This window comes from Larimichthys crocea, chromosome III (assembly GCF_000972845.2).
Source record: "Larimichthys crocea isolate SSNF chromosome III, L_crocea_2.0, whole genome shotgun sequence".
In the NCBI taxonomy this organism is placed as follows: Eukaryota; Metazoa; Chordata; class Actinopteri; family Sciaenidae; genus Larimichthys; species Larimichthys crocea.
Window position 1 is genome coordinate 46,076,789 of NC_040013.1, and position 72,089 is coordinate 46,148,877.

Genomic DNA, 72,089 nt, shown 5'->3' on the forward strand with positions numbered 1-72,089 from the left:
CGGCTATGGTCCTTATGTTAGTGGTAGCTTACTTAAAGCTTATGGTATGCTTTGTAAACTGTGTATGGGCTTTAAATGTCATAGCATGACTTTTAATTTTGCAGATATTAAGTTAATTACCTTGGCTTTTGTTTTTTCATCAGCAATGAAATTGCTTATTTCTCTCTCGGACTATCACATTTTTCACATATTACATTCAATTTGCCTGATATCAATCGTAAACACACAATAGTTAATTCCCTTGTAAGGCAACGGGCCAGTTATTGATTTTAATGGATAGAAGATATATATATATATAGCCCAAGATTTGCAATGTGAACTCTAAAGAACAAAAAGCATCCATCTTCAATGCCAAATGGAAAAACAATGAGTGACTTTTATGATGTCTCTAGTATGAAAAACAACAAATCCCCAAACTCTACCAAGGAAAAGTGTCTGTCAGATGAAGCATTACCATAAATCAGTGCTTCGCCTGGGCATCCATGGTTAGTAAGCAGACGGGTCAGGCCTTGAATAAAGAATCAGGGGTTTCATGGAAACTTCACAGGGCTACATCAGTCAACCTTGCTTGTCAGAATGGCTGTTTGTCACAGTCATGAAGCCCAACACTGCTTACTGCAACATCTAATGCCCACATACCTTACATGAACTGGGTGGCAATAAGAGGTGCATCTCTAGGACTTTGCAGTTAATTCAGAATGCTGCTGCACGTGTTCTGACAGGAACCAAGATCAGAGATCACATCTCTCCCATTTTGGCTTCCTTGCATTGGCTACCTTTGTGACTTGGGCTATACAAATAAAATTGATTTGATTTGATTTGAAATTGATCTCATTTCCCACCTTGCTCTCCTTCAGTAGATGGTGGGGCAAGAAGCTATTATCATGCGGGGTTAATTAAGGAGACAGCTAATGCATTTCTCTCATGTATTTTTAAAAAAACTTATTGACATATTGATTGAAGGCAATAGATTTTTTTAGTCACGTGAGTAATTTGGCTTGAGAGATTGCAATGTCGGACTGTCCAACCAATGTCCAACCAATGGATTACGATGCCATTTTAAGAAGACATTAATGGTTCCACCTACTCTCCATAAAACACTACCAGCAAATCATAATGTGAAATTTTGGTCATGACCAAACACCAGTAAAACCAATGACATTCCCACCAGCCACAGCCGTGCATTCTGTTTAGAGCCGCAACCCTGATTTAAAAGAAAGTCATGGCACTTAATGTAAATGTAGCCTGGAGGACATGATGTCCCTGATTTCCAAAACAGATCACAGCAAACTTTTCCATTTCCTGACCTCAGGCTCAAAGAATACCTGTCATTATTTTTGCCTGGTGGAGTCTTTATTTCCATTTGTAGATTTGGATTAGATTTAGTTAGTGTTCCTGAGCCTGTGTAGTGATATCCTTTAAAAATCATGTCAGCATTTAATACAGTGCTGCCTGAGGAATCAGAATCTTTTCATGATGTAATGGATTGTAGCTAAAATTCCTTGAAATTATGCTTTGAGGAATGTTCTTGCTTATCTTGTTTTTCACAAAGTGGTGAACCTCGCCCCATCTTTGTTCTCTTTCATAATAAAACAGTAAGGTTGATCAGTCTAACATTATTGTGCTTGAACTGTATTCAAATGAATATAGGATTTGCATTCCAGTTTAGTTTATTTATGCTTGTTTTATGCTAAAACGCTTATGAGATTTTTCAAATGAAAAAGAAGTATCAAAGTTCAGTTGAATTTATTCTTGTACAAGAAGGAGCGTTTAACAGTGCAACACACAAAAGGGGTGACAGAGAAAAAGGCTTCCTGTGGAGCTCTAACAGTTGGTTCTTATACACTCTCTAATGGGCTGTCTCGGACCCCCCATAGATACAGATAGCATCATAAGTCTTCTCAATTCTCTCTAATAGTTAGCATTTCCCCAATTTAAATGTACCCTCTTTGACCTGTCCCTGACCCTCATTCTGTTCTGGACTTCTTCTATTTATACATTAACCCGGACTTTACCTTACCCCGCCAGCTTTAGCTTATCATATGATGTGTACGTGAGTAGGAACTCACGTACACATCATATGATTTAAGACATCTGAAACACAGTATAAACCTAATTTTTATAACGCTAAACTCAGCTGAGCATGGTGAACATTAGGTCTGTAACTGCTTAGCATCAGCATGTTGGTATTTAGCTAAAAGCAAAGACTGGGAACAGATGGAAAGCCTGGCTCAGCAGCCTTAAAGCTCACTAATTAACTTGTTTCTTTTGACTTGTTTTTCATCTGTATAGAAACTTCAAAAATGGCAAGTTATGGTTTTATGGAGGCACATGCATTAAACTTCTGTAGGATTAAACAAGCAAGATATAATGATATGTTAATTAGTGAGTTTTAAAAGTGCTGTTAGGAGGATTCTGTTTCCGCTGAACAGTCAGGCTGTTTCCAGTTATTATGCTAAATGGCTGTGGTGATGCACTGCTGATGCATCGCACTGTATCCCCAGCAGTATTCAATCACTAATAGATTTCCAAAAAACAGATGTTTGACTGATAATCGACTTCCACATGGGGTGCATGGGGCTTCTGTATCCTCATTGAAATTTCCTCTGGGAGGCTTCCTTTCTTCCCTCTCATCTGTGCAGTGTTTAGAGAACTTAGTCAGGGATGGCAAACCTAACTGATTTACTGGTCATGCCCTGAGGATCGAGGAGATCACAGGTGTGCACTCACGTAATGTATGGTGTTATAAGTGCTAAGGTATTAAAATGGGAGGCAAGACGGTGGAACTATAGAGTGATGTTCAGCCGTGTTGAGATGAGGTTCTGTGATAACACATAAAATGAGAGGCAATATCTCTTTGGTCATCAAGTTTTCATATGGCTTCATGTGGCCCCAATTGTCCTGTATCAGATTGGCCAAAAAACAGAGGGGAATATCAGAATGAATGTGAACACTATAGGCTGATTGATTGACTCTGAACAAGGAAGAGCGTAATCCAGCCAGGGACAAGGACAGGGGCGACATCCACAGAAATCAGAATCAGAATCTTGACATGAAGAACCAGAAAGGAATTGTCTTTGAATCTTTAGCCTAAACTAAAAAAGAAAGGGCAACTCTTTTTAAAGACCATGGCATCACACAGAGTTCAATCTGGCTTCTAAATGCAATCACTCTTTCTTTTATACATTCAAGAGCCTTCACTCAAAACTGTCCCTCCTTCTTAAACATTATTACTATTGCTGCATCTAGTTCATTTGCCACCATCTCCTTATGTGCTTACCGATGATGGGGTTTATCCAAAAGATGAAAAAATGATGCTCCCCTGGGCCTCTGCTGCATCCAGTGTGTGATAAGTCTGCTGCAAAGAGCTCTCTCTGGCCTACTTACATAAATACAGTGCATGCAAAGGTTAAAACGGCAGAAGAACCTCTGGCTGTAGTTTTCCTTCCCGTTGGTCTAAACAGACACAATGATAACACAAGCCTTCTTTAGGACATAATTCTTCAGGCTGAGATCTTAACTTAAGTGCGTAAGTTGAACTTTGGGATAACGGCAACTAAGAGACATCTGTTGGTCGCCCAGAGGGCTGACAAACCAATTTGTTCCTGGGTGAAAAGACAAACAAGCTGCCGAGAGAGACAGTTAGCAGCAGTTATTTCGAAGTTAGAAGTCAGAAAAAGGGGAAACAAGAAAAGTCTCCAGAAGTTTGCTCTGAAAGCCATCAGGCAACATTAAGGCAGAGATGATGTTATTAAAAAATGTTAATCAATAATTAGTGAATAGTTTTAAAGGGTACAGGTCTCTGCATAGCTAGCTCAGTAATCTCATCATCATGTCTAATTTGTGGCAACATTATAGGTAACAAAACGGATATACCAGCGCCTCTAAAGCTCACTGATTAAATATTATGACACGTCATAACTTGTTTAATTCAAACAAAATCCAAGGCATAAAAACGAGAAGGTATCAATTCATCTTGAAAATTAACAAGTTATTTCCCAAAATATTGATGCTATTCTAAAATTAGACTGTGACTTCTATACCAAGCAGCAACCTCTGTGCTGCAGTTCCTCTTAATTATGATAAATAGGGCAGAATTCAAACCTCGGGCCACACAGTTCTTGCAGTAGGAACATTTATTTCTTAAGGGGTGTATTTACCATGTAGGGATTTACTAATTAACATAGTGAAAGCACCAACAAATATTATTAAATATTAAGGATTAAGCTTGAACTGCAGTGTCTGATAAAGGCATTCTCTGAATTTACATTTTCAAACAGAAATACATTTCATATGAGTTGAGTGCATCTGCTGTGTACAATGTGAACAATATTAAAAACATCAAGTATTTTATCAGTATTTTCATGAAGTCAGAACTTGAAGTTGGAAATACTGATATATGCAGTATTTTATGTGACAATTAAGTTAGGGAGTCCATAAAGAATGCAGTTGAAGGCTGATGGCGTGAGAGTGGTTTTGTGCTGAACATCATGTTCCTTTGAGTCAGCGAGGAGCGCTTGTTCTGCAAAGGAATGCCAAAGAAAGCAATAATTAGGCTTATTTTAAAATCCAGCTTAGTCGGATTGTTAATCTGAATGATTCAGATGGACGTTTATTTTCTTCTCTTTGCAAAGAGAGAAAGATTTGTGGGCGTCTAATAGACCCCATAAAAATCCATTTATTTACAGTAGATAGAAATGCAAGTGAGGTTAGATGAGGTAACGAGGAGAATATACAGTACCTGATCCTGTGACCTTTTGATTTGGTATCGCTAAACTGTCTTTTCTTCTCAGGGCATGGATGACCTGGCCAGAGGTGTGTCTGGCCCTCAGTAGATCTGCATCAAATGGTGACACACACAGATCGTATTATTGTAACCACTAATTATGCCCATGGGAATAAATTAAATGTCGAACGAGTTTTAATTAGTTTGAACTAGGTTGACAGTTAGTAATAAAATATTGTGGAAAGACATTATTCTTTCAAAAACCTACTGTCTAGAACACTGGCCATATTGTGTGTGTTCTGGTGAAAGCTACTGTGCCACTGATTGAGGACGACACAGCCGACACCACCCATACTCAACAGCATAGCAGTCTTCAGAGGTTTCTCCAAGTCCAGCTGTTCTGCACTAGAGACGGGAGTAGTGAGATTATGAGAGACAGAAGGAGTGGACCAGAAACCGAAAAAAGCTACAATGCTGCCAAAGACCAAAACATCAGTAATCACTAATTTAATTGAATCCAGTTCAACACATTGAAGGTAAAAAGGAAGCCAGAAGGGAAGAAAGTGCACATTTATTTGGAGGACTGAGCTAGCGTTTCATTCAGCAAAGCTATTTTGTTTACCTCTTGTACACATCAGTGTTTGATTGGCGGTGAACACTTGCGTGGTTCTGAACCAGGTCAAAGAGCAGAGCCATGCGACACTCTGAGAAGAGCAAACATCATTATCATTATCTGGGAAGAGAATAAATAAGGCTCTGCTACAAAAGAAACTAAGTTTTCACAAACAACACACACACACATAGTGCCAGTGGCCTGTCATGTCACGTTCTTTCTGAACTGCTTGCACCTGTGCCTCTTTGACATTTTCATATCCTGTACATTTCCAAATGAAGAATAACCCACAGCATCAGTCATCACCACCACCACCATGCTCTTGTGTCCACCTGAACATGAAGTGATGCAGTGTGCGAGGTGTAAAAGAAAGTAGTGCAGAATGTTGTTGAAGTTGTGATAAAAAAACCATCAAACAATAATGATGATTCTATATTTTAGCAACAATATAGAACCAAAGTCTTGCTCAAAACCACCTCAAGGCATTGTTCAAACCTTTGTTCTATAATGTATGTTAATTTAGCTTCTTTCAAGATAATTTCCCAGGAGGTCCAGTTCTAAGAAAAGAGTTGTGGCTAGTGTAAGATAATAATATCTTATTTATAATGTCTGTTAAAATGACAAGGCACTAATTTAATTATTATTATTATGTTTAGCGAGTCAAGGAGAATAATGAAAAAAGCCCTCTATTTAAAGAGACATGATGGAGCAGAGCTATGGAAAAAGGTGAAATATGTAATCATCTAAAACCCTGATGTGAAAAGCGAGGTGGTAAAAAAAGACTGATGAGAATTCTACTAGTGTGACTATTATTTAACACACCATGGTGTGCCCTGTGATGCTGCACGTTATTATTAAAGGTCATAGTTTCAGTATATAATTTTCTCTGTGTTAGAAAGAACTGCATATCAGCTGCGTTGTGTTTGAGAATCTATGAGGATACAAACTTAAATGACTGTATTTATCGTGAATAACACTGGGAGTCTTTGGGCTATTCTGCTAATTCTGGTTTAATTAACTTTCAAACATTTCTTAAAATCCTTTTCAGGGAGCAGAATGCGGTGCTACACTTCTTACCCTGTACACTTTGTATCTACATGAACTGAAACATGATATTTTGGCCATTTTAGTCTTTTTGAGAACAGATGAAGGTCAGTGTACTTTACACAAGGAGAAGAAAGATTATCAATACATAGAACCGGATTTTACTGTACACACACTTGGACCTGCAGGTGAAACCTGCTACTTGTGTCTGACACCAGATGTGTGTGTCAGCGAGGTCATCTACCATCTTCTATACCGCAGCAAGGACAGGCAGTGCCTTGCAGCTATTCTAGCTGACTTCTTATACACTGACAACCATGTCTGTGTCTGAAGCAAGACGCCGCTATCCCACCACCCACACCCCGCCTTCCTCTTTGCTTGGCAGCAGCCTGGGGCCAGAACAGTGGTCCACTCTGATGTGAGCCTCAGTCATTCAGTCATTATCACGGAAGCATTTCAGTCATCAAGTTTTGTCCCTCAAAGAGCAATGTTAAGATGTAATATTATTACACTAACAAGATAAAGATGCAGTGATAAAGTAACACAATTACCAGATAAGAAATGAGTGCAGATGGTGCAGCATGTAGCGCATGACACCTTTTTTTTCTGAGAAACACACATCTGCCATCGCCTAATCATATCCTGATGGCCAATTAGGTAGAAACGATCTGGTGTTTTTGTGAAGTATCAGCTGGAATTTAGACCATGGTGTCAGTCACACTATAGTTAGCAGCACTAACGCTGGGCTAGCGGGTGGCACATATGTCTGGCCTGGGGCAATGCATAAGGCCAACCTGACACTCTGTCAGTCAAACTGGATGAAGTCCACCTAGACATCAAGATGAAGTCATACTTTCTTGTGAAATATTAATAAATATATATTTTCTTAATTTAAATTTACACTATACTGATGTTATATATTCATGTAGATAAAGATATGTGCTATTTAACTATGTAAAGGTGCAGGCTGGAGGTTACAAAACATTTTTAACAAATTCACATTTACCACGCTTAAAGTATATAAATATATAATTATAACAGCCCAACAAGAATCTTAAGTTCTGATGTATGTTGTAATACTGTTTAATATTAGTTTAATTTAATATATAAACTAAAGGCTTAATTTCACAGTTATGAATGCACAGATTTCTAAAAAATTGCATTTTCAAAATTTATCTTTTATTTTGCCACTAAAGAAAAAATCCTTACGTGAGTAAGACACAAGAGGATGTAGATCTGATGATCCTTTATTACTTAGACAACAAAAACTGACGGTGTTGACTCTCAAAAGGTGCAGTGTGTGTTCCTACAACCAGATGTGAAAACATCTACACACTGGCTTGTGCAGACAAAATCAATGTCCAGTGGAAGTAGCGTGAGATAAGGCACAGCCAATACAACATTCCTAAGAGTATAACACAAAATGTTCAGGATTTCTTCCTGAACTCTGCATGCGTCACAACTGATATAATTGTGATAACTGATAAGAAGTAGCAGAGAATGATACTGACAGACTCAGACAGTGATCAGCTTCCACACTGATTTCCTCTAGGAACCTCACTGCAAAGCTAAGCTTCTCTTCATTCTGTGCTCTGAAGCCCTTCTATTATGTCACAGCATCTAGCATCTGATTGGAAAATGTGTCTGTTTTGGGCAAATCTGCCACAGATAACACTGTACTGGAATGTATTACACTAATGACGGTGGAAAGGCAGGGTTTTGCACACTGTCCGAGTCAAAGAGACAGGATGCTGTGTCATTCTGGACACATAGCCTATGGCTCAAGACAAGAGAGTTGATAGTGAATCAATGTATCAATGACCCGAAACCAGGCAGAGCGGAGAGCTGTTGCTTGCCAACAGACTGCTGCTGAGGCTCGTTATGGAATAAACACCCAGAGTCACGTTGGAGTTCAGAGCTTATTTCTGAAACTTTTGGGATTAAAAAGTGGGTTTATCTTCACTCAACCTGGCTGCTGAAGTGGAGGGGCAGATATCTTCTGTCTGGCCATCCATGAGCACCCAGGGCTTGATACTAAGATACTATTTCATAATTACAGTATACAGAAACCAGACAAAGTTTTTACTTTCAAGTTTTACTTGATTTAGCTTTAAATTAGCTTAGCCCTCATTGATCCAAACTAAAGCTGTCTGCTTGTCATCTTGCAGACAGACCCGGCAGTGTGGATTTTGACTTTTTACAAATCGTCATCAACATGTAGTTACTTTGGCTTCCTTTCTATCCGTTTATTGCAATACAAACACTAGTTACTAGTTACTTACAAATAAACACATATGATTCAGAGGTCACAGTGCAGCCATTTAACATTGCTATTATTAGAGTGTGTGTGAGGAGGTGAAATGCTGACTGGAATTACATATTTCTCTTTTAAATACTGAGGGAGGGAAAATGTTTCTAATAATTGAGAGGCCTGTTCTAGCCAGGAATTTTTCTTTTAAGACTAAGTTTAAGTTTAAGTTTATGAGTTTTAGTTTGAATAAACTGAAAAATATCTGAAAATACTCAAGTCTCCAGATGTGTTTTCCTCTATGGCTTGATGCTATAATCAAAACAGCATGAAGAGCATGAAGGACTGAATGAGAGTGAAATGAATACAGTAGTCGACTGTAAGGCACGCTGTGAAGTTGTGGAAATGTTATAGCAAAGATTTGTGAAACTCACTGACCCTCTTACGGCAGAACAGGAATATATATATTGATGTGTTTGAAGAGATTAAGCCTACTGCTCCATTTATTGCTTACATAATCAGCAAACAGCTCTGCTCCATTTATCAATCATTCATTCATTACAGTATTTAGCCACCTATTTTTCCTTCAGAATGTATTTAAAATGACGTGTAGACACAAGACGCTTTGTGATTTCACTTTTCATTGTGGATATGTTCAGAATCATTTCAACGATGACTGTTGACATCTAACATTTTGAAAACAATATGCATTCCTTCGAAAATAAAAATGCTCGCTTCCACAGATGGAAAACAGAGTGTATACAGTACCAGACAGATTCATTGGCGCTAGTTTAGCAGGTGGAATGTTTGCTGTGAAGGGCTCCATCCCCAGGTAAATGAAGGCACTGCATCTGCACAGCAGCAGCTGCTGCATCTGGAACAGGCTGGATGCATATTTAGGGAGGGGTTAGCAGTGTAGAAATGATCAGGTGTTGCAATGTAAAAAATACAGCTGGTTCTCAGTATGATCAGTACAAAGACCAAACAAGACAGACCTAAAGCTTCTAACCTGGGTGTTTGCTTGCTGCCCATGAAGCCTTCCCACAGTTTGGTAGAATGCTGGCTGTGGGTTTCCAGAATTTCATTCATCCTTACGCTCAGACTGGTCCCATCTGTACCTGTACATAGACAACAATGCAGAAATGTTATGAAACCTTCCACTTGCTGAACTTGTGATGCTAACTTTGGAGGTGCAATGTGCGATTTTAGAAAATAGTAGAATGTAAAAGAGAGAAGGTTTTAAAGGAGGAATATAATCTAAAGAGGACTTCAAAAATACTCCCAACACTCCTATACACACCACCCATACTGAACCTAAATTAAAGCTGCTACTAGATATTACTAGATATCAGATTTACTTACCAAGCTTGCCTTCATTGTGAGGGTCAACAATATCTGGAGGTATGTTAAGAATATTGATCTATGTATTATCTTAGATCTTAGATCTAGACAGAAAGGGTTCAGTATTTATGAAAGAAAAAAGATACATTTGAAGTTGTGTGTGTCCACTGGGAAGGTGTTAGAGGGCAACACACGATTCACAGGCGCCTGGGTAAATAAATGAATGTTATTGCAGCTTAAAACAAACATAAAATGTACATACTCACTCATGCACATATTGTTTCAAGCAAATATACATAGAGAGAAAATGAGAGTGGATTTTAAGACAGAGGAGACAGAGCTAAAGAAGGAAGGGGCTGGTGGAAAACATAGAAGTGGTGCATGACAGAAGATAAATGCTCAGAAGCTAGAAATAGGATCTTTCTGAAAACACATTATGTAATTGATTGAAAAACCACACTTAAAAGGGAGGCGAGAGGAACTTAAATTATTGCCATTGCTGACAGCAGGTAAAAGTAATATTGCTGTCTGTATCTGGCAGGCCCAGATTGATTTACTGAACTCACTGCTTTGATGGCTTGGCTTTGATCTCCCTTCCCCTTGGTTCCTCTGCCACCTTTGGTCTCCTTTTTGTTGTCACTTTCAACTGCCACAAACAGCAAGCAGAATTAATACATACACTTGTCAGCAGGGTAGATTACACAGCATTTGGACTAAGGAAAAAAAATAAATAAAAATTTTAGTATCTGCAAAGTCAATGACATTTAATGGTGACTGACTGGAGAAGTGTTTCAAAAGTTTCCCATGGCTGTGACATCTATTATCCTTTGCAAATGTCGATTATCAAACATTGATGATCAGTTAAACTACCAGATACCAGGTGTTCATCACTCAACTGGGATCTATGGGACGCTTTGTTGGTGTTCATCACACTAAAAGTCTGTTCACACACATACGTAGAGCCAAACAACACCAGCATCCTCTGTGCCATCTTCTGGATTTTTGGAAATTTGGCTGTGCTTAATGAAGCATGAAACTCATCCAGTTTAAGAGAGTTGAACTTCTCCTTCAAGACAATGTCACATTGGAGATCAATCAGTTCCAACTGCAACTCATGTGGTTCCTTTTCAGGGTCTTGTGTGAAGGGACAAGACACCAGCTGAAGTGATATGTCAATTTTTCCAAAATCGGAGAACCGACGGCAGAGTTCTCCATGCAGGTTGTCTAGTGATTTCCTATATTTTACACATATCCAAACCAAGACTTCCTCTGCAGTGCAATTAGCACCTTGATGTGCGAGAAAGACACATTTCTCTATAAACATATTTCTTTTTATGTGCAGATCATTAACTAAACCAGTGCTTTCAGTCCATTTACCATTTACTTCATGAGGATGAATGCATCACTTGTCACATGGCAGCAATATTTTCTCACCACTACAGCTAAACAAGCATAGTACTTGGGGCACCGACTGTTCATGCAATATGCGGGCATGTATTTCGTCACTGTAAATGTGTACATTATATCACTCAACAACTCTCAGAGAGACAGGCGCAGACAAATTTAAGACATTCATACAAAGACAAACATTTCCCAAATGAAGGCAGTCTCTTTTTTATAGCTTGTGCTAATTTGTCCTGTGGTTACTTCATGCAAACCGCTGCACAGAATAACAAATAGCCCTTTCAAAAGTGGTTTCGGGCACTATATCTTCTTGACACAACGGTAAACTGTAGATGTCAAAATTATGATAATAAATAATTTAAAAAAGTCTCATCATCACCTATGCATTTGATCCAGGCACTGAAAGATGGAAATACATGTTTTTGTAGTTTCCTGTCTGTGGCATATGAAACTGTCAGGTGACACACACAGACATACACGCACACACATAGCCACGCACACACACTATAATAGTAACCTTTGAACATTCATTCAAGTTATGCAAATGATTCAACCTTTAAAAAGGTAAAAATGTCTGCAGTATCAGATTTCGATTCAGTGCTCTGTCTACCCCATTTTCTTTTCTTTACAAAATATTAATGTGCAGAAATCATCCAAAGATTGAAGCAACACTGCCAAAAGACAACTGGGTTTTTTTCTCTCCTTTTTTTATGCTCATAGTGGTACTTCAAAATAAAACCCGGAGAGACTGGAGAAGAACAAAATGTGGTGGATAATTAAAATGAGACTCGTCTGTTTCTGTTTTTATTGCCTGTTGACTGAAAAGTGCTCTTTACTTCTTACTCGCTCAACAAACAAAAGAGTGAAGTACAGCTTTGCAATTGTCGTGGCTAATTTATGTGTGACCAAAAACAGCAAAACAATCAAACCTACAGGCAGAGTCAAGTGGCCACAGTTAATGCACATCCAAAGCACCGTGGTGTTCATGGATGGCTGCATGAACTTCTGCATGCCAGCAGGATGTGAAATGACCTTTCTCTCCTGAACAAATTCCATTTCTATGATGAAGAATTAAGTGAGGCAAACATCCACAAGTAGAAGAAGAAAGAAAACAAGTCCCACAATGTTTTATAGATAACATCAGAAAGGCTGTTGTTTCCAACAGTATCTATGACTTTGGGGTGAAGTAAAAACTTTAGATTTCAGTTCTGGCCCATTTGTAGAACGTATAATTAAATCATATCTTGTTGTTTCTTTACTTTACCTATAACTGTCTGTCTCACCTTATCATACAAAAACCTACATGTGAATATCATATGATGATTCCAACAGAATTAAAGTGAGTGTGCCAGTAATAAAACCCTAATACAGCACATAAGGAGAATTATTCTCTGAGACATGAAAAAAGCATTAGTACTATAACACTTTGAAGAGGGTTTCTGTTTTATTAGGGCTGAGCAGGAAATCTCCTGATGGATTTAGGCCTTTGTGTGCGCCTGCCATGCAAGTCATTTGCACTTCCAGATATATATAAAAGGTTTCCAATAATACATGTGTTACATAAAGTGCTGCATTAGGCATGTCTTTTGTTAGCACTGATGATTAGATCTCACATGAGTTTTATTTTGATGTTCATATTCATGTATATGGGGAAGCATGTGTGTCTCTGTGTTGTTGCTATGTCACTGTCAATTTAATAATTTAACAAGACAGTTAAAAATTGTTAATTGTGTTTCCTCTAGCAGTCGTGGGTTAACAACCTTACACTCATTTTCTGCAGTTTCATTCAGTTTTGCTGAGCAAAAACATGTCACTGACTTCTCTTCTTTCTCTACAGGTGCATGTTCATTGGAATAGTCAACTCCCTAGGCAGAGATTTGCAAATTTGCGTCTCTGGTACCTTTCTCTGGTTCCTGTCTGTTCAGACGACTGTGGAGGAGCTGGAGGGAGAAGTCTCGTGACACAGAACAGACGCCTTCTTCATGCAGGATGGACAGGGCTTCTAGCGGCAACTCCAGCAACTTCTGGTCTGCCAGCAACACCACATACTCCCCTTGTTCTGCCGGTGCTTTCACTAATGCACAAATACACACATACACACAACGTTTTCTCACATATTGTATATTTTCTGTCAGAATAACTGTTTTTCTTTACCATAGCAATTTAGTAGAGATTTAAGCAATGCTACACTTCACAATCCACAAGTCCACAATTTCTAACCAGTACTAATTGTTCCAACAATTGTTGGACTGTTGAAACTTAAAACAGTTTACTGGCACTGCAAACCTCACTGCTCACAGAGTAGTTGTGTTGTGCGAGACATTAAATCACGCATACTGCAACAATGCTGGCCTGAGGCGGCTGAGCTGCAGCCTGCTTGAATAGAAAGCTGCTGATGGGGTGCCAATACACAGATAGAAATCACAGCAGATACTGGAACAGTGGTTTGTATGATGCACTGTAAAGATATACCACAAGGCCCCTAGGGTGTCACAGACACATGCAAGCTCACACCCAACATGCTCTACCTTTACCTGAGCTCCCTTTTTCATCTTTATCTTTGGTTTTGGTCATCTCAGGGACTGGCAGTGATGCATCCTGGGGCCTGAGGGAGGTAAGGTGAGGATTAGTACGACTAGGCTATCTTGTGTCTGGCAGGGAAGTAAGATTAAACCAGATATTTTAAGATGTGACAAATGTAAAAAATACATGCATAATTTGCTATGGGTAAACTCAGTGTGGGAGCGCAGACAGAGGAATAACTTAACAGGCAAACCACTTTGACTTTGTTTTGAACACACACTTGAAAAGACTTGTCACAGAGGACATTTGCACCGGTCACAGCAGTGAAATCTTCACTTCAAAGTAGTAAAGTTTCTGTCCTTAGGCTAAAAGAACCTAATGAAGTTTGTCAAGCCTTTGTAGTGGTCAATTTTGGAAATCTGATGACACCTACAGGACTTCACCTCAAGCAAGAGAAGTCAAACTGCGTGAGGAGTGGGTTCAGATAGTCCTCCATATCTTGTACTATTTCTCTGAAGCGAGCTGCTAACATTTCTTCCGCAGAGGTTTTCTGTAAAGGAGAACAGAAAAAGGGAGAAGGGAGTTTCAGTAGCTGTGATGTAGTATTTATTGTTTCAGACCCATGTTTACTTGCATCCACACATCTATTGCAGCAATGCAATGTTTGGATGTAAAACTCAGCTGTCCCAGTCCATATAATTGCAGTAGAATGAGCTTATTTGTGAAGCTTAATGTTAATATAGTGAAATAAGCGTTGAAGTCTCAACAAGACATACATGGTCAAAAATTTGATGCTCCTCAAAGACCTCCAGCCTGCCCTCAGCCTTGGGCCAACCAGCATCCTTGTAGAGGGCATAACTGGTCTCCTGGCCAAAGGTTTGGGTGAGCTCCCTCAGTGCCAGCAGAGCCTGTGGGCAGACTGAAACTTTGGCCACCTTAGAGCATGCCAAGGTACCTGCAACAACAGAACTGTCACACAATCAAACATGCATACTCACAGAGACATACAGGCTTTGTAATTGGTCCCTGTGAGAACCCCTCTTCTCTTTTGACAGATGCCCCTCTCTCTTCTTCTGTCTCATTTTGTTTTTCCCTCCTCACTGTCTTCTCTCTTTTATGAAATTGTCCTTATTCTCAGGCAAGCCCCCCCCACCCACCCCCCACACAATTCCTTTAACTTCTTATGCCAGACTGGTTCGGGGAAAAGGTCATGTGAGTAGGTAATACAGTATGCTAATACCCTGTGATGACTTATAAAAGCTGGTGTTCCATGTCAGGCCAGTAGCGCAGAGGTCAAAGGGAAATACAGATTACTGTTCTCCACTTTTCCTCTCTGCTTGTCTTCATTAAAGCTGAACTTTTCATCTGCCTTGCAGATAAATGTTACCTGTGAATACTAAATTCATTTGGCTTCATTTAAATGCTGACAACAACGCTACATTGTATTTGCAATGTGGAGCATATTTCCCAGGGCTTTGGAACATGTTAGTCTTAGATCATTTCAAGCTGGTTTGAATAGCCCCACATCTCTCATACAAACAGGAAGTCAGGCAGCTCTTTATGTTCTGAACACTGTTTTAAAATGTAAATGCACTCAACCTGTAACTTGTGTTGTCTTTCCCTTTTGATTTGTTTTGGTCATCTCATAGAAGGCTCCATAAAGTTCTGACCTAAAACCAAAACAAACAAACACACACACACACACAAGTTACCCATTTATTGTACACACTACTTCAGATGTTTATTTAAAACATCTTAAATTTTAAATAACATGGATATATTCCATCTCCACCCTTAAGTGCACATACAGTACAGCAGTTTGAACTGTCAGCCATCTAGTGGTAGGTGTTCAACACAGCAGGCCCCTTCTGCTCCAGATATGACTGCAGCCTAAATCTAATGTGACTTCTGTGACCTGCAGTCATTTACTCGTGTGTTACCATGCTAATTTCAGAGGCAGATAAGGACAGAATTTACAGCATGCAGAGAAAGGGAAAGAGTGAGAGAAAACAGAAGAGGACAACATAGAAATTACCCATCTTCAGAGTGCTGAAGTAACATGATCTTCAGGTTGGGTGGAAGCTCTGTGAGGATGTTTAGATGGCTGGGATTGATGGTCAGGCTGCTGAAAGCCTGCAAACAAGAAGGTAATTTCAAGATCACACATTTATCTTGAAATGACTTTAAAAAGTTTCTGAACATGGGGTGAAGATTTGTGATTAGGAAGAAGGTGCTGCTGAATCCCACTGATATTTTTTACAGGTCTCAAAAGATCTTGGGACTCCACACAGTATCACCCCTTAAACATTAGTGATGTGTAGGATTATATAAGCCCATCTCCAACACTCAGACAGAGTGCAGACTGCAGACTCTCACTGCAAACTACTGTACATGCTGTGGAATAAAAAGGAGAAGTGTGTTTGCAGCTCCAGTACTTTTGGAAATCTTTCTGTGCATTCAGAGCAAAGGCCATAACAGCACCAGTATCACGTCCCCAATCAAGGGAATTTACCAGGCTGAGTATGACAGGGTTCATAAATCATAAATGGGGGTATGGGGGGCAGTGTTGGTGACCCTGTACCTTGAAGAAGCTACTGAGGGAGTCCACAGCTCCCTTCAGCATGCTGCTGGGCCTCTCCTCCCGAGAGATGAGCAGTTTCCTGTGTAGGCTGAACAGAGAGGCCAGCTGGGACATGCTGGTGCCAGCACAGGCACAACTTAAAACCTCAGCCATCGTAGTAACGGCGCAAGAGCTCTGGGAATAAAACAGAAGATGGATGAAGGAGCTGTTGATCATGGCCAGAATTATAGTAAGTGATGATATCCTGGAGAATCCTATTAAGTAAGTGAAGATGATGTTTGGGTACAGAAGCTGGGACTGTGTTGCTGCTACTGACCTACTGCATGATACTCTGCATGCCGTAGTACAATGTACCAAACTGTAATAACAATGCACATTAGGATCTGATGCACAATACCTGAAACAGGGCGAGATATTGACCTGCCACTGCAGGGTCAGACTGGCCGTGACACTCCAGCATGTTGATGGAGGCATCAGCCAGAATAGAGGAGGACAGCTTGTGTTGGAGACACAGGCTGATGGCTTCAGCCAGAGTCTGACTGGCCTGTGCCAGCAGCTGCTGGGCTCTGCGCCTCCTCTGCTGCTAATCAGACATCACACACACAAAATACAGCAGATTAACATCCCTGCACACTAAAAATAATTAATCAACCCATAAATGGAAAGTACACTTGCATTTAATACATATGCAATTAATGTTTTGTATATAAATTCCAACACTATCAACACACTGTAGTATATCTCTATCATTCATTCAAGTTTTCATAAGTCACCTGTACAATGCAAACATATTTGATCCAGCTTCTTTCTACTCAAAGCTTATGTTTACTTATTAGGAAATTATTTTGTAAGATATTATTCACATGCACAAGAAGTTATTACAATATTACTGCTGCTTGAAACTTTCACCACACTGTCTGTTGGGAGATTCTTCCCTCACTTGTCTGCGATGTCAGTGATCCACAGTCCTGTCTTTCTGCAAAAATACTTTCCAAAGTTCAATTGAATCTAGCAAGAGGCTTACTACTGGCTTTTTAGTGCTTAAATGTACTGGGAGTGACGGATATGATCACAAAGAGGGGATTTTGAAAAAAAAAAAAGACTGTAATTTAATAACCGGAGGATATCTTCTTAATTTGGCATACTCAAGACTACTGAAGCCTTATATTAGCTTCAGTTGAACTTAAGAATGCATTTGTACACAGCGAGGATTGTGGGTTTTGCAGCCAATGTATTACTCTTAAAATATGCACATGGACATTTGAGCATTGTTTTAAGACAGGTTAAAACTATGTGAACCTATCTTGTAGGTCACTCCAGAAATATTTATAGTTACAGTTTCTGTAATCTTTAAATATCAATGTCTTTTCATTACATCTCATGTCAGTGTCATGAGATCAGGCTAGGCACGTTCGCTGTGTCTGGAAAAAATACGTTTAAGTCTCCAAATGGCAAAGTTGCAATAAATTAACTGATTAAAGCTGCCTGCGAAGGCATTTATCTCTTTAGGATACGATCCAAATGGCATCTAGATATTAGAAGTAATACATCATTATCAATGCTCAATATTCCAAAATGTTTCCACATTAATAATACATTGAGCACACTTTATTCTGCAGCAAGTTTGATGTGGACAGTAGATCTCTCTAAACTGACTTTTAATATGAGAACTATGCAGAGCGCCCAGAGGTTTATATCCAGGGCATTTGAGATACACCATGAACCTCAGAATAAAGACTTTCCATTAGAGATGAGTCAGAGATGATGGGGTCACTTGTCAGGAGGTATGTACCTGCAGCTCAGCACTTTCAGTGGAGGTCACGATAGGTTCTCTTCCACTGGATCCTCTGTCTTTCTCTAAATCCTCTTCATCCTCCATGGAAACAGCTTTAGGGTCAGACCAGGCCCCCTTCTGCACAGAGTTAGTTCAAGATCACAGAACAATGATCATGGTTAGTATAAAATCCCCTCATGATCACAAACCATGAAAATTAAGCTTTTCTGCCACATCCATCTCTCTAATCCCTATAAACTTTTCATCCTGTGTAACAACATTTTTCCAGGTTATTTTTATTAGAAAAGTATGCAGTTACCAGAGCTAATACTGTAGAACAATTTGTCATAAAAAAGAAACCTAATAAGTATGTATGATTGATTGATTGATCAACAATTTAAAGTGCTCAACTGGTACAAACGTATTGTACGTATTGGCCACTACTTTTGGTTTATTGTAGAGTCTATCACTTGTCATATGCTATATTGTTGTTATGCATTAAACAGAATGTGAGATATTCATAAAATATGTCACTTAGTTATGGAGGCTGAAAACCACTCATTGATGATGAATGTGACATATGCAACTTCAGTTCCTTTGAAGCTTTTAGACCACTGTTCAGGGAGGATATATATCGGACTATTCTTTAGATTTTTTTAAAGTTCCAGTCTTGAACACAGTGCTTGTGAGAACCCTCTATCTAACAGACATATACATGAGCATGGTGTGTACATTTATTTGTCTACCTGTTTGTGTCTGTCCCACAGAGCACACAGATAAATGGGGTCCTCCTGTGCAGCCAGCAGTCTAAAGTACTTTCCCATCAGACTGAGGCAGCGAGCTCTGGTTTCAATGTTGTCCAGGGAGTGCAAACTGACTGTAGCCAACTGGCCCAGAGCCACATCCCCCAAGGTACTGCCCACATTCACCCACTCCTAGACAACATGCAAGTAAGTTAAGGTCAAACAAGGAGATGGATCACAAGCAATATACTTATCAAATATTGCATTATATACAATATATCTTTTTTTAATTCTGAAAATCTGGTATAAGGAAAGAGGAGTTAGGAGATAAGATGAAGGCCTGTAGTTTTAAATGAATAACAAGTACTGAGTTATAAAGAGAGAGAGAAGGTAAGGCAGAATGAGAGAAGAAATGGGAATATATGTGGGAAAATACCAGATTTATATCAGCCCTAGTATCATTCATAAAAACCAGTGTAAGGGCTCATGGATGACTACACTAGTCGTTTTTAGAGTTTCAAGCCTTTCCCAATAAAGCAATTTCAATTTGAAGACATAAAGAGTGGGGGTACTGCATGTTAGCGGCCCCAAGTGGCAACAAAACTACTTACTAACCTGCACACTCCTCTGACCTACATTAAATACTACATCAACAGACTGTATCAACATAGATCTTTTAGTTGTTGATGTTTCAAGTAATATTTTGTTAAATCTGTGTCATCCCTGTCAGGTGTGTATTTAGATGTTTTATTCATGGAGCACTCCTAAAATACAGTTCATCCATCTGTGTCGGCCTAAACTGATTGTGATCAGTGTAGTGAAGAAATATGTCACAATGCAATGCCCTTAGAGTGTTGCTTTAAGTGTGCCAAGTAAGTTTGATTTCAACCTAGATTCAAAAAAATGTGGGACACTGTGTAAAACTTAATTTTGCCCGGAGGACATGATTTCCAAAATCAGTTTAAAATATGACAGACAGCAGGACACTTTGTGCCAGTCCATCTCTGATAAGCTTGGGCTCAGAAAAGACTGTAGTGTTTCTGGATGTTATTGATTTTTATTAATTTGCAGTAATGAACTGTGTCTTTGGTTGGTTGGTGTGCTGAGAAACGTTCCTAAACTGTTTGGCTATTTGCCCAGGCAGACGTGATCCAAACAGGTGTTTTTTGAGCATTTTACACTTCTTTTGTTGCCCTGTCACAACCTCCTTGGAACATGATGCACTATTGTCACTACATAACTACATTTTAATCTGATTTACATTTGACACAACATCCCATTTTTTGGAGTTTATAAATCTAAATGGATTCAACATTTCACATTAAATTTGAGGTGCTTGTGAGGTCTGTCTAACCTCTTCTATAGAGTTGGGTTCAGGTGTGCAGCGTGTAAACTCCTCCAGTGCTATCTCAGCAGAGGTCTTCCTCTCCCGGGCCAGAGCTTGGCGTTTCTTCTCAGCACAGTGCTCCTCCAACACGGTCAGACAAAATTCCGCCAGGGCCAGTCGCAGACACAGCAGCCTCCACACGGCTGCCAGTGACAGTCCGTGACTCTGACAAGGACAAAAGCATCAATGTAAAAAAACAAACACAAAAAAATACACTCAAGATTACAAGCACACGCATGAAGTAGATCACAAAGTAACACACACATGAATCAGCCTGTATTAAGAATGGCACAAACTTAAGCAACTCCAATTTCTATGCAAAAGAAAACTTTGCTCCAATCTAAATGAGCTGCCAACCGTTATATCAGAAACACGTTTACATTATAACAATAAAGTCTGGCTGCTATTAAAATGGTTATTGGAAACAATTATTCTCAATTGATAGAGTGCAAGAGTGGGCTGTAACAAGGTCACAGACAAACTTGGTCCGTGGTCTTCATCGAACAATGAAGACTGTAAACAGAGATTCAAAGATTTAAACAAGAAGAACAGAATATAAAACAAAAGCTAGCCCAGCATGTAAGGATGAATAAATGTTCAGTGATTCCAGCTGTAGTTTCTTGTTTCCACTGCAGGCTGGATGTCAAAACTTTACCGATGAAGCAGCACCATCTGCTGAAAGCATGCTGCCACAATCCAGCCCCCAATGGCTGAGTGAAACATCCACACAAGACTCAATAGAAATCAAATCTGCAGTTATGCCAGTCTATCTATTGCACTGAAGCCCTCAGATCTGTATAACAGCTGGTATAGTGTCTGGATAAAATATGATTCAAACAGCATACTGCTGTTGACAAAGTAAAAATAATGAAGGCTTTATCTGTTAGAACACTGTAGACAGCAATACACTCACAAATATTACCTGAGACATCAGACAGCCCAGCACCAGACAGTGCGACAGCAGACCCTTAATAACCTCACATAGCCGTTAAATTATGATTGTCAATTACACTGTTTAGGGATTAAGGATGCAGATAGCACAAGCAAAGTCTCTTTGTGTCACTTTTCACAGGAGAGCCCTTTCATCTCTCAACACTGAACAACATGCTCAAATACTTCTCCAAATAAGATCAAACATTTTGCTATCTGCACGTCAGAATTCAGCTTCTGAGCTGGAGTATAACAGCCAAGCAAATGCACTTACAGTTTTTCAGAGTGTTTTATTTTTTAGAAAAACGGTGGTATTATATTTCTGTTGTTCATTTTCAGTCACATTCTCTGCCTCTCCCCAATGGCTGTGACTGGTTAAACGTGTTCATAATAGAAAACCGAATATTTCTCTGGACATTTGAAAGATTTAAATTTGCCTTCCAAGGTTCCTTAGAGGGCATTATCACAATGAGAAATGGATTTTCAAGGAGCATGATTGCACTTTTTTTTTTACCTCCTCCTGTGAGGGCAGCAGCTTTTGAATATTCTGCACCACATGTTCCTGCTCTGTAACAGCTAGCTGCATTTGGGAGAGCCCATCAAGCAGGAAACGCTGTTTGTCCTCTGTATAAGTCGAATGGTGGGCTAGGATTCTGTAAAGAAATATTGTTAAGGATGGACAAAGACAGAGAAAACAAAGTATGGTTGTGTCAGTGAGATAAACATCACAGTATGTGAGAACACATCATGTCTCATGCAAGAAAACTGTGAACAGCAGCACCTAATTTCATGTAGCCTAAATCATCCTTTCTTTATGTTTGTTACAATACAGTGCTGGTCTGATGTTAAATGATTTGAAATGATAAATTGGTTATGCTTGATGATGATCAAATATCACAAGCTTGCACCTTCTCATGAAGCATGAAACAAACTCATTTTTAACCAAGTTTGTCCAGTTAATAAGGTGTAAGGTGTAATAGTAGTACGATATAGTTCTTAAGTTTATGTGCTGAATTTCAAGATTCAACTGTTAAAACCATCCAAAAGTGTGTGAAAGTATTAGTATTTATGGTACAGTAAAAATAATATTTTACTAACATTCAGGTCTGGAGTAACTCCTGACTAACCTCAGACCGTGTGCTTGCTCCTCGTGTGCCTCTGATGCATGTTCTCCATAGCTGAGTTGAGTAAAAGCACTGGCACATTCTCCCAGTGATTCACAGGCAGCCTTTAGCCTGTGGACAGCCTCGGTGCTGAGAGTCTCCCCCGGTTTACCACCACCAAGGGAACGTGTACATTCAATGGCTCCTCTGAAACACAACAGATTATCCATGTGTGTCTTGTTAAACTTTTAAAATGTGACATTTAATAAATGGTTCAACTGTTTCATATAAATAAATCTACAATTTGGAGGATTAGTCATCTTGTTACCACAAACTGTCTTTCTTCTTACACTTTATTATAGTCTAATTTATCCTTCTTTCATATTGTAATATAGTTTGGGTGAGTACTTTCAATACTACTCATAATTGTGTTCCTTGTTAGGATTGCGACCCTCATCATCAGTGACACATCACAAAAAAAAACTAAACAAAACAAAAACAAACAAAAAATGCTTTGCATTTAACTGGACCATTTAACTGCTATTTTTTTACACACACATACCCGTGCACTCCTCCTCCTCTTTACCTTGCTGCTCTTTTAATGATCATTTTAGTTTTTCTAAATCTAACTACACCAAAACAGCCAATGAACAGCAAAAATAACATTTTATCTTAGAATTTGCCTACGAACCAGGCATTGGGATGGATGATGCAGATCTACCTATTACTGTACACCAATCCCTCTCACACCTGGAAACCTTTGGAAGCAGTTTGAAGATCATGCTTTTTGACTTTTCATGTGCTTTCAACACAATACAGCCATCACTGCTAAGGTGGAAGCTAGAAGGGGCTGGACTGGATGATCAACTACCTCACCAACAGACCATGGTATGTGAGGCTTTGTGACTGTGTCTGATGTAGTAATTTGCAGCGCGGGGGCCCCACAGGGTACTGTCCTCCTTTTCTCTTCACCCTGTGCACATCAAATTTCAGACACAACACCGACAGCAACAGCCATGGCCCGCTCCCATCTGAGGTCAGTGTGACGTGTACATGCAGAGATCAATAATTATGTGATGACTGTGAACCGCAATCTGCATCCACTAAAAGTCATGTCAATTAACTTTGCATAGACATATGGTCTCATTGAAGGTTATGAAGCAGAGCTGTACCCTGGAAATATGGATTATGATATTTGCATTTCATCATATAAAATCAGGGACAGCCAGCAGACTATGTACTGGACTGTGGGTTAGGCACTGGATACTATTTCAACAGAGACTAGAGAAAAAGCTAACAGCACTGCATATTTACATCATCAGAGGTCTTTGCAAATGAAACAGTGTTTTACGCTGAGGAGACGAGAGCCATCAAGCTCAAGCTAAACATCTGATGACGATAAAAAGACAACAGAGTCATCAGCACCATCTAATGGACCTAATAAAACACTCCGAACACTTCCATCCTGACACTGAGAATGATAGCTAGTTATGGAGATTCTTTAGCAGGATAAAGAACAACTGCTTCACCTGAAACAGAAGAACATCCATCAACATCTTCCTCCTCCTCTCTCTCTAAACCCCCTTTTCTCTCTTCAGCTCTCCCTCTCTAAATTCAACCAATAGCAGGCAGCTGGTAGCATACAGTTGATTTATAGAAGGCACATGTACATTAAAAAACTGTACTTAGTGTACTTACTGTCAGAAGCTTCCTCTTGTTTGGAAATGATGGTAAATAGATAGGTTAAATAAATAAGGTCATATATTTTGTTTGCAGGTGTGCATTTAAGAACTGTGATTAGTGCAATATGTAAGGAAAAACAGAGCAACTCCTCCTTGTCACAGTGCAGGATGTGATCAGACTGTCAGCAAGAACAGACCATTGACACATAGAAGAGATATAACAGTAGAGTTGCAGTGCACAACAAACCCCTCATTATAAAGATGAAGGCACATTTGGGAGTTCAGTTGTGCAAAAACAAATCTGTACTGGTCTTAAGAGATGAGTGTGTTACACATTTAGCAAGTTTAACCAAAAATGTTTGGGCTTACCTCATCTCTAACGAGGTGATCAAGAATGTGAGTTCTGGAACTCGGTTCACCTGCTGCTCCATGACCAGCTTCAAAGCTCCACAGCCTTGTTTCAAAATCTGATCAGCCTGTGAAAAAAATAAGGTCACCAAAAAAATTCACTTAAAAGATGGGAGAAGCATTCCCTAAAAAAAGGTCATTTTACTGTAAAGGGTGTTGAGGATGTAGTTATTCGATACCTTGGTGTGGGCATCGTGATCCCTCTGGCCTAGGACAGCTCTGACCTTGGTGAGGATGAGCTGGTACCAAAACTCCTCATCCCCACCTAGGACGTGGGCTTTATCCAGCAGGATCAAAGTCTGGGCATAGTTCTGCTCATCACAAGCCAGAATGGCCAGACCAAGCAAACTTCTTGCCACTGCTTTCTGGTCCCCAATTTCCTGAACAGAGAGAATTTAAAAAGGGAGTTATAATGAAGTAGAAAAAAGCAATAAATGTTTCTAAACTTTTTTATGTATTTGGGAATACATTATCAGCCAAAGATAAGAGCATCAGTATTATACTTCACACAACATAGGCACTGATGATTTATAAAGTGGTTCAGTCTGGTATGCCAACAGATTAAAAACAATATTATGAGACACCAGTCTTCTCAACTTACCTTACTCACCAAGTGGGCCTCAGCCAGGAGCTGCCTGGCAGGTTGAAAGAGCCCCAAGCTGAGGCAAACCTCAGCTTTGTCCAGCCACGCATCCTGAGCACACACATCCATACTCTGTTGCCATGACCCAGCCTTTTCATCCACCTTGACTTTCTGAAACCAGATATACAGTAAGACACTTTAACCATACACGATGATTGACAACTTGGATGCATGTCTCAGTGTCCACATACACATAAAGTCACACACATAGGTCCACCCACACACGCACTAACACACACACCACCGTGTGGAAAAAATGGCAGTAACAGAAAAAAACCTTCCTTATGTGCCCTGATAGGATAGTGTTAGATTTTATGGGATGAGCCTGAATATTAAATTCACATGACTAACAAGCTCAAGTACTTGAAAAGGATGAAAGGCTAGAAAAGTTATAACCATTAAAAAAAAAAACAAAAAAAAACTGAAGAGTTCACACTAATGGCAGTTTTCATTGAGACTGTCGTAAACCTCATATTTGAAATGACTTGCCAGTCATCCTCCAAGAAGTAATAAAACTAGAGTAGATTAAAAGTTATTGATTTTAACTGCCACTTTTTAAACTTGAAATCCCGTATGGATGTGGAGCATTTGATCCAAAATTTTAAACACAGATGTATTTATTTCGGGAGAAGCAGGCTGACCTGATTGTACGCTTCGTGAAGGCCTCTCTTCTCCTGTGACAAAGCAATCGCTTTGCGGCACCTGCAGTCATGAACGTTATATCATGAGGCATAATGTACAAACAGATTTTTTTTAGATTATTATTTTTAGCTGTTTTTGACATACCACATCTGTTCTTGTTCTGGAATTTTACTCAGATTCAGCAGATCGTTATATGGTGAATGTGTCTCCAAGCCCAGCTGACAACAAGTCCTCACAATTCTAATTAGGTGGAAAAAGAGCAACAAGAAACATGCAAATTCCTCAAAATGGACAAAATATTGAGAGGGTCTCAGAGTGTAAATAGCTTGGTGTCTGGTTGGGTCAAACTGTAAGTTTAAATTTGACAATGACACACCTGTCAGCAAGCTTTAGATATTGGATATTTGTACAGAAGTAGAGCTCATTTTCTTCTTTGGTTCAGTAGAAAGCAGATAATTGAAGCTGTCTTTTGTCACCTCTGGATTATGGTGATGTCGTCTCTAGACATGCTTCTTCTGCCACCCCTAGATTCAGTTTATCACTCTGCCCTAATATTATTTCCATTATTCTACTCATCACAAAATCTTGCATGAAGGTTGGTTGGACATTTCTAACAGTAAGATGACTCACAGGCATTGGTTTCTGACTATGTATAAAGCTATAAATGGAAACTTACTAAAACAACTTTTAGCGTTTGTGCTGCACACACTTCTATCTATAGGTCAATTTAAAACTGTGATTACAAACTACATCACTTTTGAATATAACTGTTTTTTAAACCGTGATCTGTCGTTGTCGGCTTGACATCATCGAAAATGAGGGCATGCTCTCAATGTTTTTTTGAGATTTAAACAAAGGTTGAATGAATTAAAGAATGCTCAGCACTTCCCCAGTTGTCTGTGCTTCTCTGGGTTCTGACTGTTTAAATAATGATGAGGAGCGGGTTACACAGGTCACTCTTTGACATCACTTGAGGCAATGAATGAGATTTGGCAAAGCCCCTCTTGAGAAGGCTCTACACAACATTTCTCTCTTATGCAGTAAATCTGTGAACAGTTCCTTTTAATTTATTATTATGTAGTATTTACCTAAGTCGGTAGAGATCTGAGAGGCTTCTCATATCCAAAAGGTCATGAGCAATGGTCTCGGCTAGATACATTATGGGCAGGGTCAGGTGTTTGAGTGAGAGTGAGTGAAGCTCTTTTTCCAGCAAGTTGAGATAAAACAGGCTCTGAGTCACACATAGGGAAAAAATAAAGAAATAAAAGTCAGATTCACAGTGGGACACCATCAATACCATCCAGTGTTTCATAAATATGCTCAAGCAGCTTTAGCAAACTGTCTGCAAAATTTCCTAATTAATTAGGTCAAATTTCATCACATATTTTCCTTTTTTAGCAGTCGATGCATTCATTAATTATAACATATATTTAATTCAGAATACTGTGGTTTCAGACTCTTCCCACATCTTAATTTGACCTGCATGGATCAATAAATGCACTGCTGTTTGATCACCAACAGCAGTGTCTCTGGCAGCTGAGCCTTTGCTCCTATACAGCCAGTGGACAAAATCTCTGCTGTGTTGAAAACAAGACTGAAATCAGAGACAAGACCAGAGACAAAAGATGGTTTTGACACTGAGAGGAATGTCAGGGAGACATATGTAGTCTTACCTGCTTTGTAATGCTGTGTGTATTGATACAGTGGGGGTTACTGTTGGTTCTGAAGATCTGCCTGGCCTGGTCAGGACAGACAAAGCGAGCCCAGTCCTTTGGTGTGGAAGGAAGTGATGGATCCAAAACAACATGTTTAGGTCTCTCTTCTGGTGGAGGCTGGTCAAGCATACACAGAATTGATGTGTTGTTGTTATTACTAGTGTGCAGTAAGAGATTTAAATCAAGCACAGTTTTGTAAATATTTGTGTTGTGTGTTGTGTCATGTAGTATCAGGTAATATGTAAGAATCTCAGTGATATAATAAAAAAGATACCATTTCAGAGCACTGTTTCTTTTAATCATGCAGACATGATTACATGTAAACAACAGAGACAGTTATTCACAGACAACTCAAGTAACTGCATTATTCACAAATGTAATAACCTCATATTGTGCGTTATACACTCACTAGAAACTAGAAAATAAATACAATTCTAAAATAATTTGAGCTATGGAACTTACTTCTTTCACTTTTTTCCCTTTGCCCTCGTCTTTACGTTCTTTGGCTCCAGCGGAGGGAGGAGGCTGGGGTGCCTGACTCTTTGCCATCTCACTAGATATTTCAGAACCCACTGTCATGGACACCTGGAGTGACAAAACAAAACACACAGATTTATGTTTTATACTCAAACATAACATAACAGCCTCATCGAGTGATAGGACAGTGTTTAGTAAAGGTGCACTCACCTGCCATATTTGAAGTACAAATGTGTAGGCTTTGAGCAGGTTAAGCTGGTGCTCAGGTGAATTCCTGTCTGCCATGACAGAGAGCAGAGTGTGTGCTCGTATGAGGCTGTCAAGGCGCCGCACCTCCTTCAGATAAGTCCAACTTTGTGTGAATAAAAATGTGTGGACTCCAACCAGTGACTCGCGTTTCACTGAGCTCAAAGCCTTTAAATTGTCCTCTAGACAAAAGATAACATTTACTGTGACAAAGCATTTACAAGATAGATTTGTACAATCATCTGTAAGTATAAATGAACAGCATCATTGGCACTGGCATTACTTTTTACAATTACAAGTAAATCCAATAATAGAGACACAAATCTCTGTAATTAATTTCTACTTCTTCTTATATTTGAGTGTTCACTTCATCTTTCTGGGGATATTTAATGAGGCTCATAGCAGGAGACTAAAAAGACTTTTCACAGCACTCTTTCAAGTAGTGCTGCACTTTTCTCAGGGGGGTAGCCGCATGGGTTCTTTGTGTGGTCAGTTCCTTCGTTTAATGTTTACAGAGGATAACAATTCAAATGAAAGTACAGACAGTGAATTCAACTGCTGACACAACTATCAAAGAGTTCTACCACAAACTGAATCTATACAGCAAAGGCCCTGAGATATTTGTGTTTTCAAGCCCACATGCACAACTCAAGGGGAATTTTCTAAATATGTCTTTTTTAGTAGTAGAATTATAACAATACTAACTAGTATTTAACACCCTTGAGTCGTTATACAATGTATAAGAAGAGTCAATGAGTTATACCTGCTTTCTCTGCATGTTCAGTTTCAGTGTGTAGAAGGATGTCTACAGCCTGCTGAACCTGCTGCCGGGCATCAGCTTTGGGGAAGTTGTTAGTGTATAGCCACTCTCCAAACTCTAGCAGAAGGACAACTTCTTGCCACCAAGTCTCTTCACTCTATTCATAAATGGCATCACAAACACAAAAGTGAAGCACAAGGATCTTTTTAATTTTCCTTTTGTTTGGTAACAATATGAGGCCTGTTGCTTTGGTTAATGTATCAGATTCAGTTTATCTAGCCCCAATTAACACGCTCTCCTGCTGTGTCCCACACCATATTAAGGAACACATGAAAAACAAGTAAATATGTAATGACATACTGGCTCCACATGATGGTGGTAGAGACTTTGCTAGATATATTGCCTTTGCTCAGCACAGACAGACTACACAGGAAGGGAAATGTTGAAATTTATGACTACATGATCCAACATGAATCTGCGGATGTATCAGGTTTGGGTAATGATGTAAAAATTGTTCCAGAACAGAGATATTACCAACAGAGAGGTGATGGATTTCTGGTAGTAGGTGAGCTGTTGGGTTATATTGCCAGCATACAGTGCCGCCCGGCGCCACATAAATGAACAGCACTGCTCTCCTTGGTCTTGTAACTCCTGCATGTCCATCAGTACACTTTCCCCCAGTCGTGCTTTTACCAGTATTCGATGTTTCAACAGAGGTCTGGTAAAACACAGAGAACAATAAGATGTCTTCCTGTCTTTCTGTCTACTTCCCTTTCCACCTTTCATATCTTCCATCAGTCCCCACTGTGTTATGGTCTTTTACTCACAGTCGGTGTCTGGTGCAAGGCATATCTCTAATAGCATGGTCCAGGAGCTGCAGAGCACTTTTCCAGTCGTCTTTGTCAGTTTGGATGTGGTGTAACAAACTGTAAATGGCTGCTCGTAGGGTTAGGCACTCTTCATCTACTCAAAGAGAATACACACAGAAAAGCATATCCAGATGACTGATCTGTAATCCAGGGTAAGTGTGTGTGTTCATAATGTAATTATCAATGAAGAAATTCAGCTTTCCAAAGTGGCCATCCAAATGCAAATGACAATAGGTCCAAAGCTTTACTATTGAACCTGGAATGAATAATCCTTTCTGTACCATTCATTATATATGTACAGAGGATACCAATCAGATTTATGACAGGAAGCAAAATCAAACATGAAGCTATTCTTCAAAGGGTACAGCCTTCAAAAATCAAAAAAGAAATTTCACAGACAAATGAGATCAGGGTCCTTTTACTACTCACTTGTTGCTTCGTGTTTGGAGCTCCCATGAGGCAGAGCTGTCAAGGTCAGCAAGTCTTTCACTTTGACCGGTTTCTGAAAGAAAATTAATATTTAATATTATCACTTTTTGCAGCTTGATCCTTGAGATACAAGGGTGATAGGAGAGTGTTGCTGCTAGTGGCGAACGGCTGGACATAGTTAAAGCTCAGTGATGTACAGTAAAAATAAATTGCTCTCTGACCTTGCCCTGTATATGTCCCTGTCCTGGTATCTGTATATCAAGAGCCTGCAACATTTCATTACATTAGAAAGTCACTTTAGATGTTGACACTTGGGCATCCCATGGCTGTATGGTATCGATTATAGTTTATTTTTCTTGCATATTGTGGTTCGCAGCACTACCTAAGAACAGTTTCATTCTATCATTCTGAATTCTAACATAAGTTGCCTTTAATTATTGATTTAAAGTTTGCAGTTGAATGGCTGTTTATCCCCCTGGCTTGCTGTCCTGTTGCTTAGGAGATGTTTTCTCACACTTGGCGCAGACACAAGTTCTCCCCTATAGCACCTTGAAAGTAAATGTTTAATCAGTTTTATCAATTAAAGATACCAGAACATGTTTAAGAACCTCTTTTATGCCTCTTTTATGTTGCTCTGTTATAGACATACAAACTGAAGTTGTTAAAATAAAAACTGAAAATAAAAAAAGGTGATGAATGAAAGGTCAGTTTCTGACCATCATTGTTTTGCTCGGCTGCTGTTTATTTTGTTGCTGGTACTTTTTCTGACTGAACTTTTGTCCTGTCAGCAGCTGGCATGGCTAGAAACTGAAAGTTTTGGAAAGGACCTTGATGCTGGCCCTGGGAAGGGACTGGAACATTTCCCATAACAGGCAGACAGATTGTATCTTTGTGTTTCCCTTGTTGCTGTGTTGTTTCATTACTCCAGTTTACAATAGGAGTTGAGTTCACAATAGAAATGCAAAAAGGTAGTTGTGCTGAATAACAGATTCAGTGAACAGCAAATGGGAAGAATCTCCACGCTCAATTAAAGATTACAAAAACTGAACAGACATTTCTATAAGCTTTGTGAAACAGTTTCTAATTTATCTGGAGGGTCATTTTGTGTGTATATTGCTTGTTAGGATGTCATCAGTTTTGTGCCTATATAGACAGAGTTCATTTTCATCTCCATGTGCCTGATGAAGACCTGGGAGGGACCAAACATCACAGACATATCTTCAAAGGATTCATTTAGCTTTTGTTCGCATTAAAATTAAATTGTATTGAATTAAAATATCCTACAAGGGGTAGGTATTAAAAAAATCAACTCTGGCTCCTGCTTGCACGTGATAAACATAAAAAAAAAAAATCAATTAATTAAAATGATTAAAATAAATAGAGCAAATTCATATGGATTAAAGTGAATCTGTGAATAAGGCTAAAGAGGAGTCCATACATTTGCATGTTTAGTGTTGGTATGAGTCAGAGCAGCCAGGATCTTCTCCAGAGGCTCTCGGAGCTGCCATCTTTCCTCAGGAGTCTGTGTCAGGGGTAGACAAGTGTTCCAGTAATGCCTGACAGCTGAGACACACAACGCTGGATTCTCAGCCTTCTCTGCATAGCTATGGACAGCAAGTACATATCAGGGAAGAAAATAAAAATGTAGACAAACAAAATTAAGCAAATATTTTTAAATTTTTCAAAATCTTTTTATATTCTCTCATTTTATGTTAGTTTTTGCTGTCCAAGACATTAGTCAACACATTACGCGACCTGTACCTGACACTGGACAGAAGCAGCTTCAAAGCCTCTCTGTAGCTGTGAAGGTCTCCATTGGACTCATGGACTAAACTCAGACCCCTTAGACAAGTAGCACTGCTCAGCATTTCATTCACAGCATTCAGTTCATAGCTAAGGAGAGAAGAAAATGTTAAAGTCAAAGTCAATGAATCCATAACTCAATCAACCTAATTCAAGTTTTACGTCCTTTCGTGCTAAAATGCAAAGCAATGTTTGCGCATTAATATCACCTGTAATACTCTTGGCTATGCACAAGATGTAACCTGCCCCTTAGAGAGCTATGAAAGCAAAAATCTCAAAATGCTTTCTATACCAAAGCATCCACCTTCTAATCAAGTGAGGTCTCTCCTTCACATTTATAAGAAATAGAGAAAAAAGGCAGATCTGTCAGAGTATATCTAAAATTCTCTCATCGTTTTATCAAATTGCAATCAGGCAAACTACACTTACAAAGCATAGGACATGGTGTTGAGGCTCTTTGCTGCTGCTTCTTCCAGCTGCAGAGCACTTTTGGTGCAGCACAACACCAAGCTGTGGTCCTTTGCATAGTGGCAGAAGGCAGCCAGCTGGCACCACACCTGCATCTCCACCACAGTGTCAGTCCAGCTGCACTCAGACGCCATGTTCACCAGCTTTAGGTAAGGAGAGAGAGGAGGGGAGGTGGTGAGGGAAAGGGAAAGGAGGAGAGAAGGAGGGTGTAGGAAAAGAGGGGAGGAGGGAGTCAGAGAAAAGATGAGAGAAGGGAGGGTGAGAATTGGGAGGAAGCAAGCAGGGAGGGAATGAAAACAAGGCCGGGGAAAATGAAGACAAGAGGGGAATTAAGTAATACAAGCAGGGAGGAGTGAGTGACAAAAGGTGATGGAAAAGAAAGGAGAAGAAAAGGAAGGGACAGAAATGAAGAGGTGATTTGGAAAGACAGGAGGCGATGAGCAGAAGGGTAGGAAGGAAAGGAGCAAAGGAATTGGGAAAGTGAATGGACGCACAGAAAATGAAAGGTTGGATGGAAGAAGGATTAAGCAGAAGAGGAAAAATGGGGTAGGGAAGGATGGGAAGAGTACAGTACAGGAAGGAAGGAATGAATATGGGAGGAAAGACAGGAGAGTGGAGGAGATATGGACAAAGTGAAAAAAGCCAAAAGGCCTTTGATGTCAGAGAGGACGATTCCCCAAGAAAACATGCTCAGTGCACCTTATGTCAAAGAAATCCCAGATAGCCATATTCAGACTAAAGCAAAGAGATCAAGGCTGCTACAGTGATTTAAAGACATTGACACATGACGAGATGCACGCGAGGTCTGAAGGCTCATGGGTCATGGGCATCTGTTGTTGCCATCTGGGCAACAGCTACTGTAGGAAAACACAAACAGAAGTACATACTGTGGAGAGACTGGGAACGGAAAACTCCATATGCCTCGGGTCCCTATTGCACTGGAGCATCTCTACTCCAACCAGCACACGCGTCATCGCCAACACTTCCTCGTTCTCACACTGCAAACAGGGAGGAGAACAACGCATGCTGAGCGTTTGAGTGGAGTCCTCTGCTGAATACACACCAATCCCTTAAGTTTAATTATAGAAAGGCGTATACATGTATTACTATTTGCTTATAAATTACACATGGCACTGTAATATGATTATCATATTGTATGTGTCCTAAATATCACTGAGACGATCTCTTTGATAATATATGACTTCCTATTGTGTGGAAAATGAGTTGATGAATGATTTATTGAGATTAGAGACAAACCCACATTTAAATTAATACTGCATTTCTTAATTCACAACGGGAAACAAACCTCGTTTAGCTGCGACGCAAAGCACATCAGGCTGAAGGGACTAATGTAGGGCAGGAAATTCTTGGCTGACAAATGGTCGTAGGATTATGGTGACTAATCAAACAGTCCTTCTGAATGACAAATTGCTTAAGTGCTTTGCCCACATATATGACATAATATGACATGCGGAGGTTATCACAGAGCAGTGGATACAATGCTCTAATATGGATATGGCGGAGGGAACACTTACTACATCCAAAATATTAATAAAAATGTCAGGTATCATAAGCCTACAATATCATAAGCACGATATAAGGGAACTACCACAATACAGGATACATAATGAATGTGACATAGCTGTGTTATGACAATGAGCTATAAAGTTTTCAGTGAATATTCATCCTCCTTCACATTTCACATATTTTGTAGTGCAATTTCCGAGCAGCCTTTTAATCTATTAGTACACACACAGATGATACCAGCCCCTCCCAAGTGAAATAAAAAATAACTGCATATGAAAGTATAAAAATATTATCCTTGTGACATCACAAAATCTCCAACACTAAAGGCTTTTTGTTGTTTATTACCGTTACTTAAAACAAGTGCTATTAAAATTTCTTTTCCACTGTTTTAATGTTCGAAAACTGCTGCAGTGATCTCTCAAGAGAAACTTATTTCTATGGTGTCAGTTTATTTAATGTGAACATGAACATGCAGAGGTACAAAACTTTGTTGTAGGAAAAATGAAAGCAGAATTGAAGAAGCAGCTGTGATGTGTGTGAAAGCAAAGTGTGGAAATCTTTGTACCAGTGTCATAATCGACAATTTGAGGTTTTAATGTTTTTAGTGTTTTACTATATAAGGTCATGGGCTTACCAGCCGTAGATAGGATGAGGTTGAGGATTTGTCACACAAACTGTTTTATGATGTCTGGTCAGGGAGAATATTACAGTGTTTGTGGTGTGACCAGATGTAAATATAACCTGAGATACACAAAGTGTTTCATTTTGTTTATCGCCATTAAATGACTGCAGACTGAACTAATAGTTTGATGTGTGTAGAGTAAGCAAGTATGCAGTATTTATTTTTTCACACACTCATATGGAACTCTGTTGACTGTATGGAGAGGTTTGAAAATGGGAACACAGTGTCACTTCTCTCAAAAAAGGGCTTTACAGTGGTGAAAAGCTGGAAGCAAAAGGTGCTGCAGTACTGGAAGTGCTGGAAGGCAAAGTCTCAAGTCAGTCAATTACTGTTCATGTCTCTAATATAAAGCGTCCAAGAACTGCTTCTGAATAAAAGTTTATTTAGCATAATCTGACATTTCCCACTTATTCTGAATTAGAGTACTTTGTCTAAAATGCACATGTTGGTCCAAGCATGATGACATAAAAAGCTAATAATCTGCATTGTTTTTGATTTTGTAGATTATGTTAGCCTGATAGAAGTAGCACTGATACTTTTTACATAATTCATTGCTCTTGATTGCACTGGACACCATGACATGTTTCCTAGCAACCTATTTTCACATTACAAGTCTTTACTGGCTAAGATATTTCTTTAGTTTGAACAGTGCAAGTAAATCACTCGTCACAAACTTAGTAATGGATTTATGAATTGCTGGCCCACAATGCAATGTCTTATAGACAGTGAATGGTGCTTTAAAATGTTAGTTTATTCTCTGAACATTGATTAGGAACCTTAAATAAAGTGCCACAGACAGTTTTGGGTTGGCACAGAGAAAGGTACCTCATCTTTCATCTCCATCTTTGAGCCAATCTGCTGTTGCAAAAGCCTCTTGATCTGCACCCACGTGGACACCACCTGTTTTCTTGCCACGATGGGGACCGTTTCCCCTGGGATGTTGCAGTTGGATATGCGCAGGGCGTAGTCACACAGCTAGGAGGAAGTATAGAAAACAACAGTGAGCTTGCTTTCTATGCACTCTGAGATGCTCAATAGAACATGAAATTATCAGGATTATGCATAACCCTTAAATGGTATAAGATACGTTAATATGAATCGAGGTGTAGGTCAAATGTCATATATCATGATACATAACACACCCTGGACTTTTTTTAGTCCTTTTCAAGGACCCTTTGCTTGCCTGTCAACTATACACGATAGACATACACAAAAGACTTCAAATTCTGCAAGACTGCTCAAATCAGACACTGTATCTGACCCTGTTGTACTGTAGACTATAAAAAATGTATTGGAAAGGATCTTTTTTTTAATCTTTTCTTCAAAAAGGAAACAGACCCGATAAAATTTAGTTAATAATTCACTGATAAAGGGCCTTTCATCTGGAGTTAGAGCTGATATTCATGGAGGATCCTTTGTATAGAAAAGGAGAAAGGAAACAGGATTTAATTGGCGAGTGCAGCAAAGGGAACAGAGAAATCAGACACAAAGAAAGCCAGTCATGAAAGCTACATATGAGTGTGCACGCATATGTGCATGTGTGTGTGTGCCCGCATGGTTGGATGAGTAATGGGTGTCAAAGGATGAACGAAGACAAAATGTATCCCAAGTGTGCTTCAATCTTTTACCTGTGATGTTCTAGAATCTGTCATGATATATCAAGGAGACATCAGTGCTTCCTGAAAGGCCTTGTGTTTCTTAACTATAGGCACAAACATATATTGTATGAAACCTAAACAATGTTCTTTTCTGTTCTGACATAATACTGTATGGAAGGGCTGAATTAAACAGCAGCATCATGATTCATACAATTAAAAGAGAACATTTGAAAGGCCATCAAGCTTTGATGGTTGGTAAAGTTTGAAAGGTGAAATGTGGAGTTTGAAAGTTTACATTTTTAAAGCATTGACAGTGTGAAAAATATTTCATACAATGTTGTATCTGTTCAAAAGATTAAACATTTCTGAGGTTTACTAAATCTTTGAATCAGTCAAGTAATCTCATTCAGAGATTGTACACACTCCTTTCAGAGTCTCAAAGCAATCTTTTCAGAGATTCTAATCCGTTCTTAAAATGTGAATGCTGATATTTCAGATATTGTTTTCACTGTGGAAAGATCAGAAACTCATAAAAACAAAAACAAAACAATAAAAAAAAACATCTCAAAAACACCCTAATCAAGTCTGGGAGTTTGAATCATTCACTTCAACCAAATGTTTTGATCATTTCATAATGTAGATATGGTTCCCCCAGAGAAGCTGAGTTGTCATATTATATCCAAACCTTAGGGAGCGCTTTATTACGTATTATACGTATTTAAGTATTTTACTTATAACCTAATCCTTTGTCAGGATTGATTATTTCTTTTTTGTGTACTTTCCACTTAAGCTGTGTTTATAGGCTTTTCACACAAGGGAGTTATTATATAAATGCACGGTAAGAGAAAAATCCAAATTCACAGTGATGTGTGCAGCTTTTATAAAAATTTGCTGAGACATAGCAAGTTTCTAAAAATGGATGGTGTCAGAATAAATTTTATACCAAAATTATAGTGAGACTGACCTTCCCTAACAGTGGGAATAGTAGTTGTTTAAAAGGGCATTTTAATGGACAAAAACAAGTTTAATGCCCATTACCCCTAACCCGCCACCACATACTAACAGACCTCAAGTGCCTTGTGGTGGACATCCTGCTTTCCATCCTCCTTCATCCCCTTCTCAGCTCTGTTTTTGCCCTTGTCTCCTGATGGTGTTGGCTCAATGCTATCTGGTCCACACAGAGACTGGATCAGTCCTTGGGCCACAGCATCGCACATTAGCACAAGCAGAGCACGATTCCTAAGAAAGACAACACAAAGTATGGACCAAAATGACATTATCTGGAAAAACAAGAAATGAAAGTTGGGCTTGATGGACAACCATCTTTGTTTTCAATTTTTTGTTTTGTAAGATTTTGTTATAATTGGGTGGCAAAATGGTTATCTCCTTTGGCCATATCACTAAATATCAATATTCATATAATTACTGCTGTGCTCAAGGGAAGTTTGGTCTGATTCCATGAACATTCACTGCTATTTAGACTAAAATAAGACCACAGCTTAAACTGCTCTCATAACCTACTGGATAATTCAAAAAATGTCGTCATCAGTTTATAAACAGCTATGTTTCATGTTTCTTGAAAGGTTGACATTTTGTGAGTTTGAATCAAACACCTGTGAAATTCTGGTTCAGACCTGTTTACAAAAACACTGATGAATGATAGAGTTCACATCAACAGCAACTGCACAAAATTAATATTTTATTCACAGGTGGTGGAGCAGCTTGGCTATTTTTAGCACTGGACTGAAATAAACTTTGCAAGAACTGCAGGCCAAATGCCCCAACTATTCTGTCTGTTCAACTAATGAGTATACTGTATACCTGTAATAAAGTTGATACTAATTTTGAGACTTGGCCTACCCAATGTACTCTGTCTTTCGGATTATCCCCACGAGATACTGGAAGCTAGGAAGCAGGCGTATGTACTCCCCAGCTGCCAATAAGTGGCTACTGTAGTTCCACAGGTAAATGGCTGCATTTGTTACCACCCACAGCTCGCTGATCTCTGCTCCAAGCTCCGCTGCCCGCAAGAAGTTGGAGGTGGCGTAGGAAGATAGAGCCTGGATCCAATCTCTGGGCAAGGTACAGAGACACAGTAGAAAGAAAGAAAGAAGGGAGAAAGTCGTGTTTGTGTGTAAGAAATAAAGAAAGTGTAGAGGCTACATGGTGTTCTCTCTTGTGAACAATTAAATTAAAGGTGGAAGGGTCAGTGAGCTGTTTGAACTTATAATCCATATGTTTTTTTACATGAATAGTTCCATTTGCTGAGCAGAAGTGGCATGCCATGCTTTTCTGGTGGGTTTTTCTGCATGATGCACAAGGAAGAGTGGAACTCACCTTGGCAATGTCAAATAAGTTATATCTAATAAGGCATTCGGCAGCAATTTATTTAAGCACCTGGATGCACAGCAATGGCTCTCAGCTCTCATAATGTTACAATGTGCTGGAGGCAAATTTCAGACAAAGCGTAATAGTGCAGTTGTGCCACTGCTCAATGGGATATGTCAGGTCTCGTCAATTCAATAAAGAAAATAGGCTGTTAAGACTTGAAGAAGAGTATAACTCTAATGCAGGGAGAGATACTGTATGAAGCATTCTATCAAGTCCATTTTTGAGTCCAGTAATAAACAACACAATACAGGTAATGTCTGATCCTGGACATGTGTGGAGTACATCTACAACATCTTTGTCTGTAAAAAAGATCATTAAAGATGTATGGACTTTTGTCTAGACCACTTAACTGGTGTAAGAATGGTTTCAGGCCTCTCCCTTTTAGTTAATGGGTTTATAGTTTAGAGATTTTTTGTCATTTTGTCATTCCCAACATAAAATAGTCACTGCCCCATTAAATAAGACACTGTCAGTATTATAGCTGACATATTTATATTATAGCTGACAATACAAATAGAGCTATTACTGGATAGTTACAGTATATAGTCATATAAGACACAACACTGTACCAACCTTGCAAACATCAGGTAATATTTTTCAGCACAGAAGCACAGAGCAGAAGCTTTTTGGACCACAGATTCTAAAAATCTAATTAAAATCTAATTTGTTCAAAAAATAAAATGTGTTAACAAAACAAAGCAAACAAAGGATTAGAGGAAATATAATCACTAAAAGCTCAAAGCTCGGGGTGTTTACATTGTTGCTGTAGATATAAATAATAATTACAGAAAGCATAAAATTGTGTGTGAAGTGTGTTAGATATGGTCATGTATAATGTAAGACTCTAAATCAGGGCTCTGGAACCTTTTTGACTGAGAGAGCCATGAAAGCCACATATTTTAAAAAGTATTTCTGTGAGAGCCATATAATATTTTTTAACACTGAATACAAATAAATGTGTGCATTTCTAAGTTAGACCAACACTTTTAGAGTATAATAAGTCTCTGAATTTATTATTTTTAATAACGTTGTTATACTGAAGCTAACCAATAATAAATAAAATACTTAACATTAATTACCATTAATGCGACTTCTGGTGCTGCATGGTAACGATCATGCACCGACCCTCATAGCAATCGCTGTGTTTCAGATGTAGACGCGCATGCGCACTCACGTACTGCTGAGTGAAATCTACGGTCGTTAGCTCATAAGCAGTTTCTTTTCTAACTAACTTCTCCTCGCCCAATGTCAGCTGGGATAGGCTCCAGCCCCACCGCGACACTAGTGAGGATAAGCGGTTACAAATAATGTATGTATGTATGTTTGCATGTTTGTATGTATGTATGTATGTATGTATGTATGTATGTATGTATGATGTAAACTAAAAATGTATTAAATATGTGAAAGGAGAAAAAAACAGTGCATAGACAAGTTATTCTAGTTTTATGATGCTGGCATGTGTGTGTGTGTGTGCATGTTGTGTTTCCACCTGTAAACAATCCAATGTGGATCCTCTTCAGACACATGCTCCTTTCTCCCCAGTGCAGGGACAGCAGGGCTGTTAAGCTGTTGCCCCTCTGTTAGCAGCTTTTGGACGGTGGCCTGAACAAGAGACAATACACTTTCTAAAGATAATACTGATTTTCTGTTTTGACTACCTCACAATGAAAGGAGAAGAGACGACCTCTCACTATAGGGTGACAGCTTCACAACATAGTAGCAACACAGATAAAGCTCAGCTGTAGCAGATCAAAGAAATGAAAGAAAGAAATGATGAAGTGATCTTTTTACTATGTGGCGGACAACTCAAGTAAGACACAAGGAACCCGTCTTCATCATCAGACTATGGCATAGGCATTAATGAATTATGACAATAATTCTCAGAAATGAATACCCATGTGTCATGGAACAAAGAGAGAGATACATGTGACTAGAGCAGGCAGAGTGAGAGTCAGTTTTGGCAATTTCATGTAGATGTTGTGGACAAATGTCTTTTTCTTCAAAGTGCTGTCAAGTTAACATCTCTATGGACTTCATAAAGACTTTGAGGCTCAGGCATGAAAGGAAGTTCTATTACACATCAAGACAAGCACAACAGTCTCTGACTCAAGCCAGTCAACATCTACCTCACAGGCTTGTTAAAAATCCCATGATGCATGTTTACTACTGCAAGCCTAATCTCATACTTTGCTTTTAGTAATTATCCTTTTCATTTAGTACTTTTTTATTATGATTGGTGGAGGCCGCCATGACAATGCAGGATTAAAATTGCCTTCATAGGAAACGATGCACAAATGTAGTTCGGCATACATTTTTACGTCATTATAACAGCCAATATTTATTGTTTAGGATGACATCACTGTAAATGCAAATCCTACAGCTATTGCTTCACATAAAAACATGGGGTGACTTTTATTGTGAAGGCAAAGCCATGTAAAAGCAATATATTTGTATTATTATATTTTCTGTGAGTGCTGACCACAATTGTTCTTCAAAATGTGTGCTTGTTGTTTTCACAGGAACCACGGGTGTCGCTAAATCAACCAGGACTGAAATCTTTGGTCTTTTACAGACCATTCATACTTTAGGGGTAATGTGAAATCTGTTTTTGTTGATTACTTCTGTTAGAATATAAGAAAAGTGTGTATGTATGTATGTATTACGAGCCACATACCTCAGCACTGATGAAGCAGATTTCGGCTAAAAGCCGCAACAAGTCCCTTACACAGGTTTGGCTTCCAGTGCAGCTGTGAAGACATTCTGCACTACTTTCTTCCTCCGAGCATCTACATTCTGGATCAAATGAACAAAATGTGATGTGAATTTTCTCAATGACCTTCTTGTATTTAACATTATTACTACTACTACTACTATTACTACTTTCTTTCCACTTGTGTTTTTTATTAGCAATCTTTATTAATATACTCCTTATTAATTAAAACTTAAAAACATAAAAATTTGATTAATTATCATTATGAATCTGATTTACACATGAATCAATATGTAAACATGTGGTTTCTCATTAAATCCTTCTAGTCTAGCAATACACTCTCCCTCAGGAATTATTAGGATTATTTCTGTTAGTTTACCATCAGTCTAAAGATCATTCATCATCTTACTGTCAGTCTTGGAAATCTTCCATCTCCCGTCATCGTAAAGCAAACAGAATCGACAAGCTACTCGGCAGACATCCCAAACTTCCCGTTTCCTGGCTGTCTTCACCAGTCTTGCCCACAACTTTACCCTGCAACAGCCAAGAAATAAAGAAAGACATTATTCAGTTTTTTAAAAAGGTGGAGGTCATAGCAAGGGCATGCACCACACCGTGTATATGTAAAGTTGTTTGTTTGCAGTTTGAAGTTCTGATGGTTGTGCTCTCTCCTGCCCATTAAGTCTGCCATTTCTGAAGTGCACACTTTTTACTGTAATGATGATGGTACATAGGGGGAACTCAACTATATGCTTTGAAAAAGGAGATGTAATAGAAGGTTCCAAGCTCCTACAGTCACACAACAACTTTAACTGCAGAGAGGACTGATATATCACAGATTACCATTAGTATCTAATGTTCAGTAACACGAAGGAGAAAGAGCAATAAATTCTACAAGGCATAAAAACCTAATTATATAGCCACAATTTTAACTGGGTTTCTGGGAAGTCTGACAGCTAAAAATAATTACCAAAAAACATTACACCGTTAAGAGAGCTTTAATTTGTATTAAGTAGTATATATATAGTTGCAATTAACACATGTAAGTGTACTAACACACCTCTCTGTGTGGTCTGTGTCATCTCCTTGTCTGGCCAGGTATCCATCCATCTTCCATTCAGATGTAGAGAGAGTCTTAGCAGAGAGCTGAGCCTCTGGTCCAGATCCAAGACTGCCTATGGGAACAAAACAATTGTTGGTGTACTGAATACAAGGCAAATTTTATTAATGCTGTTGGAAAAGCTTCTGCATTTTAACTAAATAATGAATCAATACAATTTGCCAACAAGTATGAATAACAGACAAGTCTACTCCTTCTGTTGCACAACTCCTTAGGCCTAAATGATTGGTGATAATTCAAAGAACATGGAATAAACATGCACTCATATGCATAATGAGAGTTATCCTTTTGAGGTAGTTACATAATGATTCCTACTATGCCATTTCCATACAAGCAAAAGGAAACTACGGGACTACAAGAGCAAATCCAGCAGATCCATTTTCAGGGATGTTACTGACTCCAGTGTAATCAGATTACAAGTCTAGAAACTGTTTGCACACCAATCTGCAGCAAAAGGGCTGTTTATGCATTTGTTTTATGGACTGAATTATAAATAGAGGGTGCCACTTCGACTGGAGTGTCTCAAAGAAGCAAAATGATTGACTGTGCTAGTGTGTTTACCCTGAGGGTCCAAACACACACACATGCAATCTCAAACACACACTTCTCATTGATGAACATCTGAGGAAAAACGCAAAAGGATGGCAACGTTACATGCTGCAATTATTTCAGTCTTCTAGTACCAAGAGTTTCTTTGCATGCAGGCAGAGCACAATGCTTAAGTGTTGTCATCTAGGGATGCTTGAGGTCTATGGATGAAAACAAGAGGTGTCTATATGGACCAAAGCTTTTAACATGTCTGCAGTGCAAGCCCTTTGACTAGCTGTCAAAGGCAAGTTCTTCCCAGGGTCATTAGGGCTGCTTAATGTTCATTTGATGCTGTGGACCAAGAAGCCTGAGATCAAAGGCTCTCCCTGAGCCCAAGCCCTTCTGCTCTACAATCCACTGCAGACAGTCAGTGGGGCTTCACTGTGAGCCACGCACTGATTCTCTGAAAAACCTGACACAACCTAGTGACAAAGTTTAACGCTGCCAATAAAGAGTTCACTTGAAGGTCGAGGGACAAATTTAAATGAAAGAGCACACATCAATCTTGCTCTTTGACGCTCATTTAATCTGTGTGTAATCAGTCCTAGCCTTATTGAGATGCCGGTCATTACACAATAAGCGCAAAGGAATGCCTTCCAGGTGCGAGTTAAGGAGAGCTCAGTCAGCTCACTGGGATCTGAATGAGCTCACCATGCTCAGAAAACAGAAGCAAGTAGTCATGCTGCATTGAAAACTAAAAAAACATTTACCTATGCCACAGTTCAACACCTATGGTAAAGGTTATTATTATTCAATTCTTTATGTATCTCCTGATCTGACAGCCCATGTAAAATTATTAATGGACTCAATAAATAATCTTCAAAGAGAGAGAGAGAGAGAGAGAGAGAGAGAGAGAGAGAGAGAGAGAGATAAGTGAGGTGAACAGCGGGTTCAACAGAAGCTCATAACAGAGCATTTTTCTCGCTCCTCCCTTGCATATTTATACGGTATATATTTATACTGGAGAAAAGTGCAACTTGCAGCCCAGATGAGAGGTATCTAGAGTATCTTCTTCCAGACCAGTAAACTGTCTGCTTCATAGAGCTATAAGCAAAAAGCTTAACAAATATGGAATCGTGTCTTAAACCACTGCATCCCTACAAAAGCAAATCAGATATGTGTTAAATAAATGTTACCGTATCCTAGAAAAACTAGAAGCAAGGAACAGAAATGTATACTTTTGGAGGTGTTGTCTGCATCCAGGACGATCTGGAAATCATCAGGGGCCAAGAGACGACCCACAGTGACCAAGGTGGGGCGAATGTCTGTCTTGTCTTGAGGCTGCATGTCCCTGACCTGAGAAAGAGAGAGATGGGTTGGTTGTCAGACTGGAAGTTAACTTGTAGTCATCCAGTCCTTCAAGCACTTATTCTGTCCTCTGTGACCTACTGTAAAGGTCCAGAGTGAAGGATTTAATGGCATCTAGGGGCAAAGATACAGACTGCAAACGATTGAATACACCAACTACCACTCCAACATCTCCAAACTCCAAAGTGTGTAAGAGAAATAGGATGGCTGCAAAAAATGCAAAACCCCATAGAAAGCCAGCTTTTGGTTTGTCTAATATAGTAACATTATAGCTCAACATGGTTTCTCCATAGAGGTACACACACTTTTCCTCTGTAGATAAAATGGGTTCATTATAGTTATGCCAAACAATTCTTATTTTCAGGTGATTATACACTAATGAAAATGTACTAGATTATATTACAGTTCTCCATTCCATATACTGTAAATATAGTGCATGAAATGTTACACACTGGACATTAAAAGCAACACCATACATCACAACACACTGCATTTTTATCCTGTGACTATCACATTGCACTTACTCTAGTCTCATTAAACCGGCACACTGCATGTGAATTAACTGGCTTAACCCCCAAATCATGCAAAATCTAGGGTGCAAGTTATGATGCTCTTCTTCACTCTAACTATGTATGACTGCTGTTTTAGCCTAAAAAATATTGCCTTATTCAGCTTTAAAGAATTGTTACATTTTACTTGTTATGTTAGACTGTCACAAATGGGATGAAAACCTGCTGCATAAGCATATCGGCTTTATCCTCAGTCCGTGATGGTGTTTGGTAGAGGGTCCCTCTGAGCTGCAGGAGGCGGAGAGCTGACGACAGGCGTTCTCGTTGTGTCCCGTTATCCAGCAGCGCAGCTTTCTTGAGGTGAGTCAAAGCAGCCTCAAGGTGCCCCTCCTCCTCTTCAATCACTGCTAGCTCTGAGTGGACTTGACAGCGCATCTCCAGCAACATACTGTGGAAAAAAAGAAACATTTCTAACATAAACTAATCTATAAAAGGAACAAAAATCTGTAGGTCTGATACAACAATTCAAACTTGGGAGACAATGATAATATCTACAATTATTGTAAAAATGTAAACAAAGCTGCAAAAAAAAGTAGAAAGAAAGAGAAAAATTCTTATGGGGACTGTTGATCGATAAATATGCACTACTATTAAAACCAAAGAGACATGATAGCATGCTGGAATGTTTAATTACACCACAACCTGTTTCTCGGTCAATTTATGGTGACCTAAGCTACAGAGCCAAACACTATGTTCACATTAAAAACAAACTGAAAAGCCCTAAGACATACACACAAAAACCATGTATCATGATGGATTTGGAAACCTTTGCATGTCCTCCAGTACTTTGGCCACGCTGAGCAGAGGTCTCTTTATACGTTTTCTGAGGTTGTGCTGCAAGAGTAGCAGACAGGCGCTCCACTGGGTAGCACACACTGCCTGCATGGCCTCAGGGTCCCCCTCCCTCACTGCAGTCTGCAGCCACTGATCCAGCTTGCCTATCTCCTTCAGCCGGGCCTGTGGGAACAACTACAGATTGAGAATCCCTCCTGTAGCAATGGCAGCACAACACTTCTATCACTTGGCAAGTATACTACGATTGAATTTGATTGAATATGTGGTGCCAATTTTTAAATGTGACAATTTTCACACCAAAATATTATCTGTTACAAAATGAGATTACAGAATCCTACTTTGCTCAATATTGTTTTTCTTGTCAGACAGGAAACATGAAACAGGAAAATAATTATATGTGATTATATCACAATTAAAATTCTCCACTGAAACTCTTACTGATAAAGCTGTTGTAGATAGGTTAGAACTTCCTTAAAGCAAGAACACCTATTCAAGTGAAGTGTGGATTTATGGATATATTGCCTTTAAAACAGAAAATTTTGATTATAAATAATATCATAGAACAGTTAATCAAGCCTCTGCCAATGGCTCCACTGCCTTCATTATAACACACAGCAGAAGAACATGGCTGATAATTCAGGCATATGATCGAGCACCTCCACGCTGGCTTTGGAATAGGCATTCATCTTTGTTTCTGTCTTCAGCAGGTTGATTTCACAGCTGACACATTCCATTATAATACGTTGGCCAATACTCTAAAAAAGACAAACACACATGTAATTTCAAGCATTAAGCAATGTATGGGAGAGAGGGTGACAGTTATCTCACATTCTTTGCCAAAAGCTCTTGAGAAAAAAGCACATGAGATGTTGCTAATTATGTTATCATCACAAAGGGCTGTACGTACTGCAAGAGCGAAAAAAATACATCTTTCTATGAAATAAATTCGACATTGCTGAAAGTAATCAAAAATGCAGCAACCTCTTTAGCTCTTGGGCATGAGCTCAGCTAATTAATCTCATCTATTGTCAAGAGCCTACTTAAGAGGGGGGTGTCAAATGCCATGAATAAATTTGCATGTTCTTAGAACATGTACAGTTACAACATGAAGCCAGGCTACTGCCTGAGATATCAAGAGAATATCGGACACTCACAGCCTCTTCCGCTGACTTTAGCTCTTTCAAACATTTGGCAGCTTCTTTGTGATGCTTCACTTGCAAGGCCAGCTGAGCCAACTCCAGGAGGAAAGCAACTCTGCAAATACCAGATAAAACAGAATTCATACAGTTCACAACACTTCAGTACAGTAATCTGTGCTATATACTGCCCTTGGAATATCCATATGTGATTATATAGCAGTGGGAGGGAAGAGGACAGGGAGCAACAAAGGTTAGTGAAGGAGGTTTGTTTAGGACACTTTGGGTCACAGACCTGTCAGCTGGTTGGATGGGTGCCGGGCTCTCATCAGTGCTGGAGTTCACAGGTGTGGAGGATACTTTGGGACAATCCACCAGTAGATGGAAAATCTGCTCAAGCGCCTCTTTTGTTAACTCATCCTTACTAGTTTCCTCCAACCTGCTACAAACATGAAAACCTGTCTGTTTACATTAATACATATAGCCAACATTATGCATGAATCATTCATTCACTCTAATATACTCACACCAACTGTGCATAAACCCTAGGCAGAATAACCTATATAATGCAGACGATGGCTGGGTCTGACTGAGTCACACTGTCAATGTTTGTAGCTGATCTGAAGAACCATAAGGCGCTCTGACATGGTGAGAACACGCCTGAGGAAAGGTGGTGGGGGCTGGCACTTGGTTTGTACCATGCCACATCAGAAGCAATGGTACTATACTATTCATGTACGCAGGCTGCCAGATAAACCTGCCCACTATGGGACGCCAAAGGCTAAGCTGAGAGCCAGTAGGTCAACGTTTGAAGAGCTTCCAGGTTAGCTGACAGCATTAAAGCCTCTGGATCAAAAACGCATCAATATTCATCTGTAAGTACTGCAGCTTAAGAAAAATGGCACCGTTAAAAAATACACACTGCAGGTTACAAAGACAGAATGGTAAAACTCATGAACTTGTTTGGCAATTTATAAAGTCATAACTGATAAAGGCTATGACTGAAGTTGCTTCTATTATTAGCAGGAAGCAATCTACAAAAGCAGACAAGCAATCAATCAAAAAAGAATGTTCTTTCAGCCGCAATGTTACCACCACCGTTAAAAAGCACACACTATCAAAGCAGATCAAAGGCTTTTCCTTTGACAATGACGATTACAGTACAACTTCTCAGCGGCAGACAGATAGAAGAGGCTTTCATCATGACAAAAACAATGCCTTTTGTCAAACAAATCCCCCATCAATATCACAGCAGAAAAAAATAAAGATTTACTTTAAACATAACATAACACAACATAAAACATCAACTTTCCTTACTTTTTAAATTCCTGTATTTTATAAATGACTGAGAGGGTAGCACACTGCCTGCTCTTTTCAATGAGGACATCGTCTTCCATCAGCTTGTGATGTACCTAGAAGAAAAAAGCAAAATAAAGGTAGGAGTTTATCTTTATTTATCATCGCAAAAACCATTACTAAAAGGTCTAATTAGACTTCTGCAGGAGTGCCTGCTGACCTATCTATCTTTCAAAGACAGGACAAGGACAAAGATACATATCTACCTATTACAGAAGCAGTTCTTAAATTCATGTGCTCTATTCTATCTCAGACTTTGCATCTTATCTGGATTCTTCAGTTGGTACTCTTCCTGTCTGTTTGTATCTGTGTTTAGAAACACGTGCTTAATACACAAGATTGTCTGTATCCTTGAAAACAGCCACCTCACTTTACTTGTAACTGGCCAGTAAGCTTGCTATAATGGACAAGAAAAGATGGGCATTCAGATTTAGCATTGATGAGTCAGAGGCAATAGTCGTGTCTGTGGAGGAGAGAAAAGCCCACCTTTCTGGGACATTTTCTTCCCAATTATCAACCAAGGATAAAGGTTTGAAGTGGAAAAAGGTGGCGGAGTATTCAGAGTTTCAAGACGGTGGATGTAGCATGTCGACCAAACTTAAAATAAATTGTCTTGGCAGTTCATATATATACATTTTTCATTTAGAACAGAGTCTGCACCACCCTAATTTGGATTACCTTAAGAAATCCCTCAGTTAGGACAGTTCTGCAAAAGCTAAATTCTTTTACCTGAGATAACATAGTATTTTTAACTAAATGAAGTTACAGTTAGGAAACATGTTTCTGTAATTACAAAAGTCTTAAGTCATGAACTAAGATAAGATGGTTTCAGACTGAGGAAGTTAGGGTCAGTTAGTCACTGCACTATATACTATATATTGTCCCTTGAAAACCATGTATTTTCATATATGGTGAAAGATGTAACGGTTTGGACAATTTTCCCATGTTTTAGCCTAAAAAAACATCTTTAACACTCATTGCGTTTAACATTAATGTCACAAAGGTTGAAACAAGGCTGCTTTTCCTGATTTTTCCTCATTTTAGCTGTTTACCAGTATCGTAAAGAGTCTTGGATAAAGATGTGCGACATGTGTCTTGATGAATCCTTCTGCAACTTTGGCAAAACTTGCAGCATCCTCCATTTCCCCAGAATCCACAAGACATTTCATCAGGTGCCTGAGCAGAAACCAAAAGCAAATGACGCCAGCAATATTTCAATATAAAAGAAGAGTGTTTTTGGAGGGGTTATTTCCACAACTATGGGCATAAGTCATCATGTGCAATCACAGCACTATAGTACACAGCAAGTTCCCAGTTTATTACTGTAAGGTAAACTCAATCAATTATAGCTCTTACTTTATGAAGCTTTTAATGTTCCATTTCAGCTGACACTGTAGTGTTATAGAGTTGCACTGCATTCTACTAAGAAGTGTTTTGTTTGCCCCTGTAGTGGTCAGTGTGAGCAAAAACCACACACTAGATTATAAAGACTGGCACAGTGAGTTTTGAATGGAAGCCATGAATATTGGCCATCCTATCTTATATATCATATGGATGATGCTTAGCTATATACTGTCCCCAGTGCTATTAATACCCTGGCTAGCTGCAACGCTGACAGTATACTGTACATGGATGGTGCATTATACCCACTGAACAAAGATAACTACCATTTGAGCCAGAGGTGTCATAGGAAAATGCGATAAAACAGCTTAAATTAGAACCGAGAACATATTCTCCAGATCTGAAAGAAGAAAGTGAACTGGTGGTTAATTGGCTCTGTATGTCATTATGAATCATCAGCATGAGACTAGAGAGAACAGAGACTGGACTTATTGATGAAAGACAAGTAAGGGAGCATTTTGGGGTCACTTGCATCATGAGTTCAGCCCTCCAGCTGTGGTCTTGGTCTTCCACCTCTTCCAGACCTTGGACCACCTGCCTGAGGGAGGGGACCAGGTAGGAGCACCGCCCCAGCTGCAGGAGAGGACGCACTGTCTGGAAGTACAGCACTGAGGCATTGAACGCCAAGAAGGAGTATCTGTAAGATACAAACCACATGCAAACGAAGTAAACAGAGAGTGCTGAATTATTTAGATGATGCACATGCAAGACATTTCATCTCTTAGTACAAATCAATTCAGACTGAGTGCAAACTCTGTATGGAAAAGTCCTGTGAATCGCAAATGTGTGTGGATTAACCATCGTCCAATGAGCCTCAAGAGAGCCCCCTGTATAAGCTTTTCTATATAAAATCAGTGAAATTTATGAATTCAAGGCGATGTTTTTGGGGCAAATTGTGTGAACAGACTGTTTGAGTGCTGCTAATTTATTCACCAGAGAGAGTGTTGTACATTAGTCTGGGCTGGCTGTATTAGATATGTATTCCCTTTGGTGTTAATTGGGGATTGCTCATTCAGCCCTTTTATTGACAGGTTATGAGTTCATTAGCAGAGATATTCAGTGCTTATTGCTCGCAAAGGCTAAGCTGCTATCTCCAAACAAGGAACGTATCTTTCACAATTTCTGTTATATCTATATTTATCAACCTTTTCACCCTGCTTACAGATACTTCCAGTCGACTGTTACATCAGAAGAACTTGTGCTGAATATCATGTGAATAAGGGGTCAGGGTGGAGCATGAAGAATCATGTTAGATTTCAACAATGTTCTTTGGAAGTCAAACCTTCATGTCCCAAAATATTTCTGTGCAGCAGATTGAACCCTTGTAACTTATCATTGCTAAATAAAACATCCCCTGTTTCATCATGTGCTGTTGCAGCTGCACCTTAACACTACAGTGGCAATCTCCAAACAATATCAAAGATGATAAATTGTACATGGCATACATTGGTCAATTTTCTTGACATCAAAGCAAACTTCTGAGAGGTTGCATACCTTGGATCTGATTTTGAAACGTCAAGTGCTTTCAAAAAATACTGCACAGCCTCCTTAAAGTTCTCCTAGAATATAAAACAAAATGCAAAAGGGGATGTGATCTTGTCACGTTACACAAACACATAAAGATCAGACACAGCTATTCTATAAAAGACCAGTTTGATAAGATAAGATTTGATAAGAACAACTATAAACTGTAAAGACAGAGGGCAACATGCCTTGAAGAATATATATATAGTGCATGTTTACTTAAGTAAGTACAGTACACAGAATCTCTACAGTAGCTGGCACAGACACACAAATACACACAACCCCCTTGAGGAGATGTGTCCAATTTACAGTTCTCACCACACTCCCAGTGACTGGAGGAGACTTCAGCTGGCCCTGGCAGAGGTAAGCACGAGACAAAAATTCATCAGGCGGCGGATTCCCTTCAAAGTACATCTTTAGACACGCTGTGCTTATCTCCAAACAACCCAGCTGAAAACACAGAAAAAGCACAAAGGCCAAACAAAATGAATATTTAAACCTCATCCACAGCATTTTTCCACATTTGGTGCATTATTTAAACCATTCAGAAATGGCTTAATGCATGTGTGGTGCATGACAAAAATCTTGATTGCAGGCTGTTGCCCTTGAGAATGTCAGTTCTGTCTTATACACTGTCTCACACAGTAGTAGTAGTTTTCATTTAAGGATGGGAAAACTGTCAGTGGAGATAATCCTGTGATAGAAATTACTGCAAGCTTTTAATTGTCGTATGACTAATTATTTTATTTTTTCTCCTGCTGGAAGATCATAAACTTTACAGTAACTGTGTTAGAAAATGTCATAATGCAAATCGGAATATTCATGCTTCTCAAGAAAACTGAAGAATATTCTGGTGTAGTTCTGCTGAGGATGAGGGCTAATTCAGTAGTCACTTAAGCCTGAGACTTCAAGGCAAGCTGCACTCTTCACTGAGGAAACTTGCTGCATGATACAGATACTGAAAATAAACAACAAATCACATTATGGAATATTACTGTGTTTCATTATTCAAATATGTTTCCCGTGCCCTAGGACAATTTAGCCTGCATTAGTGAATATCTATTACTAACCCCTACTGGGAGAGCAGTTAGATTTTGCTAACTAAAGTTACCGTACAGTGACATAATCAAATATGTGACAAGACTGTTCTAGCAGATGGGGTCGTGCAGACCCAGTTTCTATTTCCATGACTTTCTATAGCAGTACCTGCCCATGCTGCCAGATCAAAACATTGCTAATCAACAACCCTAAAAATTATCCAGGCCCTGATTTATTTAGTCAAACCAAAAAATTCCTCCTCTCTACATGCCAATAAATTCAGTAACAATAAAGGAATTTCCACAGAAGGCTACAAATCATGACATGCAGCAAGCATTACTAATATAAATGCACTTCACATTTTTCAGTCAGGTGCAAAATGTTTTATTCTTTGGGAGCTGCTTAAAGCATCATGTCTTATCAGACATCTCCGTAGTCATGGACTCTTCACAACATGAAAACACTCCTCACAACACTTGGAAGGTGAGGTAGTAGGCATGTGTTCTTCTTCCATGTCAATATTTCAAACAGTGCTATCAGCATCAGGCACACATCAAGCTTTACAAAACCCACAGGTGCACACACTGGTAAATTTTCATATACGAGATTCTTAGGTTGCTGGTATCCTATATATCTCTTTCATATGTTGTCTGTACCAAATGGTCATAAAGAGATTGAGAAGATGGTGTTTGCACCCTCAGACTGGAATGTATTACAGAAAGTTAGACAACTCCAAGATCTGAATTATTTGAGTGCTTTAAAAAGACCTGCATACAGAATAGCTGGGGTGTCCATGCTTGAAATTATACTATTGGATTCATTGTTTGTATCACACTTTTATTTTCTGGAATGTTATGTATTGTAATACTGTCTGTTTTGTTTAGTATCCACCTTAATGTACTTGTTCTCTGTTAGTGCTACTGCCTGTCTCGGCCAGGTCTTCCTTGAAAGAGGAATTTTTAGGTCAATGAATAAATAAATAAATTAGAGTGTAATGCTGACTGTAGACCAACATGTCTGTCTACACGTGCTTCTGGTGACAGCAGAAAAAAGTATTATTTATATTGTGCGGTGTGTAATTTAATTCCTCTGTCTGTTTAATGTGTAATATTTAGTCTTTTCTTCATCTAGTAGGTTTGTAGAGTTTTATAAACAGGCCAGACAAAACGAAGCCTGATCCATATGAGATGAATATTGTGCATTTTATGCTGTTGCTAGAGTACCACTGTGGCTATATTATCCTATTTCATTTCAGTGATAATATAAGATTATGTCCTAGGAACTTGGAAAATACAGTATGTCCTCTAGCACCCTTCATCCAGGGGCTTCCACTCATGACCTCAGTATGTCTACTAAAGCTACAAACACGGGTACTGTACAGAGGCCCACCCACGCCTCAGTCTCACCTGTAAAGCTGCTTCTGCGCAAACGACGTACAGCTCTGGGTCAATGCGTGGAGGGTGTGCGTTGGCTCCAACCGCTGTCACGTCCTTGATTAAACGGTAAGCTTCCCGCACAGCGTCAGAGTCTACGGACATTTAACGTCACAGGACGTGAAACACGGTGAAAACATACTTTCACAAGTCGTTACAAGTGTATTTGTCCCTGAAGTGATACGTTACAAACCTCGTTGCTCATGTGCCTTATTCAGACAGCGACGAATATCCAGCTCCATGTCAGGTGAAAGTTAACCAGCTTATACGTTGAATAATGTCTTTTCGCTAACGTTAGCAAGCTACGGTAAAACTACACACACGGCCAGTTTTAACCGGTTTTAACGCCAACGTAGGCGCTATCCCATTAAAACCGTGCAGGTGTGTGAGAGAAGCTAGTCAACAAAGATGCCAAAATGTTAAACCTTGTGGTGTTAACTTCAATGTGGCATTTGTGAGTTTCTTGAATGACTACTAACCCGGTAAGTCAACAGAAATGCTACACGTTAACTGTCCCACCATCCGTGTTGGTTTGTAGTCAGGGAGCGTTACTAGGCAACCGGGGAGCGGGCTTGAACTACGGTGAACGAAAGGGACAAAAGGGGCTGAAAAAAAGCTCTATCTATCTATCTATCTATCTATCTATCTATCTATCTATCTATTAGATAAATATATTTTTTAAAAGACTTGTCTCTTATACACACAAACACATAAGAGTACAAAAAGCACCTCTTCATGCTTGTGGTTCCAATGCTTCTCAACTTCAAAGTGTATCATTAGAAATCAGGCCACTCAGTGTGCAAATATAATTTATTTGGTCAAAGCGAAGCACCACTATTGAAGTGACAGGGGACAAAGTAGCGAGGCAAGTGGCTCTCCCTATAATGGACTTGGAGTTCCTCGTTTGAGGGTTTAATTGACAGAATCATGTATTACCTGCCAGTATTTTGAAGTAGCATGAATCCAGTCACTCCTCAGTGGCCCTCGGGCAAAGCTGTTAAGCAGTTCATCGTGGGATCTGTCTAAATATACACACAAAAGAGAATATTCAGCCTTTTCAGTGGCTTTAAAATGTGAAATATATAATTATTTTCTGAAAGAGATTTTACTTCTGTCACTTGACCTACTTAATGCTTTGAGTTGGTGCTGTGATAGTTTAAAATTTCACAACTGTCAGAGCAACAGTGCCTTTGCTCATAAATGTGAGCTAATGTGAGTTTTACTGTATGCTACACCTATATGCTGCTTTCTTGACATTTCAGAGACGTGATGAACACATTACTATGACCGGGCCTTGAAAAGTGATTTGGTCAAGTGTATTTATACAGATATGTTTAAATCGTGTCTCATATGTATGAATAAGATCATTGTATCAGTTCATCGTACCTGCAAATACCAGTGATAACATCTATGGCCATTTTCTCATGTCACGTATACTATAAGTGCTCATTTAGATTAAGTCCAAGCATGCTCAATCTACTTTTTTTTTTTTTTTAAAGATAGAGGACAAGTCATTTACTTTACATTAGTGATATAATCAATTCACAGCCAAGGAGGGTGTGTGTGGCTTCACAAACCAATAGCAGGCATTCTGGCCAATGCAGATGGTGCTATATGATGATGAATAGGCTCTTAAAATGCTAAATGTGCTTGTTCAGGATGGCATACAACATTACACCTGTCCTGCTTTACAGCTTACACAAATCTTTACTAATCCCATGAAATCAAATTTATAGCCTACAATTTATTATATTGCTATAATCACATATAATCCTGTCAATGTCTGATAAAAATCTAGAATCACCTGCTCTTCAGCATGTAATGTCAAAAGGCAAAACTTCACAGACAGTGGAATTGTTAATCAAAATAAGCTTTTTTTTTTTTCCAGATAGAAATAATAACTGTTAAGAGACAGAGTATGTGCCAATATCTAAAACAACCAGGCCATTTTTTTAATTCATCCACAGCATTCAACTTTAATTCACTGTCACTGAAACTGCACCAAGAATGGCTCATATTCACAAAGACTTAACTGTCTCGGATTACATGAATAACAAGCCTGGACTCTTTTCAGAATTTAATTTAAGGAACTGAAGAGTGACTCGAAGTTCAATCCAATGAATAAATGCTAAGCTCCAGTTTGGGCTCCACAGCAGATTTTAGCTCCATTTAGCTTCTGTGTGACACACCATCATAAATAATATTTTGCTGAAATGAAGCATGTTTGGGTCATGGTTTCTTGTAAAATGAGAAAGGAAATTGAAATGCCATCAAGTGATAATCCATGTGCTGTGTCTGTGAGTTATCTTTGGACCAGTGTACAGACGCTACCCACATTTAATAAGGATATAACCACATGTCACAATCTTGTCAGCAGCACCAAGGTGGAAAACAAAGATAAACAATGCACTCCCCGTAGTGAAATTACATTAATCACAGCAGCTTTTTCCAGAGACAAAAAGAAGCAATTGCTCCTTGTTTCACACCAGGAGGCTCATTGTGAACATGCATTCAGATAAACAAGATGAGTAACAACAGATTTGTTAGCTTTTTTTCATTTCATTTAACTCATTAGAATTAAATAGTGATAATGAGCCTTTTTAAAAAGAAAAAAAGGAAACTAATTAAAAGGAGCGTGCTGATAAGAAAACAATCCAAGTTTACAGCAGCTATCTCACACTGTGTTCAATGGAATTCCACAGACAAAACTATTCAGCCCGGTGTTTGGATCAAAGAGACAAGATTTGACATTTGAAAACTTGAAAACAGGCTTTGAAATTATGATATATTGCACTTCCATAAATCAAAATCTAGAGCCGCTGAGATTGGCATAGAGCTACACACATGCACAGTCCACCTCTCATTCATAATGAATCATTGTGTTAAATTGAATAAACCCTTTTCATTATCTCCCCCCCCGTTTCAGCATCTCTGAAAATACCCACAATCCCAGCATATCCTTGAGATGTTAAATCAGCAGAATCAAATAAATTATTGATCTCCTCTCAAATTGTTATCAATAATTAAGCATTTTGCACATGTGAAGCCCACATACACAAGAACGGCAAAAGACAAACAGTAATTACATCAGCCCAAATTATACAGACTGCTTGTTTTTCCTTATACACGCAAGCTCCATCGTACTATTTACTGTAGATACACATAAAAGTATTAAATGTTTTGCTTTGGGCCAAAACATTTCATATGTGTTTGAAAAGAGATGTATTTGTATGGAACACTTTGTCAGTTTTTGATAGCAGAATGTACTGCAATAGAGAGTAATACTTAGAAAAAGCCTTTCATGAAGTTGTAAAGGACTGCAACTTACTTGCCTCACCCGGTTTTTCCTTGTGTAAAGGAAAAACTATGGTGGCCGTGAAAAACTTCAGGTTATTTACAAAACCCCGGTTCTCTGAGTAATATGAGTAAGATGTCTCACTATGGGACGCACGCCTCGCTGCAGACCTCAGAGAACAAGAAAGGCCCTTTCTAGAGCCAATGTTTAGCTTGTCTGCCCTGGGCTCTTATATTGAGGCGATTGTATGTGACATGTAGGGTATTTCTATGTCATACCACTTATTTAAATGTGTTTGTTTTTGTGTTTTGAATTTAATTTTTTGCATATTTACAGACACCACTAATAAGTTTCAAGCAACTCAATTTTGAGTAAAGGCAATAGAATAAGCTGTGGGCACAGCATTCTTCAGGTGGTAGTTACAACTGATGATCGAGTAAAGCCACTGAAGACCAGTGGACTCGTAATGGTATTTATATATATGTATTCTTTTAGATTGGTGAATATTAAATAAGCTAACATTTTGTTCACAATAATGAAGGCTTTCTGTGTAATGTGCCGTTTTTCATTCATGCAGTATTGTGAATATATTAGCCTAATGATGAAAGGAAATATATCTAGTGAATGTGTGGCATTGTTATTTTTAAGAATCTATTCTTATTGTTGTACATTGTAATTTGTGTTGTTTCAAATAAGTTGAGTTGGCAGTTCTCAATTAATCTAATGATTAATATATATATATATATATATATCTCTCTCTATCTATCTATCTCTCTCTATTCCTCTCTCTCTATCGTTTCCGGCATGTTATTCCATATTCAATTTCTGTCGCAATAAGTAATGAGAGCCCCACACTTCTTTTTTTCCCCCCACATTAGTTACGTTAAGCTCTGTAATTTCCCACATGGACGTTCCCATCATTAAACCAATTGTGAACTTCATGGTGGCCCTAGAAAAAAGATAGGGGATCACCATAGGATCCATCTTCTGGGGACCATGAACAACTGTCCAAAATGTCAGCAATCCATTCAACAGTTTGCATATGGCTAAAAACATACACGGCCCACTTATTCTACGCATGCTTACACACAGAGAGTGTATGTTTTCTGCAACTAATCAGTAGGACCACCCACATTTAAGATACAACTCAATCAGCATAGAATCTTAAACAGACGTAGGTGTTAGTGATTAAAATGAATTCATCGGAATTCACTGTGTATTTGAGGAGAAAGCCCACGTTGAGCTTGGTATAATTAGTTTCTCGTGAACCAAAACCCTCTTTGGGTAAAAAGATATACAGTAACAGCAGTCATTGATTTGATAATGAACCTCAGGCTACATTTTAAGCCCTTCCCAAGTGCCCATTTCAAATCCTTTCAGGCAATGAATCAATTAGTTATTAATGTTAAGCCGACTGACAGGCCAAACAAAAATGTGGCAAATAATAATTATCCTTCTATTCATTCATACATCAGCATATTTGAACGTTCAGTTCCCCTTAGGAATGAGGTTTTCTATTTGATAGCATTTGCACACATTTGTTACAACTCATAGGAGTTTTGGTGCAGAGTACAGCATTTCATCTAAATCTGTACTCAACAGTTTATCTGTCCTTTACATTTCAAATGTCCACATGTTTTACCAATCTGCTAGCTTAAACAATTCAACATTTGAAAATGAACTGGACTGTCAGACCCACAGTTTCTTATCTACACTAGCATGTGTTCAAACAGCTAATGAGGGTATTGACTCACTGCTAACTCTCTCATTGGAGATGACGGATGTGTTTAAACACCATCAGTGTGGGGATTGGATTTGATGGCACCCTGGATGCATACTTAGCAAAAATTGACACGATGCCCAATCCTTCAGCATGAATTTGCTGATTTGGTTGCACCCAACAGAGATTATCCATTAATTTCAAATTGAACGGAAGCAAAGGATTACTCTCAAACTGAGATTGCTGCATATATAATACATGTATACTGTACATAATATTTTGAGGTAACTTTAATGTCTGTAAGCCGAGTGTTTATACAGCTGTAGGTGCTTTGTTAGTGCTGTAAAATAATTTTATGCAGATTTAGAGTCTACTAAAGTCCATTGTGTTCCACATTTTGTAAACACTGCATATTGTACTGTGCTGTTATTTTATTGTTTATAGTGTGATTATCTTGTGGCCATGCAAAATTAAAAAAAAAAAAGTCCTCTATGGCAAGGTCTTTTCTGAAACACTTAAATCATCTCTAGACAGTTTTAAGATTTAATTTTTACTGCAATTGCTCAACAGACTGATTAAATCCTTCCTAATGTATCTCAAGGAGGTAAAGGATCATTTGAGAAGTGATTAATCTGTTGCACAGTCAAGTGCATGGGAGATAAATGACACTTTTCATTCACCACATGTATTAATATTTAATAGAGGAATGACTCTCACAGCAATTTTGGTCGCTCTGTCAGTCAGTCTGTTGGTCTAATACACCGGGCCGTAGTGATATAAGTCCATTGTGTATCTATTGGAAGGACTGCCATCAAATCTGGTCTATTCATGGTGCCCAAAAATGACTGTGCCCAATGAATTTAAGTAGGACTATCCATAAACTTTATCAAGCTTTATTCAGCAAATGATCATAAGAACATGGTTGCACTATTATTTGTTATTATTTTCTACTAGCTATTGATGTGCTCATTTTGCTCGTAATTATCCATTTAATTATTATTCAGAATTACATAATAACATTCTCATGTATTTTATGAGACTGAAATCAATCAATTATTTGGCTATTATTTCCCTTCTTTAAGGGTGGTGCCCCGAGGTACTTTAATTAAAGTCATTATTTATTATCTTTTGATAAGCCTGATAGCCAAAGCTAATTGATCGCACCTTCATAGTTTGGTGCCCCTTTTAACCATTAATCATTGGAATCCCCAACAACGTGACGAGCTAAGAACTGGCTGCCCACAGCTCAGATTTAAGTAAGTCTGGTGCATCTCCTGCTGAACTGTTAAGGCAAAATAACAACCCCTTCCAAAAAGATTTAAGACTGTCAGATTAAATATGAAATGAAACGAAAAGACAGTTGAATATGACACTTTGAATATTAACATTCTATACACCAAACAACCAATCTTATAGACATTTCGACGGCTCCAGTTGAACATTTTATTCATTATAGATAGTCTACCTGAACAGTGACATATTTAAAACACAAAATAACCTTTAACACTCAAAATGATGTGTATAGCAAAAAGTGTGATGAAGACTACTATTATCAGAGTTATTACTCAGCTTCAAATAATAATACGTTTTCTTGTGAAAACTATATATTATAGTATATGCTGCTTTACTGTTCAGAACCATTCAGTGCGCACACTGTAAAATGTAACTCAAACATAATGCATGCTTCATTGAAACATCAGAGAAACATCTGTGAGGACTTTAATGTTTCTCAAATAAATACAGGAAACAAACAAATACTATATTTCCATAACATTTTCCACATGGTTTTCCACTACTTCTGCAGCATTGTTGGCACCTGGAATTGTTTGGAAAATCTATGCTCAAATGTGGATAGAAACTTGGATAGTGAGACAGATGGGATCAATTTTTTTAAGTAGTGGTATCCATAGCAACTACTGATATCCATGGCATGTCTTTAAACTTTTACCCCACCAATACTGATAGTAGCAATCTAAGAATAGCAAAGCTGTCTCTCTTTCATCTGTCCAACATTTTTCAGCCAACAACTTTTCCGATGTGTAATGATCATTAGAGCCTCACAGTTCTGCACCCTGCCTACAGACTTAAGTCTTGTTTCCATTTAGATTGCAGGAAGGATAAGCCTGGCTGATTGATCTTGTTAAGGGGTTCCAACACCTCCATCTCAAAGCCATCCTCTCAGCGCAGAGTCAGGGTGTCGATTGTGATTAGCCACACTCTGGTTTCCCGTTGACAGGCATCAATAAACCACTTAAAGACACGCACTGGTTGCACTTTTAACTCCCATCTTCTGCTACCTGACAGTGCTTCAGTAGAGCCTGACCCGAGTATAAACTGCATCTCATAACTGCACCTTCAGTCACTTTACCCAGGGGATTATCTTTCATGCCCATTGACATAAATTTGTGCATTTGTAGCCTGTGCCTTTACTGTCCATGGAGAATAGCCTCTCCTCTTCTTGATTTATTGCTTCTTAAGAGTTGTGCCTCTTTACAGCGTATTGCTTTCCTGATGGTGGGATAAGATCAATGGTCTGGTGATGGGAATGTTATTTCAAATCTTTGAATTCTATTATTAAGAGAGTAGAGACAATAATGTGGGGTAGCTATAGCGTTGATAGAGAATGAAACCTGACCTTTAATTGCAGTTAAACAGTTTATTATGCCTGTATTTTTCCTCCACCTAAACCAAGACCAAGACATTGGCCAGATATTATATAGCTCACTCAGGTAGATATATGTAGCTGTTATTCACCAAATCTCTTTGTGTGAGTCTGTCTCAGTAAACACCTCATGGCAGAATTTACAGACTGCTGTGTGTGTTTTCTTTTGGATGCTGTTTTGCAGATGAACTCTTTGTGGTATAGATTAACCGTAACAAAAATGCCATTGGTTGCATTTGAAGTTTTACCCCAAATCACAGTAATGATATGGATCAGACAATTGCAGAAAATGTATTGATACCCCAGCAGATATGGTCTTTAAAAAAAATCATGCTTCCTCTTAGTCCAGTACTTTCAAAAAGTGATCTTGTCCAGTGTTGTAGGTCCAAGTCCTGCAACACTGCATGTCTATTGGTAGGTTTGCTTTAGAGCTGCACCTATCGATTCTTTTTGAAGTTGAGTATTCTACCGAATATTTCAGCGATTAATCGAGTGGCGTTATCAGAGGCTGTGAACCCTGTCAGTCATGGCAGTTGCCATGGCAACGATGGGAGCAAAGTAGCCAGTTGGGATGTGTCCGGGGTGGGTGTGAGACATGGCAGAGCTAATGTTGATAACGCTATATATGCCGGTGTGATTGCGTGTTTTATTGTTTTGCCGTTGGCTACGGCCCACAGTAGCCTGTGTTCAAGCTGAGGAATAAAGACCAGCAAAACCAGCTCATGCTTCGTTGCTCCATTATTCTGGGTCGCTACAATACTGTTGCATAATGTGTGACAGAAACGACGGCCTATTAAAACCAAACAATTGATCCCAAACTTTGGACATCTTTTGTCTTTCGCAGACGGTCTCTCAACTTTTTGACTCTGAGTTGCGTGCATCACTGTTTACAGTCCATGTAGAACATGATCCCTGGGGCGGAATGCAAATGACTACTTAAACGAAATTAATGATTAACGAATACTCGAGGCAAAAAAAATTATTAGAGGATTTTTTGTACTCGAATTACTCAAATTACTTGAGTACTCATTGCAGCTCTAGTTGGCTTACTAGAATACTGCCTGGATAGCTAATTTGTCTGTGTTTTGTTTGTCATCTTCTGTTGATTTGTGATATGTTCTCTGGTAAATTGATCCCTTAACTAATATTTGGTCTGATGGCTTTGCTATGCTTGAGTAAATTAAAAAAGGCCATTATTAGCAGCAGCATCTGAATAATGTGTCAAATATGTTTCATGCCAGACTCTTCTTCTGGCTCATTGACTTTACTGCCTTCTACATAACACATATGAGATATGTGTTTCTAAATGTGGAACTATGACTGATATAGACAGGAGTGATACATGACGATACAGGTGTTGCACTCGAAGTGAGCTGTTCTCCACGTTCAGTACGATTGTTTCTGTATAATTCAATGCACCGTGCTTTAAACTGCCTGGATAACCAGATGTTTTCATGTCACCTCTACATATTCAATCGTGTTATTCATGCTGATATTCCAAGAGCTGTGGGTCCTTCTTGCATGCAAATTCCTCACAGTTGGACATGTCAAACAGATCCCTTAGTCTTTTTTTTATAGCAGGGCCAATAATGTTCCATAAATTCTGAGCAATGAAAATGAAAAGAAGTATGGTTACATAGACTGTCAAGAAAATCACTTGATAGATATCTGACTTGACTTCACTGTGACAGAGTCTGACACCATCCTTTCAAAATGAGATGAAAGTGAGCATTTTGTGAATATTTCAGGGGAAACCTGTCATGACAAAACCAATGTTTCATCATGTTGTTATATATTAAGTGCTGTATCAGTTTGTGAATGTGTGTGCGTCTTACTTTGTATAAATATATCTCTCTTCTCAGGTGGCTAATGTGTTTCTTCATCCAGGTGCTGGCCCTGCCACGATGTGGAGGGGGCTGTGGGAAGAGTTGGATCAAAAGCAAAAGGACCCTCAGTGATATTTAATACTTCTGCTAAGCTCACTGAGCTGAGGTACCATGGTAACCAGACAGAAGCTCCACCTCCATCTCATTTCCCTCTATTCCCATATTCCCACGCTTTAAAACAGACAGGTGTCTAGCTTCAGTAGAAACACATAACACGTGGCAGTACTGATCATCAAACTGGATCAGACTGATCATTTTACTGTACATGTATTTCTTGTTGGTGCACTTTTGCCACGCTGTACTGATGACAAAATTCACCCCACGGTCACATTATGAAAGCAATTTCTGAGGGAGCAGTTCGCTCCCTGTCTCCTTTCACTCTCACTCTTTCTCCTTTCTTTCTCTTTGATGATACATCAAGTGTCTTGAATACAGTCTTGAATACACTGCTGTCACACTGATTAAAAAAGAAGTTTAGATGCATCAAAGAACAAAGTTTAAGAGCAATTCATGAGCTATATTTCCATGTTTTGACAGAAATGTAGAGAGTTTTTTTGTATGCATTATGTTTCATAATACGGCCTGGTGCTCTATCTCATTTGCTCTTTGGTTGTTTGACCAGCGCACTGCCTCTTCCCTCAGGACACATACCAAAATAAGGTATCCCACTGCCCCTCAAGACATGGATTATTAAAACTAGACTTGTGCAACTCAAAATGGAATAACAGGATTTTTTTAAAGTAAGTACTGATTAAATTTAAGCCACAATGCCTTTCCGGTACACTTTATTTTAATCTAAACCACAAGAAACCATGATTTAATAGAAGAGTTGGATGGATAGTAGAGAAATAACTGTAATATCGTTGTTTGATGATTATAAATTGCACTCAACATTATGTGTTAACCAAGAAACTAATGTCTTCAATTGACTTTTAGCTCGTCCACCCATTGTGCTGCTTTGTCCAATAAGCATTTTGTTCTTGTGACACACATGTAGTAAATGACAGTGGCAGATTTGCCTCTTATAATTCTTTGTTTTTCATTATTAAAGCAGAAGTGGACAAAATGGTGGACTGCTGACTGTTGCTATAACATTTTATCAACTGCGGCTAACTGACCAATTTAGCCTACATTGATACCTTATGCTACCTTAGAATGAGTGTTTTATCCCTACAGGCACCGTGGGTCCTATTTAACGGAGTCTGTCATGTTGAAACTCCATGATTCTACAGGCGCCCAGAGTAGACAAACTAAACACAGGCTTTAAATGGGGCCTTTCACATTTATTTGACAACTTAAGTTACTAGTTACTTTGCAGATTCACATTCAGATTAATAATACAAAATATAATCAACAAATAAAATGATTGATTATAATACTGTAGATTTAGTTGTCCACTAGTAAAGTAGTGGTAATGTTCTACCTTTAGCAGCTACAACATTAAAGTATTATACACATTAATGCATCAATAACGTCATCCATCCATTTGCTATCAAGGATATCAATAATTTTAATGCAGTAAATACATATACATTTACTCTGCCATTTTTTTCATAAGCATGTAAAGTAATATATTTTGAAAGGATATACTTGGAATGCAGTAGTATGTAAGTATTCCTACTGTGGTATTTATTACTTTTACTTAAATAAATGCTTGGAGTGCTTTGACCAGCATGTGTGGAGGAATACTGAATACTGGATGTGCTGGTAAGTCAGTTGGACTTCATCTTTAAAGTAAAGTTACTACTTAAGCCTGGTAAAGGATGGAAACAAGGGATCAAAAAGGAGGACAGCAGAGTGCCCAGAGAGCGTGATACTCTGTTATCACATGCCCTTTAGGATGGTCCTAGCTTTTTTACGGTTCACATAGCTTTTCTTTCACCAGACTGAATGGTGCAGATTAAGGCATTTCCCTCTCAATTCACAATCCCACTTGAGGGAAACACTTTATGTAAGGGCACAGATGGGCTGTTATGGTTCTGAAAATCTATTCCCTGTGAGCCAAGACATCAAGTTCAGCTTTATGCAGGCTATCCCCAGCCCTTTACTTTCACTGTTTCCCCATCATTTACTTTCCCTGTTTCTCCACATCCTTCAGAACTCTGTCGCTCAATTGACTCTTTCGAGGTGCCTGCAGGGAGTGAGTGTTCTGAGCCATGCATGTCCCTACAAACAGACAACACTCACATCCTCCATCCTCTTTCTTTGACACACTGACCTTGCTCACCAAGTGCTGACTGCCTGCTTCATCCAGTGACCCTTGCCAAATTTATGTCTGAAGGTCAGGCTGTCACTCCGTTCAGGGTTACTCTGGCTGTGCTGTCATGATCCTGTCACGTTGTCGAAGTCCAGTCATGACCCAGGCATCCGGCAGTTTCTTTGCAGGCTTTAGTCAGAGCATGCACAGGCTTGACAGCTATATGAACGTGATAAATGTTGAATATTGCTATATTGTGATGAAAGTAATGCTGAACCGGAATATTGTTCAGTTAAGCTTGACAAGCATGCAAAGCATTTATGTTTTTGCTGAGGACCAATTCAGACTGATTCAGCTTTTTGTTCACTTCAGAATTAGCTGTTTTTGCAGATTGTGAAACCTCCCCACAGATCCCAGGGACTCAGATCCCAGCTTGATGTGTATGATGTTGTGAAAAGGATGTTGCAGACACCTCCTGTGAACAGACAGCCCTCTGCTGTTTACAGCAGATGCAAAGACATCAAACTAAAAACACCGCTGGCTATAGCCTATTAGATTTACATTGTGTGCTTTTGTTTTTGTGTTTTTGTGCTAGGTGCTGTGACAGATGTTCTCCATTTCAACATGTTTTTGTTCACAGATGCTGACTAAGATTATGGGAATGCAACCAAAAAGGGTTTTTATCAGTGTCCGATTTAGACTTTTTAAAATAAAGCTTGCTTAAGCAACATAACTACTTGGCTAGCTAAAGATCATGGTTTGGGGTCAAAGTAAGTACGTTAATTAAGTAATATCAGTTACGTTATATCTCATTACATAACTTAAAATCAGTCAATGTTAAATTTTTTGTTTCCTATTTTGTTTGACCCATCCTCCATGCATGGACGTTCTCATATTACATTGACGTTATACAACTGAGTTCGATGGCACATCAAAACATTATACTTGAAGGACGCTTCCAGAATTGACACCAGATGAGTACCTACAGCATCACAGCCTGAAGCGTAGAGCCTCTATGACCAAGCTGCTTTATCTGAAACGTTGAGAGTAAGAATGGACTGTTTTTGATGGCACTCTTCAAATCACCACATGGCAGTGACATAATCTACCCGACACCTTCACCACCATCAGTAAATCCTTAAAACTACAAGATAAATAAATCTGCTCATAGATTATCTCTGCAGTGGAAAGAGCTCCACAGCAGAGATGGTGGAGTGGTTGTGAAATATTGTGAGGATGCTGAATCTGGATTAAAAAAATAATAATAAATAAAAATTTTTTTACATAACTGTAGAAAATATTTTTACAGGAGTTTAAGGTGGAAACAATTGTCTATAGAAGTGCTACTGCAGTTTCCATATTGTCCTACTATCCTCCAGTGGATAGAATATCACATAAAACTAAATAAAATTGAGTTACATGTTGGTTCTCAATGTGAAAACCTAATTTAGGTAGAAAAAGCACTTTCATTACATGTCACAGCAGGCTACAACCATGATTTTAGCTCAAACTGCAACCATGTAGCAAAGTTAAATACACATTGATATTGATTTTTGTTATTTTGTAGAAACTAGTTTCTGGAAAAGATAATGTCATGTGTGATATGCTCAATCCTTGGACCAGGATTTACAGAAATGCCCCTCCTCCACCACCAACTTTTATGGCTGCCATCACACAGCAGCAAGCTGACATTGGTGCTTTCCTTGAAGTGCTATACGCTTGTTTGAGTCATTCATGATACAGCGTGACATGATGTGTGACACAAACTGCAAGACACGCACGGTGCATCAGCTCTCATGCGAAAGTTAGCCACAAAGGACAAACAGTAAGAACTCCATGTTCTTCTTCCAGCCACAAGGAAATTCTTCAAACCTTGACATTTCTGGATATATGTGTGTGTTGGTGGAGAAACAAATGGCTATGCCAGAGTAACAGTTGCAGCATATTGCACTGTGACACATTCTACACTTGGAGTATACGGGTGAATGCTGCATAAACAGCAGTAAGTATTCCACCAGGCGGTTTTTATGTAAACATATCAGCACAATATGTTTGCCATGGAACCCTGAGCAAATTAAAATTTCTCGCTCCTCACCCTCTCCACTCTCTCCACCCACCATTTCTGTCCTCCTACCATATGCATCCCAAAATGATCTGTGAATCTCAGCTCCTGCTGGAGCCTGTGACACTCATATTGACTCTCTAGATAATATTAATACGGTGCTGGTATCGGACAGCTGCAAGGCATGATTCTTTTCTCAACATTTTTAAATTTGTACAGGTACATTTTTTACACATAAAATATAGCCATAGAGCTGATTTTGGCACAATTTATCCATAAAAATACCGAAGCATTGTCACATTCCATCTCAGTGGAATCGTAGTGCTTCATTTCTGAAGTTGAATAATCTGTTGAGTTAGACAAAAAAGTGTGAAAGAGTTAGATTTTTGGAGTTTATTTTCTCAGTTAGACTACAGCTTGTGTCCAGGGATACTGTTTGGTAGTGTATTTGGCACATATTTGTACTTTCTTGCTTGTATGAAATGCTAGATAGTTGATTATCTCTCCTCCCAGAAGTTTTGAGGAATTTGTCAGTAAAATCACCAGCTCAGGTGATATGTTGAAATGAAAATGTCCCATTTGTTGGTCATCCATGGCACTGTAGGTTATATGGTAGTTTTGTGGTGGTTGAGTTTTGGTTGTATGTGCCCTGTATTCTTACTGGGGGTAACTGTGGCTCAGGAGGTAGTGTCGAAGTGTCAAATTTCTCTATGCCGAAGTGTGCTTGAGCAGGATACTGGACCCTAAAGTACTACTCCCATAGCCTGCGCCATTGGTGTGTGAATGCCTATGAATGGTTAGCTCCTAAAACTGATGAGTAGTTGGCGCCTTGCATGGCAGCCAATGCCTTCAGTGTATGAATGTGTTAGATAATGAATGAGAATGACATGTAGAGATATGTAGCGTAAAAGTGCTTTGAGTGGTTGGAAGACTAGAAAGTACAGTCCATTTACTATTTATCCTTATTGTGTTATTTATGATCCTCAAATTTAACATTTTTATCTTCCATCTCAACCTCAAGCAGTCTAAGCAGTGACACAAATGATGCTGGATGTTTAATGATAGAACTTGTCATAGAGAGCAGCTGTATGTTAATTACTTCAGTTTTAATTCCTAAAAAGGGTTAAACCATCAGCTCCCAGAAAAGATTTGCTTTAACTTGTCCCTAAAGTGAACTTGATGGTGTTATATGTACACTCAAAATTAGTTGGTTTGAACTCACAGACAGTTCCCCATCAGATATCCGGACTTAATTTTGCCCTTGAATGGCTTGTCATTTGTTGTCCTGTAGTCTGACAACTCCAGCAGAGCAAGACTTCAACAGAAAACATCTACTTTTTATTTGATTTGGTCAAAGTTTCTATTTAATCTCATTTCAACGTCCCTTAGTTGAGTGTTTTCATATCAGTGCTGCAATACTATGCACTCTGTTTTCTGTCAATCAGGCGATGCATGCAGGAATAAAAAGGGAAGAAACAATCCCAGTATTGCATTGAAACAATATTACATTGTCAACCCTGTCATTGTTTTAATTGAAACATATCTCTGAGGTGGGATCACATGTAACTTCTTGGTAGGATTGAAATTAAAGCCTTTTCCTCATCTTGTTCTGTTGTCACTGCGTTAAAGCATCACAGACCCACTGGACTGGAAAGCACACACAAACTGGTATAAACTGCTATTTGTTACAGCCAAGATATAAAGCCCTCAAAACTTTGAGCGGCACGAGATCACTGTGTTTGTGGATTTGTGTTATTCTTAGTAGTATTCTTAGGAATTTACATCCAAATGTGTTGTGTTCCAAACTGTTTTCTGGAGTCCTATCATCACTGTGAGATGTAAGGTCAGTCTTTCCCTGTCTTTAAGTGTTTTAGCTTTCAACCTTAAAATTAACATTTCTTTCCAAACAAAAGTTTGAGGTGAGTTGGATATTGTTGAAAAATATTTCTACTTGCCAACTGTGATACTAGGCAGACTTAGAATTTGATGACAGCTGTTGGCTTTTTTTTTTGACAGAAAGACATTGCTGTCATTTAAATCCGATCACCCAGATGTACCCAGACAGTCTCAAAGAAGCAAATTTAATTGTTAAACTTTTATTAATTTGTGAAGAAGAAGGTTTTCCTAACATTAATTTCAATAGTTTTATGTCCTGTAAGTCTATTCAAAATAAACTTGTTACTCTTAAATGGATCCACATTAATAACTAAAGTCACGACAACAAATCCACCACTTCTCCTGAGGCTGTAACTCTCATTAAACATTTAAGAGGAACTGTTGTTTACTTTGCTGTCAACATTGTGTGACCTGCTCAGGTTGTACAGGAGAATCTGTCATCATCTGCATCTGACTGTGATTAGGAGGCTGAGGCATATGCTTTTCTCACAAAAAACAAAACAAAAAAAACATTGCTGAACTGTGTCGGCTTGGCTCTGCCGTGCTTGTAGGACTTCGGACAGAGCGAGTGGGTGGCTGTATTTGTGCTGACAGACCTCAACGTGTGGGCGACGGGGGACAGAGTGATTATTTCTGAGTGTCTGCTGGTGATTTTCCTTCTTCCATGTCTTTCCTCTCCTCAGGTTCTGCTGTGTATTGCTCCTAAATGGCCCAGATTACCTATGTAATACTAAGGACAATCTTTTCCCATGGGCATTACACACACACACACACAGTTACTCTAACTAAACTGATACCCCAATACTCTAAACAACTAATCAGTAAGACTTTTTGCCTTGATGAAATATCGGTTTGCATTTTTATTGGATATTATATTGTAATATAGTTGCTATGATTCATTTGTTTCAAATTTGTTGATTTAATAATGACATGCTGCCACAGCACACCCTGATCTGTATGTGAAGCATGTTTTGAGTTTATTGTTACTGTCATTCGCCTAAATTTTGGTGTTTTATCACCTCACCATCGTGATTATTTTTATTTTGGCATGAAAATGGTTAGTTTTACTCATACTAAGTGTAGGTTAAAGCTTTTAGCACTTTTAGTCCAAAAAGTACTGGTGCCAGCCTCTAAACCCATATTTTCCAATCCACCAGACTGTCTCAGAAGAATGAAATAAAGTTGGAAATCCAGTCAGAGAGAGGAGTGGAAGGTAAGATATCAGCTCGAACAGAGACTTCATGCCTTGTTAACTCGGGGAGTTTAGCAGACAGATGCTTTGTTGTGGCGGAGGTGTAAGCGGTTTGTCTTTTTTTTCAGGAAATAGGAAGTCATACGAGTTGTTAAGCAGCTTTATCCCCTGTTTCACACCTCACATCAGTGTTTGAAATTCTACTCAGTCCTCTGTTTGTCTCCTGTCTTACTGGGACTTTGGACAGTAATGGGGTTTTGAAAGAACCTGACTGCTTTGCTGCCAATTTTGAGTGGATTTGTTCTCAGCAGTCTAATATGAGAGAAAGCTAGAGAGGAGGGAACTGTGAGTATCTGTTTTGCATACGTGAGAAAGAGAGACCTCCCACTTATGCAAAACACATACGCATCTCCATCTGAGTGATATGTGTTTCATTTGTAAACAACATTGTGATCATAATTAAGAAAAGCCACCGCTGTGATTGATAGCCTCTGCTTAATGCCATTTAGAGATTATTCTGGTCTCCGCACAGCATGTAGCAGGCCGTGAAAATGATCTCTATCAGCCTAAGTGAAGTTCCAGTTGTTAAAGGAACAGTTTGGGTATTTTGAAGCAGGGCAGTATGAGGTACTTATCTACAGTCAGTGTGTTACCTACAGCAGACTGCAGACTGCAGTCAGTGCACCCCCAGTTTGGACAAGCAGACAGGGATCCCAGCATAGAAGCAGGGCTGTGCACTTCTGTTGACAAGGTCAGCAGAAAAATATTCCTTAGCCACATAAAGGAGGCCAGTGGTATAATACATAGTGTGATGTGGTTGGGCTTATGGATTGCAAAAGTTCTACAGTAAGTGCAAAGAAAATAGCTATCTGGCAACAAGATAAATCAGTGGGAAGATTCTGAAACCGATACAGAATTCTTGGGATGAAATTTTTATTGTATTGCAATGCATTTGAGAACAGTTGCATTTGTGTATTTAAATTTCTCCATTGGTGCTAAAAAATAACACAGTGTCTGATTGGTCAGCTCAACCCAAGGCATAATGGGATCGACAGTGGATAGCAACATGCTAACAACAATGATCACTGTGTTCAACATGGACAAATTGAGAAATTATGACTACAGTTCAGGGCTGGATTAGGAAAATGAAGGTGTTTTGCAAAAGATATTCTGGCGAATGTGTGCTTCATGTCACTCTAGTCATCTGCATTCAGTAACAAGTCACTGCCATTGCTAGCTGGCCTGCACAAGAAAAGCAACTGTCAGCAAATGTTGTGTACATACGATGTAACTGTAGTGCTAAGTGTAAGGATCATGATATCTTACCCTTTGGTTCCCCATATTTCCTGCTGCTCTTCAATGTAGCTTGCAGATATAACAAAATGTTATTATGTATTATGTAATACAGATAAATGCCACACATACTGTCCTGTATAGCATTTTA

General features: G+C 38.9%; 1 protein-coding gene across 6 annotated transcripts; it reads right to left on the reverse strand.

The window, feature by feature from the left end:
• Window positions 1-4,015: 4,015 nt before the first annotated feature.
• Window positions 4,016-54,296, reverse strand: cfap46 (cilia and flagella associated protein 46). 6 transcript variants are annotated; one of them, XM_027278425.1, is made up of 59 exons: window positions 53,929-54,296; window positions 53,709-53,830; window positions 51,583-51,714; window positions 51,235-51,299; window positions 50,213-50,377; window positions 49,392-49,515; window positions 48,301-48,395; window positions 47,279-47,425; window positions 47,002-47,101; window positions 46,504-46,602; window positions 45,819-46,009; window positions 45,215-45,440; window positions 44,354-44,471; window positions 42,528-42,642; window positions 41,877-42,001; window positions 41,432-41,550; window positions 40,247-40,359; window positions 38,359-38,439; window positions 37,434-37,605; window positions 35,594-35,743; window positions 33,447-33,557; window positions 32,521-32,702; window positions 32,050-32,181; window positions 31,727-31,892; window positions 30,289-30,361; window positions 29,818-29,953; window positions 29,525-29,708; window positions 28,994-29,147; window positions 28,195-28,412; window positions 27,970-28,092; window positions 27,466-27,624; window positions 26,881-27,023; window positions 25,937-26,032; window positions 25,792-25,852; window positions 25,109-25,261; window positions 24,687-24,887; window positions 24,469-24,575; window positions 22,442-22,624; window positions 21,829-21,967; window positions 20,352-20,549; window positions 19,001-19,189; window positions 18,273-18,392; window positions 16,878-17,063; window positions 16,481-16,654; window positions 15,935-16,032; window positions 15,499-15,569; window positions 14,676-14,854; window positions 14,343-14,449; window positions 13,911-13,981; window positions 13,277-13,450; window positions 10,539-10,618; window positions 10,119-10,179; window positions 9,994-10,026; window positions 9,641-9,749; window positions 9,400-9,515; window positions 5,349-5,430; window positions 4,995-5,131; window positions 4,742-4,837; window positions 4,016-4,522 (listed from the first exon to the last, which is right to left on the reverse strand). In XM_027278425.1, exons 1-59 carry the CDS (start codon window positions 53,975-53,977, stop codon window positions 4,410-4,412), a joined length of 7,623 nt encoding a protein of 2,540 aa, XP_027134226.1. In that variant the 5' UTR covers window positions 53,978-54,296; the 3' UTR covers window positions 4,016-4,409. The 6 variants fall into 6 exon arrangements, with proteins under 6 accessions (XP_027134226.1, XP_027134227.1, XP_027134225.1 ...); XM_027278426.1 differs by having other exon boundaries at window positions 28,195-28,262; window positions 38,227-38,439; XM_027278424.1 differs by having other exon boundaries at window positions 25,118-25,261; window positions 38,227-38,439.
• Window positions 54,297-72,089: the final 17,793 nt, after the last annotated feature.

Coding starts and splice junctions, on each gene's coding strand:
- cfap46 (XM_019274569.2), bottom strand. CDS start 53,977: ATGGAGCTGGATATTCGTCGCTGTCTGAATAAGGCACATGAGCAACGA. Junction 38,440..40,246: donor CCACATTGGATTGTTTACAG/GTGGAAACACAA, acceptor TACCTTGCCCAG/AGATTGGATCCAGGCTCTAT. Junction 24,576..24,686: donor ATCACGATGCCCACACCAAG/GTATCGAATAAC, acceptor TTTTTTTCACAG/GCTGATCAGATTTTGAAACA.